The sequence below is a fragment of the Salvia hispanica genome, chromosome 4 (genome assembly GCF_029641045.1).
Source record: "Salvia hispanica isolate PSC_SH4W2 chromosome 4, Shi_PSC_v1, whole genome shotgun sequence".
Lineage (NCBI taxonomy): Eukaryota > Viridiplantae > Streptophyta > Magnoliopsida > Lamiales > Lamiaceae > Salvia > Salvia hispanica.
Window position 1 is genome coordinate 16,526,164 of NC_142695.1, and position 70,282 is coordinate 16,596,445.

Sequence of the window (70,282 nt, forward strand, 5' to 3'; positions counted from 1 at the left end):
TAATTTTAGTACTCGAATATACTATCCTGTGAAGAAAGAAATTATGTAAAAATGAATCTCCTATAATTAATGGTAATCATGAATTGTAATTTCACAAGGTTATATTTAAATCTCCATGGTACTAATATAGTTTTGGTGATTTAGTTTGCATAGGCTTATATATAGTTTAAAAGATACTAGTATGAAAACGTAGGTATAACTTATAAGGCAAATACATAAGCTGAGTCGGGCCTGGGCTGGGCCTGGGCCTGGGCCGGGCTTCAGATGGTCCTAGGTCCAGGCCGGTCCAGGGTTTAAAAATCAGCCCAATTGGAGCCCGATTAAACTCCTTAGCCCGGCCTAGGCCCGTTTTATTTCGCTAGCGGGCCGGGCTGGGCCGGCCCACTTGACATCTCTAACTATGATGAAACCTTTTCGCCAGTTGCTAAGATCAAGTCCATTAGGATATTACTTGCAATAACTGCATACTACAACTTTGATATTTGACAAATGGATGTCAAAACCACATTTCTCAATGTAGAATTAGTAGGCGATGTCTATATGACACAACATGAAGGTTTTGTATCGAAAGAAAGGCGGAATGCAGTGTGCAGGCTAAAAAGATCCATTTATGGACTTAAGCAAGCTTCGAGGACAATCAAATCGTTTGGTTTTGTCAGAAGCAAAGAGGATCCATGTGTTTATAGTAAACGCGAAGATGGAAATGTCGTATACCTTATCATATATGTTGATGACATCTTGATTATAGGATGCGATCGTTCCATGTTGCAATCCGTGAAAGAATGATTGTCTTGTTCCTTTATGATGAAGGATCTGGGTGATGCTTCCTATTGTTAGAGTTTGTATACTAGAAATCATGTTTCGAGTGATTGAATACTGTAAAACTCTTATTTTATTTTCCAAGGAATAAAACAGATTATTTTTGCCATAATGTTGTTATGTTTTACATTTAATGGATGTTAATTGTATGTTTAAATCCAACTAAGCTGGAATCTAGGACGGAGGTATGTGTGTTTATAGGTTACCTTAGAGGATCGAAAAAACTTATGAATTCTATAGTCTCCGTGATAAGAAAGTAATTGTGAGCACACATGCCATATTCTTAGAGGAAGACTTTGTAATGAATCATAAGTCCAACAGTGAGATAGCTCTTGAAGAGCTAACTTCAGTCACAAGTTCCATTAACGAAGAACAACTACCTAGTGTAACAACAATTCCATAAATTTCAACTACTACTCCAAATGTTGTAGTGCCATGTCGCAGTGGGAGGGTCTCTCATGAGCCCGAAAGATACATTGGTTTGGGAGAATGCATGGATCACTCCTCGGACAGCAATGTACTTGATCCCTGGAATCTTGCAGAGGCGCAGGCTGATGTCGATCATTGCGAATAGGTGAAAGCAATGGATTTAAATTTGGTAATAAGTGTCCTCCAAGCATTAGGAAATATGTAATTTTCGTTCCCCATAGTAGAAGGAAAAGATTTGGCTTCACAAGTTAATATCTTCTTTCCTTCTTCAAATTTCCGCCTAGACTGAAGCTGGCAGCTTTGCGCGACTTTGGAACCGGTAGGTAGTCCGGTCCGGTTCACTCCTTTAAACCACCAATGCATTGAACCGCCGTGAACCGGCAGAACCGGCCGGCCGGACCGGTTGGACCGTGAACCGGAAACCGGTTTAATATTGTTTTGTTTATAAATTTTTAAAATTTGTTGTTGGTAGGAGTTGAACTCATGACCTCTCTTCTACATAAGAAGACCTCTACCACTCCACCACATGAGCTCATTGAACAATTTGAACATCAAATATTTTTATACATTAACCATTAAATTTTTATCTACAAAAACTAATAATTCGTTTTAATTTTATATTCTTTAATATAATTGTTAATTATAATATAAATAATTATCATCCTCTATATTTTAATGATGCTCTACTTACCATCTATATTATTATTAGTACCATATAAGATTCATTATTTACTATAAATAAATTTTTTATATTACATACTTAATTTATATACCCTAGCTTTTAACATCAATGAATATTTTTATCTAAACTTAATACCTAATTCGTATTTAATTATAATATTATTTTACGAAATAAATTTTCTTAAATTAATAAACATCATCTATTTTAATACATAAAAATATTAAATTTCTTAATAATATATAATATATGTGTTTATTATATATTCCGGTTCAACCAATGGTTCGACCAGTGAACCGGTTGAACCAGTGAACCAGTAACGACGCCGGTTCGCCGGCCGGTCCGATTTTTAAAACATTGGGTAGAACGGACATAACTCTCTCCACAGGACTCCGATTGAGTTGATTCTTGAACCATCTTGAAGCTATTTTCAAGACGAAGAGAATGGATTGTAGAAGCTCCGATCGGACTTCTGGATCGCCGGCAAATTGAGTTTGAAGACAGCTGTCGCGCGCTGTATTTCTGTGGCGGGCCGCCGCACCTTGGCCGGTGGTTGCCGCACGCAGTCCAGTAGCTTCTGACTCCTTGTGGCGGTCGCCACGCACTTCCCAGCGGTCGCCGTGCATGTCTTTGTCTCTGCTAAGTGCCGGCGGTCGCCGGAGAAGCTCCAGATTCTCTACTTCGCGTTTTAACTCCCTCTTTTGGCTCAAATATGCACATTTCTCACAAAACATGTCAAAATACCAAAATAGATAAAATATGCAAATAATGGACATGTAATGCAACTTTGACCTTAAAAACGGGCCAAATAATGGCCTTAAAACCGTGCAAAATCCGAGCGTATCAGTATGCTATGCTTTGTACTAGACCTGATATTTGCTTTGCTGTTGGCATGGTAGCAAGATATCAATCAAATCCGGGTCAAGAACATTGGATTGCCGTAAAGAACATACTCAAGTACCTTAATCGGACTAAGGACTATGTTCTAGTTTACAATGCAGTCGAGCTCTGTCCTTTAGGATATACATATTCAGACTTTCAAGCTGATGTAGATTTGAGAAAATCAACTTCCGGCTATGTGTTTACCTTAGGAAGTGGAGCTGTAATTTGGAAGAGTGTAAAGCAGAAATGCATTGCAGACTCTACCATGGAAGCCGAATATGTGGCCGCTTTGGAGGCTGCAAAAGAGGTAGTATGGCTTAAGAACTTTCTTCTGGACTTAGGTGTGGTTACGAATATGCCCAAGAGCATCAACATTTATTGTGACAATTCTGGTGTTGTGGCGAATTCGAGGGAACCATGGGCTGATGAAGCGAGCAAGCACATAGAGAGGAAGTATCATATCATTAGAGATATAGTGCAGAGAGGAGACATACAAGTGGTCAAGATTGAGTCAGAAAATAACCTGGCAGATCCTTTCACAAAGGCATTAGCGGTAAAGCCGTTTAAAAGCCATGTTGAAGGAATGGGTGTTGGACTAATTCAAGACCTCAATCCGCTTTCAGTATAAGTGGGAGAATTAGACGTTAGCACATTTTTTTGTATACTCGAAAGTGTTTTGGGTATAAGTGGGAGATTGTTAGAGTTTGTACACTAGAAATCACGTTTTGAGTGATTGAATACTGTAAAACTCTTATTTTATTTTCCAAGGAATAAAACAGATTATTTTTGTCATAATGTTGTTATGTTTTACATTTAATGGATGTTAATTGTATGTTTAAATGTATAAGTTAACTTAACAAAGTCTAAGTCTTTGTTTTAGTAGACCGATTATGGGCGGCCTCCACTTTAAGGTAACACGGTCAGTCCTAAACAAACAAAAATAAGAATTTCACGACCTAGATGGAAATAGACTATCCATCATGAAAGGTTGCAATGTCAGTCCACATATTTCTAACCCTTACTGAAATAAGATGACATTGGTTTGGTAAAGCACTGAACAGATCTAACAGCAAGACTTATCCTTTTGCTATCTACTGAAAGGCAAGGTCCGGATAAATATTTGTTTCTTAATCAATGTAGGTTAGCATTGAGCATACGCTATTGATTATGCATTACTTTGACTTATCAAATGGTGCGGGTTTTTCGTAACCCAATAATCCTGATATATTGGGAAGTGGTGATTAATATCTAGCGGTGCTAGGATTGCTATTATATTGAATCGTGCGCGAGGTGAGTCTCGTTTGATAATGTCCTCAAGAGGAGTGCGAAACAATGTTTTATTATTCGGAACCTAGCTAGTTGGAGTTTGATCAGTGCATGTTAGTTTATTTTAGGTTTGTTTAGGTCTAAGAATTATGTGTTATGTTTTATGAATGGGCTTAAAACTCAACTGCCTCGAACTGACGGTGAGGGGAATTGAGGGAAATAAGGCATGCCGGAAAACAGAAACCACCCCCTCCAGTAACCCCTAGTCAGTATAGATGATGCAAGTATGAAGGAAAAACCCATCCCTTAGGTCAGACACGAAAGCCCTCTTAAAAGGTGAGTTAGAAACCTCAAAGTGGAACTACTTTCCACTAAATACTGGAAAAAAAAAAAAGAAGAGAGACTACCACATGATGTCTAGGGCAAGGTGACCGCGTGTAGCAAACCCTGAAGGCAGTAGGAAACCCCCTTGAAAAAAAAAATGTAGCTTTAATGAATTCGTCAACCATCATGTTATTTTTCTCCAACAGTAATAACGTGAATATAATGCTGAAGGCTTCCAACTTTTCAGTAACAACCTTCTTATAGTCACATCTTATTACGATTGTCGATGAAATGAGTATAGAATTATTTGAGTAACCGAATCATAAGATTCTGCAAAAACATTCTATCTTTGTTGGATTTCCAATAAAATCTGGACAACGTCCTCATTGGATATCCCTTTAACATCGGTATGTACCAAGACTTGTCCTACTACTTCCAAGAAAGTAGCTTGACATTCTTCCTTAAAGAACTTGTTGAGTACATGCATAAAATACATTCTCAAACTTCCTTTGTGAAGCGTTGTCGAGGAAATGGAGAACATAAATTTGGTGAATACAAATTTCAATCTTTTAGCAATGAGAATCGTATCCATTTACATTTCCAGTCTACTAAATTTTGGCCTTCGAGTTTTCTTTCAAGATCACAGATAATGGATAAAGCGACATAATTGATATTGACTGAGAAAAAATAAAAGGTATTCATCACACAACCATACATGATAAAGGAATGTAAAACCATTAAACATTCGAGAATCACATATGCTATTAAAACGCTAGATAAACAAGCACCAAAAGATGTCATGGATTATTTAGATTTTAAAAAGTTTTTCTTGGTCACAATACCGACAGATAGTCCAGAGACCATAAGAATGACATGGCTGCCAAATATTGCCTAAGCTAGTACCATAATTCTAGTCCTCAAGAATCTTATCTTGCTTTGAATACTCCTCTAAAGAAAGGTCGCACGCCACTCAACAAGATTCTAAGACCATGGTTAACATCTTTTAAACAATGCTCACTTCATGATAATATTGCTCCCACTGGTCACAATATTCCTTCAGAAATATGCCTTTCATTTAAAAGAACCATTTTAGTTATTCAAATCTTATGAAAACTGTAAATATTACTAATAACACAACTCCTCTATAGAAAGGTCGAAATGTTATCTAATTTACTTCACATTTGAATACCATTTGTGGAAACCATATACAACATGACTGTTCGTAATTATCGCTTAGTTATTTTAATAAAATGGTTTTCATTTGATTATCATGCAAGCAAATAATTTATTTAACTCACATAAGATGTAAATCACATAGGCAAATAATTTTGCACACTTTGTCACATCACATATAATCAAATAAATCATTTGATTTTAAACCACTAAATGTCTAAAACTAAATAATTAAAATAAATCACAATTTATCCTTTCCATGAACCATGGTACTCCGGATAAAAAGGATTAAATAAAATATATACCCCATTTGAATAAAACAAATATCTAGGGCATAAAAATTAGGTCAAGACCACACATTGGGCCTTGCCTATTAATCGGGCCATCTAAAATCCTAATTAGGGTTTTTTCCTAAAATAAAAACAACTAGCCGCCGCCGCCTTCTAGGGATCCGTGCCGCCGCCGTCTTCATCGGGCTGCCTTGCCGCCGAGCACCGGGAGCCACCGCCGTGCCGTCAGCCGCCAGCCGCCACTGCCTCGATCTGTGTGCGGCTGAAGCCGCCGCCGAGACTGCGGCCAGCCCAGCCGCTGCCCAGCCGTTGCCGCCGCCGCCACCAGCCTGGAGCCGCCGACGCAGCGCTGTTGCGGCTGCTTCGTAAAGCAGTCGCTGCCGCCACATGGCTTCCTGCCGCCGCCGCCGTTTGCTCAGCAGCCAGCCACCACCGCCACCTAGATCTGCGTGCAGCCGAGCCCGCTAGGGTTTCGGCCGCCGCCTAGGTCATTGTCGCCGGTTCCGTTCTTCGTCTTGTTTGCTCCATTGTATTACATTTCTTTGTATTCTAACTATTACATTTGTTTACAAAAGAAATATACAAGGAAAAACAAATCCTAATCTACCACGGTCAACCCCCGTGGGTTTACAATAAAACGAAGAATAACAAGATTCAACAATCACGCAATATTGCAAGCATGAAAACAATCATCCATCACATTTTTCAAACATGTAGATCTACACAAGTAGAACACAATAAACATAAATCAAGAATAAACTATCATAGATCTACAATATTCTTAAGAATATTCTTATAGATCTAGAATATTCCATTTAACAACTATATAAAATAGATCTAGAATATGCTCTATAGATCTTGGAGCACTCTTTTGTAGATCAAGACATTCTTCATCAATCTTGAATAAAATTCATAGATATAGAATGATCTTTAGCCGATCTAGAGTATTCACTTATAGATCTAAAATATTCTTCATTGATCCATGTAAATTTTGAAAAAAAAAGATTAAACCCACATAATCAGAGCCTAAAAGCATGGCTCTGATACCAGTTGTTGGGGATAATCGCAGCGGAAATTGCAAAACAAATAAATCCACATTAGAATCTATTTAGGTAATTATGTGGGTCGATTCAATTTCATGCTTGAACATGTAGAAACATATAATTGCGTAATTAATCACATAATTTAAATTAAATTATGTTATTGAATACTTACAACAATGATTCTCCAAAGAATCGAAGTGGCTTGCTACTTCTCCACGTGTAGATCTTGATGAATGCATGACCAAAGATCTTCTAACCTATGACCCTTAACTCTATAGATCTAAATTCCTTGTGGGAGGAATCTCTTAGAAATTATAAGAATCTTGAAGGAGAAGACAAGAAAGCCAAGTGTGGAGGCTAGGGTTTGTGATAACATATATGTCTCCTCTCCTTACATTCTTATTTATAGAGTTTATGATGGGCTAGGTTAGGGATCTATGGGGCTTGGATTGGGATCGATCCCACATAGATGGATGCGAATTTAGACATGCTCAAGGATTCGGGACTATTTTTGGGTTAGCTGCTGCCACGCATTGGGTTGAGGAAATTAGACTAACTTGAGTGAAATCTTTTATGCTAACAGCTAGATCTAGGCAGAACAGAAATCATGCATGTAAACTGGAAAACAAGACAATCACTAGATCTAAGAAACTATTCTAAATTACCTAGACCTAGGAAATAAACTGACGGTGGGGACCATTTGCTGAAAAAATAGAGTACGGACGAAAAGCTGGAAAACAACTAACTAAAGTACTAACTAACAGCGACATCATCTTCCTCAACTCAAATTGCATAAAAACTCAGTAGAAACAGAGATGAAACGTAATCAGAAAACAAAGTAGACTGGATTTAAGCAATTTAACGAAGAACAATTAAAAACTAAACAGATCTACGGCTACTAGACAGAGTAAATTGCAAAGAGAGCAAAAGAGTCCGAAATCCATGCACAACTTGATTCCCCTGTTCAGATCCAACCTCGGATGCTAAATCCACTCCGGATCTAAGCATCCGACACAAACTCCGACCAAAAGTAAATCCATAGCTTCAGATTCAACAAACAACCACCAATCAGCAACAACAATTCAGATCCACAGCCGTATTCCTGAGATCAAGCACAAAATTGTCCAAAACAGAGATTAACATGTAACTGCCGAAATAAAACTTCGAACAAACACAGAATCAACGTAAATCAACACAAGATAAACGCCGACATAACATAAACCAAATGCTTAGATAATCGGTAAATAGCAACAACCAAATCGACTTCTAAAACGATGAAGTTCGAACGAAATAAAGTGCAAAAACAGAATGTAAATAGATTGTATCTTCGCCCTTCGCAAGGACGGTGTTACGAATGACTTTCTCTGAAGATGAAACCCTTAGAAACCCTAAACTACCCCAGAATTCTCATTTTTCAAATGTGTGTGAATGTGTGAGCTAAGAGCAAAATCGTATTTGGCGTGTGATGCATGCTCCTTTATTTATAGGCGTTGAAGTGGGCCCAGCGAGGTATAAATAGTCTTTGTTGCCCTCAGCTATTGACTTCCTTCTTCTAGCCATTATTTTCCCTTCAGTTCTGCTCACTTTCCTTCAATTTCCTCTGCTAGTCCATTGTCTCCAACTTTCCCTGGATCTAGCGTCTCCTTCACACACCTGGCTTAAAAATTGCGTTAGACCCAGCAAAATAAAGTGTTTTTCTACCACATAACCGATGCACGGAATTAGCCTTATCAAACTGCTCACACTTAAACCATACTTGTCCTCAAGTATAAAAACAAGAAAAGAATAAGGCGAATTCCAAAGCATGGTTATCCCCTGACCAACTCTTTAGACTCTAAACAGATTCCTAAACCTAGACACAACTAATGCACAAATAACAAACACTTAAAAAGAAAACACATAGACACATATGCATGAACTAGTTTCAACTTTTAGGCAACCGTCCCCACAAGATTGAGGTCAATCCAACAGGCTGCACACCTCCAAATAGGCCTTTTCCCTTCCTCCACCTAATCAATCTGTCAGTTCGTCAAGATAGCCCTTTACTTTCCCAACTGTTGTATTCACTCGATCACTCATTCCTCACCAGGGATGCTAGGACCTCTCTTAAGTTACTGCCAAACCACTGAAGCGTCGGGTTATGAGAGTTTTTCCCTTTTTCCTCGGTCAGGTTATTGTCGCTTCCTGCCCTTAGATCTATTCCCCCTGGACTTCGTCCAGCTTATACCTCCTTATATATATATATATATATATATATATATATATATATATATATTCACCATTTTTTACTCTCTGGACTTTGTCCAGCTTGTTCCTCCATTTCCCTCTTCTCTCCTCTGGACTTCGTCCAGCTTATAACTCCATTAATCTGGACTTCGTCCAGCTTATACCTTCATAACCCAATTCCCCTATTTTTCTCCTTCATGACTCTTCTCGCTGGTTCCTCTTCCTCCTTCTCTGGTTGATCAGACACTGGTTTCCTAATCGTCAGGGACTTTGATTTCGTTGGGATTGACACTGGCTTAGACACGGGCGGGGTGACCATTTACTTGAGCGGGTGCGGTGGTCGCTGGACGGAGGGACTGCTCTGGCCTGGTTGCTTGACCTCGCTGCTGGATCCAGGAGTTACCTTCGACTGGGTAAAGGGGAGTGTCTTCTCCAACCATTTCAACATCTTCATTATAAGCTCCACAACCTCCATCATCCGCTCGTTTTGCTTGGCAGACTTCACCGCCAAGTCTGCAATATTGCCCCGCAGGGTCTTCACCTCTTCTCGGCTCCCGTTCAATTCTTTCCTTATCCCCCCAAGTTCTTTCACAATTTCTTTCCTCATCACCTGCATTTCTTTTCTCACATCCTGGACATCCTTTCTCAGCTCCTCGACCTCTTCACTCGGCATTGCCTCCGCAGCCTCCTCAGCCTCCGCCTTCATCTTGTCTCCTACCGTGTAGAAGAAAGTTTGTTTTCCGTGAGCTTGAAGTAACCCCTTGTTGAAAAAGTACTCAACACTGAAAGTCTCCAGGGGTTCGCACATCACGACCAAGGGTGCGGCTTTGGCTATCTTCATTTCAACGTTCCGCTGGAGGTAGGCGCCTAGGAGATGGCAGGTATACATATGTCGAGCAGGGTTGCTGGTCATTTGATGACATGCTTGAGCCAGCCAATAACCCAGATGTACTTTAACGCCTTTTGCCATGCACCAAGTGAAATAAAGGTCGGTAGTCGTCAGAGCTGAATTTGCAGTTCCCATTAAGTTGTAGCTGATAAACGTCTGAGCAAAACGGAGGATTCTGTCCTCGATGTGAGAAGCCTTGGAGTAGCTTGACTTGAATTCCCTTGCCTTGGAGTGAGTGATTAGTTCTCATGCTGCTTGTACTTTGAAACCTGGCGTATTCTTCGGCATGCCGATCATCCTCTCGTTCCATATTCCTTCATCATCCTCAGCCTGGGTAAACAACCCCATCTTCAAAGACCATTCCCGGATGCTCATCTCGTGTTCTTCATTGAAAAGCCTGCATGTTATGGAGTCCGTGTTGAGGTCAGAGGTGTTCTTTAATCGGAATGTTGAGAAAAACTCACGTGCTAGGTCCACCGGCACTTTCTCCTGGCTGTGTTTTAGCAACCACTCGAACCCGATTAAATAGATACATGCACGGAAGTCTTCATCGCATGCAATCATCTGAAGCTCCTTAGGACTGTACTGCTTGCCTGACTTGGCCATTTTCTCAGCACTGCATTGCTCCTTGTACACTGTGGCCCGTTTCTGATCGTCGAACTGCCTCATCGACTCCAGCAGTTCCTTAGTCAGCCATATCTCCGGACGTCCTGGGACAAACTCTTTTTCAGATTCTCCAAGTTCAGAGTCGTACTCATGAGTAGGTTTGTCTTGTTCCTCGGTAGAGGGAGCTTCGGTCACTGGGGAAAGGGTCTCCTCAACCTCCTTGACGGAGGGAGCTTTCCTTGACCGTGTTGATCCGGTCGCAACTGCTTTTCCTTTTCTCGCCCTTTCCTTGACCAGGCGACGTTCCTCTGCCTCTTCAGCATCTGTCCCTCGGGCAGGGAACTCCTCCTTCTCAGCATAAACCAAGTCATCAACCTCGTCGAGCAGACTCCTCCTGACTTGTCTCCTCTCCGCCCTCTTGTCCACTTGGGGTTCACTTTCCTCCTGGTCATCCACCAGGTGTTGGAACATATATACTAAAAAGCATTTTTCGAGTTTATTTTGAATTTGATAAATTGCTTGTATATTGTAAACACTCTTCATTTAATGAGAATAATAAATGTTTTCTTCATACTGTGTATTTTACTTTAATGGGCATTGACCGTATTTAATTATATATTAAATTGTATAATTAAAGCGCCGGAAAGTAAAATCAGTCTAAGTCTTCTACATTGAAGGTTGGGTCGTGGAACAGGTCATCAGAGTAGGTGGCCCAATCGGTACCTTGTAGAAGTAAATCTTTTTCACAACCTAGACAGTGGCTACCTATCGTGAAAGGTTGCAGTGTCCATCCGAAAGTCGTCTTTACCTTGAGAATGACTAGTGACATTGGTGTGGTATAGCATTGAATGGATCTAAAGTATAGACACGTCTTTGTTGCTATATACTGTAAGACGATGTCTTGGAGATTTAATATTTCCTAATCTTTGTAATAATATAGGACACATGTTATTTAATCATACGCTACTTTGACTTATCAATAGGTGCGGGTTTTTCGCAACCCAATATTCCTGATATCTTGGGTAGTAGTAATTAATAAATAGTATGGTGTCAGTTTTATTATTACATTGAATCATGTGCCTGCGTGGTTTGACTATATCCCCAAGAGGTGTTCGAGGGAAGTTCTATTATTTGAAAACCTGGCCGGTTTGAATTTAATCCAAGAATAAATAGAAAAGGAAAAGTATATTTTGATATACATCTCGTACTAGACAAACTCTTGGAAATAAAAAGATATTAATTAATTTAAAGTCTATAGCAGACTACAAATTAATTAATGGATATAGAAAGTCTTAGACACGGGAAATAATATATTAAAGAGGTTAACCCGGATTGCTTGTAATCACGGATTGGATGGGCGGTCAGTATTTCTTCGATAGTGGCACAAGAAATATTCCATTGGCCTTATATTGAATTATGGGTTATAATTTAATTAGTAAAGAAGGTCCAATTGGGGAGGCCCAATCCAAGCCCCATAGATCCCTAACCTAGCCCATCATAAACTCTATAAATAAGGATGTAAGGAGAGGAGACAATATACATTACACAAAACCTAAACCTAGCCTCCAAGCTTGCAATTTTCGAGCTCCTTACTAATAGGAGATTTTGAAATTTGCATAGTGTGCAATTGGTTTTTCTTGTCTTCTCCTTCAAGTTCCTTATAATTTCTAAGAGATTCCTCCCACAAGGAATTTAGATCTATAGAGTTAAGGGTCATAGGCTAGAAGATCTTTGGTCTTGCATCCACAATCAAGCTTCAAGATCTACACGTGGAGAAGTAGCAAGCCACTTCGATTCTTTGGAGAATCATTGTTGTAAGTATTCAACATCATAATTTAATTTAAATTATGTGATTAATTGCGCAAAAATATGTCTCTACATGTTCTAGCATGAAATTGAATCGACCCACATAATCACCTAAATAGATTCTTTTGTGGATTTATTTAATCTTGCAATTTCCGCTGCGATTATCCCCAACACCAGGTCCACAATTAGATTTAGCCCTTCCTCAGCGGGCTACGGTACTCCAGTAGTGTATAGATCTGTCCCTTCCACAAGTTCTCCCGGGGTTTCCCCCGCATCATCCACCATCGGGGTCGCCCCCTCAATATACACAGGGGTTTCCCCCCTAACATCACTCGGGGTCACCCCCTCTTCCATGGGTTCAGGGGTCGCACCCCTGAAATCCTTTGGGGTTTCATCCCCAGCCTCCATAGGGGTTTCCCCCTCAGCCATCAATTCTCGAACATGGGTTTCCCCCTCAACAACTTCCACCAAAACAAGGGTTTCCCCCTCAGTAACTTTTTCGTGAACATGGGTTTCCCCTCAACAACTTCCACCAAAACAGGGGTTTCGTGAACAAGGGTTTCCCGCTGCCTCTTCTTTATCCGTCTCCCGTGAAGCGGTTTCTGCTCGTTGCGATCCAGAGTCCGGCACCCTGGTTGAATCTTGAGGCCCTTCTTCTTGGGGAACTGCGGGTTGTGCCGCCGAATCCGCTGGAATCGTCAGTGGTGGTATGGCCGCCGCGGATGTCATCAGGCTGGCGGAGAACAGAGCGTTGACAGCCCGGAGGTCTCCCCCACTCTCTCGAGTGCTGTGATGGTTTTCGTATGTAATTTGGAGTGTATCCAACTGATCAGGAAGAGATTCCCGACCCAGCTGAGTCGTTGGTACGATAACCGGGACCTGGCTTCAAACAAATTTCCTCAACCCACTTCTACTGGTTAGTATAATGGAGGTAAGGGTCGAATCCCACGAGGATGGACACGTTTTGATAACTGCGGTGACTTTCCTGGGTGTTTGGTTAGCTACCACGCTTGGGTTGAGATTTTACCTAGACAGGAAATAAAGGTGGTACTCTACTGACTAGTAGGCGGGAAAATAACAGACATGTGAGAGTGTTCGTGAAAATAGGGGACAAGGTGTATCAGAGACATATGGAAAGTGGACAGTTACTAAAAGAGAAAATTTAGACTACAAGGTATATCTGTTGGCTGGGGGTTTCTGACAGGTCTGGATAGTACATCTGAAAAGTAGGGAACAAAAGCAAAAGTAACTTAAAAGTAAAAGTGGTCCAATAAAGTTGATTTTGACGTTTTCTTCTTCACCAAGTATTAACAGAATTCAGATAAACACAAACACCATGACTGAACTTCAGATTCACAAATTCAAACTTAAGATCCATCGATTTAAATGCTCAAACTTAAATTAAACAGTGAAACTGCAACTTAACTTCTACTGACTGACATGCAAGGTAGTAATCACGGCGCAGAAAAGAAACTCATGCACGAAAACTTGTCTAAACATAGCTACAACTTCGAATCAACAACTCTCGATAAGAAAACACCTAGAAATTGAAAGCAATAACTAAATCTAACTTTCCTAGGCAGAATGAAGCAAACTCGAACCAAAGTGACATGCGAAATAGAAACTTCATAATGTAAACGTTGGAAAATAACAAGTACTTCAAAAGAGCAACAACGATGAGTGTTTGCAAATAACTTAAATGATGAAAACAAGTAAACTTTAAACTAAGAAAGCGATTAAGATTGTTTGTGCCACTCCTGGCGATGATACTACTACACTGCTACGATAACTGGCTGGAACGACGGACTGATGACTTCTCCGGCAAACTCTGGACGTCAAGTGACCATGGCCGTGGCGAGGAATGAGAGGTGGGATAATGCTGAAGGATGGATCTTCTAGAGAGAATTCTACTAAGTGTAATTTCTGAACTGCGAACTGAGAGCTTCGAACCGAACCCCCTTTTTCTCTCTCCCAGTAGCTTCTTTTATAGGGAGGCTTGCCCTTGCTTTTAGGGTAGACTTCTCCTGCACTTTGACCTTTTTGCCCTTGTCAATGATCATCCCAACTATCCTCCTTCTCCACCTCGAGCCTTTTATCTGGCATGCATCCTGGTCAGTATCGCACCCTTCTGGCGCCCTTTTCACTTGCGTCACCTGAATCGTTTCCTACTGACTTGGATCCTTCAATCCTGCACACTTAAGCAACTGTTTTGCAGATAATACATGAATTTCACGACATACTGACCAGTAACCAAGGCTTAGAATACGACTTATCAAGCGTATACTTCTTTCGCTTTCTCGACGCTACCTAATTTTTGCGTCAATTCTGCCAACAGAACTGCGTCATACGCCGTCGGCTGCGAACTTCCAGTGGCCTGAGTTGGATCCATTACTGTAAATCTGAAAACAAAGAAAAATCGGTCGAAATTGGTAAGGGTTTGTGTTTCTAGAGAGAGAATGAAAGTAGAGAGAAGGAAGAGGAAATGCAGTTTTCGTCGATTGGGATTATTGGAGAGAGAAGTGTCGGTTTTCCTTTTCTGATGAAAAGATGGTGCGGTTGCAGGCGTGATGTAAGCAACCGTACACCTCCCATAAATATCGGCCAAATTTTGAAATTCAAATTATCTCGATCCCTCCTTGACTTCTTCCTCCATGCTCTCCTTCCCTAGCTGACTTCCCTGGCCATGACCCTATACTTAAAAAAAAAATTGAAGACGCCAGACTCCTAGGTCGAGGTTAGAAAATGAAGCATCTGTTTTCCTTTGGAGTCTGGTGCTTCGAAAATATTTCGGAAGATTAAAATCGTATATACATTTTTTTTTGGATTTTCCTTTGTTTGAAAAACACTAAAACTATTTACAAACTTCTTTTAAGTATTCCCGAGATTCCCTGGTTCAGTGTATATATTCAAAAATGTCAATCAATTTACCTGACCCAGGAATTCATCGAGAATACCTCCTTGTCTGACTAGGTGATAATAGAAAGTGCGCGTAGTGGCACTTCCTCCACTACACACAACTCAGAATTATCCCTATAGACTTTCACTCTATGACCATTAACAAGGAAAGGAACAGAGTTAGAGGTACTTCCCTGGATCTCTACTGCTCCATTTGCGCGGAGGCCGATAATGGTATATGGACCGATCCACTTAGACTTCAACTTTCCTGGCATCTTTTCAATACTAGGTCAAGGCTGGCCAAACAGGTGTCGAACGAATTCTCATATACGGTAAAATCATCCATGAAGATCTCAATGCATACTTCCAGCAGATCCGAAAAAATGCTCATCATACACCGCTGGAACGTTCCTGGTGCGTTACAAAATCCAAACGGCATTCTTCGGTATGCATATGTACCAAAGGGGCACGTGAACGTGGTTTTCCCTTGGTCCTCTGGGTTAACGTAGATCTGGAAATAGCCACTGTATCCATCAAGGAAACAAAAATACTGTTTGTCAGCCTTTCTTTCGAACATCTGATCAATGAAAGGTAGGGGGAAGTGATCCTTCTTTGTGGCCTCATTCAGCTTCCTGTAGTCGATGCACATCCTCCACCCCGTCACCAGCCTAGTGGGCACCAATTCGTTCTTATCATTCTTGACAACCTGTATTCCAGACTTTTTAGGCACCATATGGACAGGACTGACCCACTCACTATCCGGAATAGAGTAAATGATCCCTAGAGAGAGCAATTCCAACACCTCTTTCAGAACTTCATCTCGCATGTTTGGGTTCAGTTTCCGTTGTGCGTCTCGGTGAGCCTTCACACCTTCTTCTAAACGGATGTGGTGCATGTAGAGATCAGGACTGGTTCCTACTAAATCAGAGAGGGTCCACCTTATTGCTTTCTTGTTCCACCTGATCACTTCCAACAGCTCCTTCTCTTGTTCCTCAGTCAAGTTACTGTTGACTATTACTGGGAATGCCTCATTCTTCTCTAAATAAGCATATTTGAGGCCTGGTGGAAATGTCTTTAGTTCCTTCTTCGCGTCATTCATCTCCTGGGGCAAGGGATTTTTTTCCGCAATATCCGATGATGTTTCCTTCCCAGACCCAGGAGAATTCTCCAGACTAGCCACGTGAGCTGATCCCCCAGATCTAGCTGACTCGGGATTTCTGCAAAACTCCATGATGGCCTCTGTGAGTTCCTCATCTGTTAACTCTGTTGTGTTCATTGCTGCACACCACACCACAACTTCTTTGTCGGTTAAATGGCTCAACTCCGAGTTGTCAATCTGTTCCTGTATCAATTTCGTCTCAAGATATTCTTGGACCAAGGGGTTAATAACATCTATAGCATATAAATTCTCAACATCCAATGTCCGTTTCATTCCCTCATCTATGCTAAATGTATATTTTTCCCCATTATAATCCAAGCAAATTGTTCCATCGAAAACATCGATAATGGTCTTAGTCGTGCACAAAAATGGTCTTCCTAATAGCACGCCACTCGACTCAGCAGACTCATTATCATTCATTTTGATAACATAGAAATCAGCAGGATATAGAAAATCATGTACCTTAACTATGACATTTTCCAACACACCTTCAGGACAAATGCAAGTTCTATCTGCTAACTGGATTACCACCTTGGTGGCGACCATCCTAACCCCCGTCAGCTTCTTGTAGATCGAAAGCGGTAAAACATTTATAGACGCCCCTAGATCACACATAGCATGCTCGACTTTGATGTCCCCTAGAGAAATGGGTAATGTGAACATACCTGGGTCTGTGCATTTCGAGGGCATCCTTCTCTTTTGTATCACAGCAGACACGTTCTCCCCGATCACAATCTTCCCGTCGGGTTTAGTCTTCCCAGCTATGAATTCCTTGGTAAACTTGCTGAAGGCAGGCATCTTCAGGGCTTGCAAGAAGGGCGGGTTGATTTCCAACTTGCTAAAAATCTCCATGAGATCCTCTGTATCATCGTTCTTTTTCTTTGCTTCCCCTCAGTATGGAAATGGTTTTGCTCGCTTCACTGCATTTGTAGAACTCCCAGCTTGGGTTTCACCAGCTTCCCTACTTCCTTCCTTACTTACTAACTCAGGCTCTGGATCTAGGAAAAATGGATCAGTTGATCGAGGTATAGATCCCCCTAAATCTCCTTTCTGGAGGTCATCATGAACAGGAATTTCTCTGGGTCTAGGGCTATCTCCTTGAAATACTTGACTTTCCTTCCCCTTACTTGCCTGTGTGGGTACCTCTTCATCAATCTCCAGCGTTGGTCCTTCATAGCCCCGCCCAGACCTCAAGGTGATGTGACTAATGTTTGCTCGGTATGGTGGCTTGACCGTGGCAGGAAGTTTTCCTTCATTTCCCCGCATCTCATTCAAAGAAACTGCGATCTGGGACAGCAGTTTTGCCATCATGTCCATGGCGGCTTTTTGTTCCGACTGAGCGTCTTGTAATTTGTGCACCACGTCGTTATTGGAATGCAAGTTATTCTGCATGAACTGCTGTGAATTCACTAGGTCGTGGACCATGTCTTCCAGACTCCTTTGTGGCCTGGAGTTGAATTGGTTAGAATTTTATCCTTGACCTTGGTATTGTCCTTGGGGTTGTCGATAGTTCCCCTGATTTCCTTGGTGGGTATTGTACTTGTTGCTAGACCCCTGATTCTCTTGGTGATTTGGTTGAGAATTCTGATAGTTCCCTGGGTTATTCCTCTGGTGAGGTGGTATATAGGAGCTCCCTGGATTATTCTGATTCCTATTTCCCCAATTAGTATGGTCCTGATTTCTGTACCCCAGTTGCAATTGCCCCTCTTGATTTTTTCCTGGCCAGTTGGACTGCCTCTCTGGAGGGTGTGCATAATTCGTGAGCTGCAGTGGGGGTGGCTGACTTTGATCATTGTCAGTCCATCTAAAATTGGGGTGAGTCCTCCATGGGGCATCCCTTTGTCTTCCTTGGTTCCAACTTCCATCCGGATTCCAGCTTCCCATTGAATTTGCCTGGGCTTGGCATTCCCCTTCACACGGTTGACCATAATAAGGCTGAAGTTGTCTTTCCTCCAGACCAGGGGGTTTCTCATTTTCCGCTGGAGCATGAGGGTTGTACTTCTCAATTGCATTCAGTAGTGCTTTCTCCAATTTATCTATCATGTCTTCCACCTTCTTGTCATCTTGTTCCGTTACTGCATTGGCTGACCCCCTCCTTAATATGCTCCGCGGGTTATCATAGGCCTTCTTCGCCTCGATCAATCTTCCCACAGTTTCTCTGGCTTCACTTGCTTTATTTTTGGTAAAATTTCCCCCGCTTGAGGAATTCATCAAGTCCTTTGACTCAGGGTTTGCACCTTCGTAAAACAGATAGTAAGTCTCCGCTTCAATCTACCTATGGTTCGGACAAGAATCCAACAGTCCCTTAAACCGGGACCAATAAGAGCTTAGAGACTCATCATATTCTTGCTTGCACTCCTGGATCTCCTTCTTCAAGGCATTCGTCTTGTTGGACAGGAAAAAATAATCCAAGAACTCCAGCTTGAAGTCCTTCCATGTGTTAATCGAGTCTGGTGGGAGCCTCAGCAGCCAAGTATTAGCCTCCCCCTTGAGGGCAAACGGAACTGCACGCAAACGGTAGTCCTCCTCAGTTGCCTCGTTGGGTCGCTTTTGAATGCTACACAGCTTACTAAACACGTTTAGGAATTCGTAAGGACATTCATTCCTTCGTCCAGAGAATGTGGGCAAAACTTCGAGCACATTTGTCTTGATATCAATAGACCTCCGACGCGGGTTTGAGACTATAGCATGGGCGGGTTCACCGTCTAGATGTGCGGTGAGTGACCCTATCTCTGGATCGGGATCTACTAAATGAGCCATATTTGGGTTTTCCTCCTCCTCAGTCTCGAAATGCTCTGTTTCTGTTGACGACTTTGGGTCCTCTTTTCCTGACGAATTCCACTCCTCACTTTCTGATTCGAACGGAAATGGGTCCACTGTCCTTAAACCCGAACTGGTGATGATAGTGGACGTAGACTCTTTGACTTGCCACTTGTATCGGCCGCTCCCTGACCCAGATGAACTAGCCCAATTTCCAGAATGGAAGCCCGTGTTCATAAACTGTCAAGAAACACAAAATAACAGAAATTAAACTATTTACACCAAATCCTCAAAGACAATAACAATAAACGCCATCCATCCCCGGCAACGGCGCCATTTGAAGCTCGCTTTTACGAAATGCAGAGTTGTTTAGACTGTGTGCACAGTAAAGAATAACAAGTCTCCTGGGTCCAGTGAATCCACTAGATCACAAGGTCTAGGAACTCACGGATCGTTGGAAGATCTCGGTCGTCGGACACACAGAATACCTCTTCAAAAACCCTCAACCACGTATACTAAAATTAGCACAGGGAAGTAGGGATCGATCCCACATAGATGGATGCGAAATTAGACATGCTCAAGGATTCGGGACTATTTTTGGGTTAGCTGCTGCCACGCATTTTTGGGTCGAGGAAATTAGACTAACTTGAGTGAAATCTTCTATGCTAACAGCTAGATCTAGGCAGAACAGAAATCATGCATGTAAACTGGAAAACAAGACAATCACTAGATCTAAGAAACTATTCTAAATTACCTAGACCTGGGAAATAAACTGACGGTGGGGACCATTTGCTGAAAAAGTAGAGTACGGACGAAAAGCTGGAAAACAACTAACTAAAGTACTAACTAACAGCGACACATCTTCTTCAAATCAAATTGCATAAAAACTCAGTAAAAACAGAGATGAAACGGAATCGAAAAACAAAGCAGACTAGATTTAAGCAATTTAACAAAGAACAATTAAAAACTAAACAGATCTACGGCTACTAGACGGAGTAAATTGCAAAGAGAGCAAAAGAGTCTGAAATCCATGCACAACTTGATTCCCCTGTTCAGTTCCAACCTCGGATGCTAAATCCACTCCGGATCAAGCATCCGACACAAACTCCGACCAAAAGTAAATCCATAGCTTCAGATTCAACAAACAACCACCAATCAGCAACAACAATTCAGATCCACAGCCGTATTCCTCAGATCAAGCACAAAATTGTCCAAAACAGAGATTAACATGTAACTGCCGAAATAAAACTTCAAACAAACACAGAATCAACGTAAATCAACACAAGATAAACGCCGACATAACATAAATAGCAACAACCAAATCGACTTCTAAAACGATGAAGTTCGAACGAAATAAAGTGCAAAAACAGAATGTAAATAGATTGTATCTTCGCCCTTCGCAAGGACGGTGTTACGAATGACTTTCTCTGAAGATGAAACCCTTAGAAACCCTAAACTACCCCAGAATTCCCATTTTTCAAATGTGTGTGAATGTGTGAGCTAAGAGCAAAATCGTATTTGGCGTGTGATGCATGCTCCTTTATTTATAGGCGTTGAAGTGGGCCCAGCGAGGTATAAATAGTCTTTGTTGCCCTCAGCTATTGACTTCCTTCTTCTAGCCATTATTTTCCCTTCAGTTCTGCTCACTTTCCTTCAATTTCCTCTGGTAGTCCATTGTCTCCAGCTTTCCCTGGATCTAGCGTCTCCTTCACACACCTGGCTTAAAAATTGCGTTAGACCCAGCAAAATAAAGTGTTTTTCTACCACATAATCGATGCACGGAATTAGCCTTATCAAACTGCTCACACTTAAACCATACTTGTCCTCAAGTATAAAAACAAGAAAAGAATAAGGCGAATTCCAAAGCATGGTTATCCCCTGACCAACTCTTTAGACTCTAAACAGACTCCTAGACCTAGACACAACTAATGCACAAATAACAAACACTTAAAAAGAAAACACATAGACACATATGCATGAACTAGTTTCAACTTTTAGGCAACCGTCCCCACAAGATTGAGGTCAATCCAACAGGCTGCACACCTCCAAATAGGCCCTTTCCCTTCCTCCACCTAATCAATCTGTCAGTTCGTCAAGATAGCCCTTTACTTTCCCAACTGTTGTATTCACTCGATCACTCATTCCTCACCAGGGATGTTAGGACCTCTCTTAAGTTACTGCCAAACCACTGAACACTCAAATTATCTATATTACTTGACCACTAAGTCATTGGCCAATGCAAAGATATATTCGATTAAAGTAATTGAATATGATAGAATGGGTCATTTAATAAATATGAGATAAAGTGATTGAGCTATTTGGATGACACGTGACAAATCTTAGGCTCAATCGGGTGGTTCGTGAATGAAAGGATATTACTATAAACTTTGTGTAAAGGCTTGTTTACTGAATTCACGTAAACGTCCTTCATATATCGAGCTACGTTGCCAACGCAGTCTAGGAGTTTTGTGCAGACTTCGGTTTGATCGTCGTCGATAATGGGGGCCTAAAGGGTCACACTTTCAGTGTATTGTTGATTCGCTCAAGGGTACAAAGTTAGAGCTGCGTATTATATCTAATGCTAGTCCAAGTGGGAGATTGAAAAAAAATGTATTAGATTAGATTAATAGGAAATAATTCTATTGGGCTTGGCCCAATGTTACAATTATTCTATTATATATATGCTCTATTGTAGAGAACAAAAGATATAGAAAACCTAATTATCTGAGAGAATAAAGCGGCGCAATAATACGTACGTTCAACAAGAGATTCCTAGCTTTCTTTATAGAACGATTGTACCGAGGAATTGTTCCTGCATCGGATCAGAATACACGTGGACCTCGATAGTGGTGGATATATTCATCTTGCAGGATTCGTACAATCAATGGAAGATAACGACACAACAAGTAAGATTTAATTCCGTTGTGTTTTACATGCTCAACTTGCAATATGATTATGAATCTAGATCTGTTATTCTTGTATGCAATTTCCGCTGCGCTCATTAGATGAATACAAGAATTCCTTATAATAAACACCTAAATATATATATAGAGAGAGAGTCCCATTATTCACAAATCCACTCTTAAAGATCGAACCACCGAACCCTACCAAATTAGGTCTTTTAGATCTAGTTTTTTATGGATAAGATACAGAAATTTATAAATTATTTTCGCCTTCATCACGAGCCTATTTTAATTCATCCGAAGGTAAATAAGTCATACTAACATGTTACGAAGATTTAACTTCGTTCCAGAATATATTACTTCATTCTAGTAGGTTTTTACTTCATTCCAGTAGGTTTTTACCTCATTCCAGTACGTAAATGTGGTTTCGCCGTCGCATGCCCTTCTTTCTCTCTACAATATCTATCACCACTGCCATGGCGCTAATATTGGTTTAATAAACACATGGAATAATGTAATAAATTATTGGAATGAAGTATGTGTAGAAGCATTTGAAATACTACTGGAATGAAGTAAAAATCTTATCCAATGAAGGAATAACGTTCCTGAATGAAGTAATAAACTCACTTGAATAAATTGCATTTTTAAATGTTAATCAAGCAAAAACCCACGTCAATGAATTTGAATGAAACATATGTTGAATCATTTCAAAACCTACTGGAAGCAAGTAAAAACATGTTGTAGTTTCAAGGTATTAGGTACAGAATGAAGTAATAAACCTATACAATGAAGTAAAATGGGCTAGTAATGAAGCAGAAAAATTTTCACAGCAGCACATCTCATCAAAAAAACTAGATCTAATGGCCCAGATTTGGTCTCTAGTTCGGTCTTTAAAATTGGTTCGACATTGATCACAACTCTATTTTACTTGGTATAGAGTTGTGATCAATGTCGAACCAATTTTAAAGACCGAACTAGAGACCAAATCTGGGCCATTAGATCTAGTTTTTTTGATGAGATGTGCTGCTGTGAAAATTTTTCTGCTTCATTACTAGCTCATTTTACTTCATTGTATAGGTTTATTACTTCATTCTGTACCTAATACCTTGAAACTACAACATGTTTTTACTTGCTTCCAGTAGGTTTTGAAATGATTCAACATATGTTTCATTCAAATTCATTGACGTGGGTTTTTGCTTGATTAACATTTAAAAATGCAATTTATTCAAGTGAGTTTATTACTTCATTCAGGAACGTTATTACTTCATTGGATAAGATTTTTACTTCATTCCAGTAGTATTTCAAATGCTTCTACACATACTTCATTCCAATATTTATTACATTATTCCATGTGTTTATTGAACCAATATTAGCGCCATGGTGGTGGTGATAGATATTGTAGAGAGAAAGAACGGCGCGCAACGGCGAAACCACATTTACGTACTGGAATGAAGTAAAAACCTACTGGAATGAAGTAAAAACCTACTAGAATGAAGTAATATATTCTGGAACGAAGTTAAATCTTCGTAACATGTTAGTATGACTTAATTACCTTCGGATGAATTAAAATAGGCTCGTGATGAAGGCGAAAATAATTTATAAATTTCTGTATCTTATCCATAAAAAAACTAGATCTAAAAGCCCTAATTTGGCAGGGTTCGATGGTTCGGTCTTTAAGAGTGGATATATGGATAATGAGACTCTATATATATATATATAAATAAAAATATATAGAGTTATATTTTGGATTTTTTTCAACATCTTAGATTTTAAGGAACAGAGAAACAAGGTCCCATTTTGTGAAAACTTAAGACATTTTAGTTGCAATTTGACCTTTTTTGAAATTTGGAAAAAAATGTAATATCTTATGGTTAACCTACACGGCTCCACCTGACCACCTCTAGTGCAGCATATATTTAGATGTGAATCAGTTTTACATATAGAAAAAAAAATTGTAACAAAGAGCTAGAATTTTGAGAAATCAACCTCATAAAAAAGAAAGATAGGTATCGATCCTACATATTGTTGATGACACCGTGACACGTAATGGATTATATTCAATATTCATACAGATAGCTGTAATTAATTTATCTGCAATTAATATAAGAATCTTTCGGGCTAATTTAAGATATGATAACCATTTAAAACATAATAATTGTACATATTGCACATTCCATAATAATTAATTCAATTTGTTTTAAAGTAAAGTTAACATATTTCTTATCAGATTATTTTCTCTTACTTTTCTTCTCTCTTCATTTTTATATTTTTTGCATTTCTTACTTTATTCTTCATTTACTTAACTTATTTGACACAATCTTTCTTAAATTGCGCGTCGAAAGAAATGGCTCCATTATTATGGAACGCATGGAGTATTGGATATGACGAGATAGGGTCTAGGGAACTCAAGTACTATATATATTCATCCCTTGATTTGAGTTAAGCATTTGAATTCGCATACAATATTCGTGATAATATTGTCTATATATTTCCTGCCTCACTATAATTAGTTCTCTCGCTATGTCTTTGTGTTTGTATAGACTAGAAGTCAAATATCCATTTCGCAAATGCTATAGTGTAGGTATTGAATTTCTTATTGCTTAAAACTTATGGATCATGCTCAAAAGCACATGGATAATGTAAGTGCTGAACTTCTTTTTACTTGGTATCACGAATGCTAATAGATTTGCTGCAAGTGAGATTTATCTAATTATCCATAAAAAATTCGAGATTATGAATTTTCACTGAATACTTAAGATTTAATTAAAAGGCGGTCCCTACCACCAACTAAAAGAAACGGGAAGGGAAATTTAGCGGAAAGGCTTATAGCATAATAGCAATAATACTATATGGCAAACAATATTATAAATTTATAACTTCATCCTTAACAAAAATCTTCACTTAGATAGTTAGATATCGAATATGTATTAACATGATTACATAAAAAAATTTACCATGAAAAATAGGTAGTCATGTAGGACGGCCTCAAGTATCATGGTTGAATGTGGGATTGGACTCGAGCTTTGGGTTTATTATGATAGTAGTAAATACAGTATTTGACTTCGAAATGATTTTGGGTTTTGAAAAATAAGAGTTGGTTTTGGGCTTTGTAGAAGAAGATTTAGGTTTAAAGTTGTATAGTAATTTCAAGCACTCTTATTTGGCTAATTGGACAAAAATAACATTTTTTTAGAGGCATCTCTCAAGGTACGTCGAGGGCATCGACGTGTCTCGGCACAATGGCAGTGGCGTATTTATGTGGGAACAAGGGGAAAATTCATACTATTAATACTATTTTTAGTACATAATTATGTAAGTCATGGTTGCTCCAGTGGTATTTAGTTGCACATTTCGACTTGTCCCGTGTTCGACTCTGCAAGGCCACAAAAGTAGAAATTTTTAATATTTTTTCTTCTTTTTTATGTTTTTTTATTGTACTGTAAGTTATGATTACTACTCCATATGCGCTTCTATTGTTTTTCTTCTAAACTCACGTTTTCTTTTTCTTTTTAGTTATGAAATTACTCCTTCCGTCCCGGATAATTCGACTCACTTTGACCGGGCACGAGTTTTAAGAAATGTAATGAAAAATGAGTTGAAAAAGTTAGTGGGATGTGGATCCTACTTTTATATATTAGTTGTATAATAAAATGTGAGTAGTAATGAGTTAGTGGAATATATGGTCCACTACCAAAAATGGTAAAAGTAAAATGGGTCAAATTATCTGGGACGGACCGAAATAGAATATTGGGTCAAATTATCTGGGACGGAGGGAGTAGTTCTTTTAGTTATGTAATTATTTGCACTTCTATTTTCTTTTTTAGATAGTTGGTAGTATGTTCTAATTATTTTATTTTTCATATTATGCCTATTTTTTTAATTGCTTTGATTTTCTATATAATATTCTATTACTATATTTGATCATTTATGTATTACTTATAATAAGACTCATAATTCTAAAAAAAATTCTTACTTTTTTTAATAGCTTTGTTTTTTTATATTATACTATTATTTTTATTATTTTATATAATATTATTTTTAATACAACTCGTACATCAAATAAAAATTCTTGTTATATTATAGTATCTCGTAATTATTTATTGTACAATTCGTACCCTAAACCATAAATTCTGGATACGCCACTGCTCAATGGTCTTGGAATATCTTCGTCTTAGGCGACTCGGTTAGATTCGGGTGTTGGAGACCGATGTTGGGACGTTAGAAACTGAATTATTTTGTCAAACAAAATACTCATTTTGAATAGTGATTTCCTAGCTCTCTTTATTGGACGAGTTTGTACCGAGAATTATTTCTACTCATACACATGTAGAATATTGTAAAGTAGTATAATAGATTTTCTTGCAGAACTCGACCATATTGAAGAAAGGAATTACACAATAAGTCATGTTTTAATTGTTCAATACACAGTACTCGTATTAATTATGAATCTGTATTCTTGTCTGTTTTTTTTCGTTGAATAACATTATATGATAAAAGAGTTTATAATAATCCTTGCGACAATGACCACAATTAATTATCTATAACAACTGTGGCATTTAATAAAATAAAATACAGGTGTTAAATACTAAAATTCCAAACGTTAGTTTGAAAATTGAATAATATTAAGACAAGACGATTAAGACATAGGATCTGTTGGACCACGTTAAAATGGACCACATTGTACGGCCCAAACCCAATCAGATCTTTTTTCACGAAAAAAACACTAACACACATTATTGTCACAAATTTAGATATATTTTAGAATTTTATATTTGGCATTACATGAAGATGGAGACACGTCTAACCTACTCAACCAAATGCTTCGCATTTATTTAAACCATATTTTGCATTGGAAATCAAATAAATATAAGTTTCAACTTTTTATTGATTTAAACGATTTCATACTATGGGGAGTTTTAATTTTTCAAAAATTAAATAATGATGGAGGGGTGGTTGATAATAATTTGAGTCACGCAGGGAATATGTATGGCAAAAGAAATTGATGAAATTGCTCTTATCTTTGCCCAAGTCTGGTTACTATCAACTCCTCAATATTGGGACCTCTCTTCAATTCTCCTGCACCTTTTCCTCTACATTTTTACATTCATTATTGTAGGGGACTCGCTTAAACTAAAAAGCTGACAAACTAATAGTATAAAAACAGTTCAGAAATAAACGATCAGCAAGACATCATACGTCAATTATCATCCACCAGAGATGAGTAGTCTCAATGCATCTCTAATTAGTCTCAATGCATATCTAAAGGAATAAAAAGTTCATTAGTCTTAAAACATGGTTGGGCTGAGGCCCACCCAAACATAAAATACGGACCACATATATTAGGCGTGCCGTGTACCTTAATATAATAATGCGAACTATATGTATCGAGCTACGTCTACCGAAATATACTAACAATTTTATAGGAAAAATATAAGCAAAATACATGTGCTGTGAAAGTGTTCTTTTACCTTGATATTTGTCAATGCTATTATGGACATTTGAATTTTTTGTCCCTTCTTTTTGAATTCGTTATACGATCAATTCAATAGATTAGAAAGGGAAAGCAAATTATTATTACTGAGTTTGACTGTGTGAAGTAGGGCTAAAATTTCAAATCGAGTTGTTGTCATGATTATAGTACATTGTTTGTTCAAACTTCACTATCAATATAACACACACACACACATACACACACTCTCATTTAGTCGAATTGTGTATCAGTAAATCATAATTAGAGTATATGTTAACAAACTCTAATTGGAGATGAAATGATGAATGATATCCTAAATTAATTTATATTTGAGTGTATGTATCGTAATATAAAGTTTTTTTATCAAACATAACGAAACCTAATTAAGTCTCAAATTTGCCTCATATTGATTCAATAAAGATCATGCTTTCAAAGTTTTATTTGAATAACCCTCTTTTGTTATAAAGCCTTCTGAGCAGATCTCAACATATTTATTTAGCATGATTTTTTTTTTGTAAATAAATGCTCAAAGTTAAAAATTGGTGAGAATAAAATGGCAGTTCGAAAAAATATATCATTTGCATCGACAAAAACGAACTATTTATCAAAAACATTACATAAAATATCAACGAACGAACGAAAATGAACTAAAATAATGAACAACACACATTCCAACATTATCCGACAACAGTAGTCATCAAAGAGGAGTGTGAACTTGGACTCCATTCTTGACTTCGATTGTAGATTTAATATCAAGAACATGCTTTTACCAAATGATGTTGAACTATAAATTTAGTTTTATTACTATTTATTAATGTAAGGACAAGTTTAGCAGTGGTTAGGAAGACAATATATATATACATGAGCCTTTCAGTGGGTATTTGTTACTGACTTTGGACTTTATTGTCTGCTTAATTTCTTGTTTCATCTTGATTACTAAGATGGCAAGATCTTCTCACAATCAACCAAGATGATCAATAACAATAAATAAATTAAAATAGTCAAAATAATCATATGGCTCATGTTCTTATATCACTGCAATCAATGTTATTGTCCATTTCACAAGTACAGACACAACCCAAATCATATAATATAGTGTGTGTATAAATAAAACATACTATATGTATATGTAGCTACTAATTGGTTAAGAAAATTAGGTAGATGATAGGACATATATCAAAATTTGGTCCACAAACTCTGACTTCTCACATATGAACTCTGGGGACTCAAATGTTGAAGTGGTCAGAATGGCAGCAATTAATGAATATAGTAGTAGTGGTATTTTCTAATGGAAATAAATAAAAAGTAAAAACTGCATATTTCGATGAGGAATTGTTGTACAAACTAAGTACATAGACTCAATAGCATGTGCATATCACTGCATCATTCTTGAGGAACTATTAATTTAATTACAATAGGAGTACATTAATTTTAATATTAAATGTACTTATAGTTTTATTTTCCCTGGATATATTAAATGGGGTGTGTAAGAAGATTAGCTAGAGTATTTGAGGTATAAATTTTGTTTTTATTTTCCCTTGATATATTAAATGGGGTGAGTAAGAAGATTAGCTAGAGTAGAGCATCATTGAGGTATAAATTTTGTTAGGATAATTGAACACTTATGTTATATAGTACATGTATTTTTTAGCACTATCCACAACCTTTGAGAACTAATGAATTGAACACTAGAATTTAAAGTAATGCAATGTAGCGTTCTAGTTGGAAAATTGATTGGCATTTTTTCACACACCCTAACATGAGAGCACAACCTGCTCAACGGCCCACAACGCAGTGTTTGAGTGGTAAAATACACTAGTACATGCTTAAGAAGTGTGGTTGCGCTTACCCTTGCCCTTAGTGACACAATAAACATAGATATACAAATTTGCCAGCCTTGTTTTTTTCAATGAAATTTGATATCTTTATTTAAAACGATAGATCTAAAATTAAAGTTTCATTCTTTACACTTTATCTTACGGCTTCTTAATCTTTAACCATTCTTCGGGGGAAAAAAGTATGGCTTTAAAATGGCTAAAGTTGAGTTGTGGCACACTAGATCGAGTTGAAAGAAATTCTCTTATAATAATATTAGTACTATTATATACGTAATTATTATTAAATCACACCCCCACTCACTATATAAATGTGAGAAATACACTGAATTACACTCCTAATTAAAATTTGTTTATTACCACTAGCATCTTATAAATTAAAATTACCAAAATATATTAAAATAATTTTATCTGTCACCAATATATTTCTTAGAATTTTTTTTTTTTTTTGAGTTAATTAGATTACGTTGATTCAAAATCAACTCTCCTTATTGTATCATTTGGTGCTTTCATCGAACAACTAGCATATTAGCGTCAACTTATTTAAACCTCTATTCAGATAAGATTTTGTTTAAAAATACTAAAGCTCCATTCTCCAAACTACCAAAAGCAGCACACATTGAAAGGGCTGAAAATTGAAAGAAAACGTGACCCAAATTTCAACATTCTTCATGCTTTAACCCCTTTTTTTCTCTTTGCTTGAATATAATTGTAGCTAATTCCTCTTTTAATATTATCTTAAACAACGTTTATTCTTTAATCTAAAGAATATTACTTCAACCCTTTTGCCTTCTTTTTTCTACTTCTTTTAATATCTTTTGGTCACGAATAAAGTCATAGCAGTATTCTGACCGAAATTAATTGCTCTAAAATATATGGAAATTTCGCCTTTTAGATTCAAGCACGACTTTCAATAACGTCTTACGTAGTCCATTCCCAAACTACTACTACTACAATATAGTAGTAATTCTCAATCATTGAAGCAACTACAAGAACTATTTTAAATATTTACAAATAGCTTTTTCTTCCTTGATTCCGGACTACCAAGTTTGCTGTGGTAGTACTAAAATAGCTTTTTAAATATTCTTTAAGACATTGCTCTATAAATTAACTAAATCTACACTTTCAAATTTTCTATTAATTGCCAACTAAAACACATACTCCATAAATTCTTGAAATTATCGAACATGAACATCTTATACAGTAAAGAAACATCTCAACAAACAAATCACGATATGCTAGTTAGGAAACGAGCCCATGCCAATACATACTAACAATAACAATAGTGCACATAATATGTAAAAGTTACACAGGATTTAGGAAAGAGTAATGCTATGCAGCCATAATGTGGCCAGCCACACAATGACATTTTTGTAAATAAATATAAAAGTCAATGCAATAAATTAATAGTAATAGTTAGTGCTAAGATAATTTTACTTAATTACCCTTTTCTCAATTTTTTACTTAAAATTTTAAATTTACAACATTCTCTCTCCATAATAATTTATGCACAATTTACGTCAAATTATATGCACAATTGTATTGGAAATAATCATATCATAACTATTAACTAAGAGACATCACAATATATCATAAATAAATTGTGTTAATAAGTACTTAGTATGTATGCTTGCAATTTTAACATTAATTGTTTTTAAGTACATCAACAATGGGGATATATACAAAGGATAGCAATTACTGCACGTTAACATATTAATAATGTTAAAAAAAATCAAAACATCAAATACATACATAAAATATAAATAATAATTGTAAAATAATGGAGTAGATCATAAGTCTTGGAAAATCAATTAAACATTCTATTTCATCTTTTACGTCTATTTTTTTTTTCTTATTAGTGTCGTTTATTTTTAATTTTATGTTTTTCTTTGATTTTACATTGTGGTGTTATTTAATACTTGAAAATATTTGATCCCAAATTATTAAATAAATTTAAGATCAATAAAAATTCTTCGTTAAATTGAATATCAATTCAAATCTCCAATCTAATCCAATAGGAGTACTAGATGACACCCAATTAAATCGAAAATCTACTCAGGATCTAAATTACTTAAATGAATGAAAATTAATTTGAATATCAAATTAATCTTTAGTTACATTAAAGATCAATTAGAAATAAATAATTGAAGTTTAATTATAAGTAGATTAAGCATATTATTAAATTATAAAATATCATACTATAGTTATATAATATAACAAGCTGTTAACAAAATTATAATTATTGATAATTAATCTATAATAGTATCACAAATGTAGGATCATACTATACATGTAAAAATTGACACTGCATATTGTGTATATATTTTCACGTGAGATATCATTTATAGTTGATTCAAATTTGCAATTGTGAATTTCAATTTATATTATATTATATAATATTATATTAGAGAATCAATTGTAGTATATAGTATCATATTAATTGAGTTTGTTTATAGCAATAAATATTCTTTGCTTGCAACAGCATATTGTATTCTTATTTTGTAAATGTAATATCACGTGGCTTTAAATGACAATTTACTTGGTACAATCCATTAAAAAAAATTAATTTTTTAAATAAAAATTATATATGATTTTTGAACTTAAGGATTTGATTTCCAAATGTCTTAAAATTTGTCTGACATAGACAAGAGTGCGTACTAGAAAAAAAATACATAAGGCGTAATTGCATGCTTATGTTATGGGCAATTGAAATTTTGGTTGATTTCTACTTAGTATCTCATATGATCTTCGGTTGAGGATTCAAATTGAAAATAATTGAGTAACAAGAGTTTCTATTGATTTGTGATTTTATTTTTGAACAATTATGAATTTTAATTGATCATATTTCAGTTAATGATTTCAACTGATTGTTGAAGATTTCAACCGAACTTTTTTTTTTTTTGTTATGGACTACGCAATAGTACTCCGTGTCACAATTTTTTTATGAACCATTAAAAATTTCAGTTTATTTTAAAGATATTTAATACTCCCTCCGTCCCGCTTAAGATGACACGTTTTCCTTTTTAGTTTGTCCCAACTAAGATGACACATTTCCTTTTTTGGTAACTTTCTCTCTCCAATTAATACACTCAACCACTTTTTCTCACTCCTATTAAAATATCATCTTTCTTTATCTTTCTACTTTATTACTTACACCCACTTTCTCTCTCTCCAATTAAACACTTTAATCAATAACTCCTAAAATCTCGTGCCGGCTAAGCAATGTGTCATCTTAGCCGGGACGGAGGGAGTAATAAATTTATAGGGAAGTGATCAAGGTCTAACTAATTTTAAGTGTATAACTAGAGAACAAATCTCAGCCACACATCTTAATACTCCAAATTAATCCTATGGTTTAAACAAACTTTCAAATTTTTATGAGAAAATACTTGTCTAAGGGCATTTTGGGAATTCAATATTTCAACATAAATTAATCAAATTTATAATCATCCATCGTGAGTTTATCGTCAAAATCTTCCCAAATCATTCTCCAATCTGAACCAAATTTAGCTTAGGATTTCTTCCAAAAATATGAAATTCCCGATCTGAATCAAATTCAAGCGCGATTTCTCAGATCTGAACCAAATTCAGCTTCGTTCTGATTGAATTCAAGCGCGATTTTCTCAAATCTGATTGGATCGATCAGCACGAATTAGTTTGGATCGATCAGCGTGATTTGATTCTGATTGAATTCATCACAACTGATCAAATTCGCTCCGGATTAACCAACGCAATTTGATTCCTTCATCGCGACGTCTGGACTCCTTCAAATGGATTCAATTCCGATACATTCATCGGAAGATTATTTCGATTTTGATTCCTCTTCATCGGGAGAGGAAGGAGAAACTGAATCTAAAGGTAATTATCAATTATTATCAATTAAGTGTTGTTTCTCAGCATGATTAGATCGTGTATGATGTGAAAAAACGTTAGAGTGAACTATATGTGACGAACAGTGAAGTAAATATGCTCTATATTGAAGTAAATATTGTTTGTATTGAAGTATATTATTCATTACAGTGAAGTATAACATAATTAAAGTGAAGTATTCCAGTGTTAGCGTAAAGTGTTTGTGATTCATGGTTAAAGTGAAGTAAAACATGGTTAGAGTGAAGTATTCATGTGTTATAGTGAAGTGTCTGTCATCTATGATTGTAGTGCTCTGTTTTTCCATTCAGTGAAGTAAAACATGGTTAGAGTGAAGTAAAAGATGGTTAGAGTGAAGTAAAACATGGTTAGAGTGAAGTGTCTGTCATCTATTCTTGCAGTGCTCTGTAATTCCATTTCAGTGAAGTAAAACATGGTTAGGGTGAAGTAAAAAATGGTTAGAGTGAAGTGTCTGTCATCTATTCTTGCAGTGCTTTGTTTTTCCATTTCAATGAAGTAAAACATGGTTAGAGTGAAGTATTCTAGTGTATAGTGAAGTTTCTGTCATATATGATTGTAGTGCTCTGTTTTTCCATTCAGTGAAGTAAAACATGGTTAGAGTGAAGTAGTCCATGGTTAGAGTGAAGTAAAACATGGTTAGAGTGAAGTGTCTGTGTAGTGCTTTGTTTTTCCATTTCATTGATGTAAAACAAGGCTAGAGTGAAGTATTTGTCATCTATGCTTGTAGTGCTTTGTTTTTCCATTTCAGTGATGTAAAACATGGTTAGAGTGAAGTATATTTTTGCTCACAGTGAAGTATATATTTCTTACAGTGGTTTACGTACCAAAATGTCCCGATGATTTGAAACCAAAAATTGGACAAAGTCTCATGACCCTTGATCGTGCATTGGACTTCTACAATAATTATGCTCGATATGTTGGGTTTGACACCCGTAAGAAGGGATCAAAAAAGGAAAAAGATGTCATTACTTGGATTTATGTGGTGTGTAGCCGAGAAGGTACAAAGCAAAGAAAAAATGAACAACATGAGGTGAAACGCAAGCGTTCTTCTATTAAGTGCTTTTGTAATGCTAAAGTGTCTTGGAAGTTTTTTATGGGTGTTGGTTATGTTATACAAAGTTTTGTTAAAAAACATAATCACGAGATGGTTGAGGAACGCCATAAGCGTTTTATGAAGTTGAACCGCAATTTGGATTTAGTCCATCAGAAATTCATACTTGATTGCGCTAATGCAAATATCGGTCCAACTTTAAGTTTTAGCTTACTCAAGGAAGTACTTGGTGGATTAGATTATGTAGGGTGTACTGTTTTAGAAGTACGCAACTACAGACGCGACCTTAGAGCATACGTGGAAGGAGCTGATGCACAAATGCTATTAAATGAGATGCGCAGGAAAAAGGAACTTTGTGGAGCATTTACATATGAATTTGAGGTCAACTCAAAGGATAGACTAACACGTTTGTTTTGGTGTGATCCAACTGCCAAGAGAAATTATCATATGTATGGTGATATTGTTTCTTTTGATACGACATACTCAACAAATAGGTATGTGCACACTAATCACATTCACATGCCTTGTTCTTTGTTGAGCATTTAGTGAACTACAATAAGCTTACAGTGAAGTATATTGAGCATGGCTTATATTGTACTGTTTTTATTCATTTTAGTGAAGTATAATGAGCATTTAGTGAACTACAATATTTGCTTACAGTGAAGTGTATTGTGCATGCTTGTATTGCTTTGTTTTTCCAGTTCAGTGATGTAAAACATGCTTGTAGTGAAGTATTCCAGTGTTAGAGTGAAGTGTCTGTCATCTATGATTGTAGTGCTTTGATTTTCGATTGCAGTGAAGTAAAACAAGGCTAGAGTGAAGTATTCCAGTGTTAGAGTGAAGTGTCTGTCATCTATGATTGTAGTGCTCTGTAATTACATTTCAGTGAAGTAAAACATGGTTAAAGTGAAGTAAAACATGGTTAGAGTGAAGTGTCTGTCATCTATGATTGTAGTGCTTTGTTTTTCCATTTCAGTGAAGTAAAACATGGTAAGAGTGAAGTAAAACAAGGCTAGAGTGAAGTATTCCAGTGTTAGAGTGAAGTGTCTGTCATCTATGATTGTAGTGCTCTGTAATTCCATTTCAGTGAAGTAAAACATGGTTAGAGTGAAGTAAAACAAGGCTAGAGTGAAGTGTCTGTCATCTATGATTGTAGTGCTTTTTTTTTCCATTTCAGTGAAGTATTCCAGTGTTAGAGTGAAGTATTCCAGTGTTAGAGTGAAGTGATTATTATTTATGTCTTATAGTGATTTTAACATGTAGGTACTGCATGATATTTGCTCCATTTACGGGCAAGGATAATCATGGTCGCCCTGTGACATTTGCTGCTGGCCTTTTATCCAAGGAAAGTGCCGACTCCTTTTCATGGTTATTTAAACAATTTGTGAAATGTATGGGTGTGGCTCCAAAGCTAATCGTAACCGACCAAGATTTAGGAATGAAAGTTGCTATTGCAGAGGTTCTTCTTAGTACGAGACACAGGTGGTGCATGTGGCATATAATGAATAAAGTTGCTGACAAATTGCCAAAGAACATGCTTGGTAGTGAAGAACTAAAGAAGGAATTGAATGCATGTGTTTGGTCGGAGTTGATAGAGCCTGATGCATTTGAAGAATCTTGGCATGCTATAATGGAAAGATATGGGCTGGCCAATAATGACTGGTTTTCATCAATGTTTGCATCTAGAAAGTTTTGGGTTCCAGCCTTTTTCCGTGATTTACCGATGAGCTCGTTGATAAAGACAACATCTTTGTCTGAATCACAGAATAGCTTCTTTGAAAGGTACTCAAAGTGTCGGGCTAACCTTATGCTATTTTATATGAACTATAACCATGCTTTGGAGGCTCAGAGAAGTAATAGCGCAAAGCTTGAATACTATGATTCAACAAAAGTGCCTATATTGCGAACAGAATTGGAAATTGAGAAACATGCGTCAACAATATATAGTGGTAGTGCTTTTAATGCAATTCAAGAGGAGATAGTTTATGCATGTTTCTCTTTGTCTTGTTCAACTCTAGCAATGTCTACCAATAGAGAGAATGAAGTATATAACATAAATGACAAGGATTCAAACTCATGGACAGTGACTTACTCCATTGGCGATGACACCTATTTGTGTGGATGTAAAAAGTTTGAGAGACTTGGTCTATTGTGCAGCCATATACTTTGTGTGTTGAAATATAAGTTTGTTAAGTTGATACCCGAGAATTTGCGTGGATGGAGATGGTTGAAGTCACAGTTTGTGAAGCCAATACATGGAAGCTTTTGTGATGATGAAGAAATACTCTCTGTTGTGGACGAGAAGAAGATTGCATTTAAAAACTTGTATGCATTATTCTTTGAAATAGCACAAAGTATTGAAGGGAACATTGACCAAATCAATGCATTTACTGCAATTATTGAAGAAGGTAAGAAGCAGCTTCTCGGAAGTGTTGTTCTGTCTTCGACAGAGAAGAGAGCATTGATTGAGGATTTCTATGGCTCACAAGTTCCAAACATTATTGAAGTTCATCCTCCTAATGTTGTCAGTACAAAGGGAAGTGGTAGTAGGAGAAAATCCAAGAAGGAGTCGGCAATGAAATTAGCAATGAAACCAGGCCGAAAGTGTGGAAATTGTCATGTGATTGTACACCATGATTCCAGGAACTGCAAAAAGGTGAATGAGAAGGCAAAACAGAGGCAGTGAGTATTTGGAAAGAAACAGTTCACTTTGTAGCCTTTTTAGAGCACCAATGACTCATTTTTATTACATTTTTGAGTGATTTTTATCTCAATTCAAACTTTGTTTTTATGTTAAGCTCAATTGCGAATAAATTCAATTTTATTTGTGTTCGTTTTATTGCTTACAAGTCTTTAGTTCGCTTATTACATGTTTTGGTTCATTTATAGTGATGTAATATTGATTATCGTGTAATAAACAAGAATAGATGACAAATACTTCACTCTAACATTGGAATACTTCACTCTTACCATGGTTTACTTCACTGAAATGGAAAAACAAAGCACTACAAGCATAGATGACAGACACTTCACTCTAACCATGTTTTACTTCACTGAAATGGAATTACAGAGCACTACAATCATAGATGACAGACACTTCACTCTAACACTGGAATACTTCACTCTAGCCTTGTTTTACTTCACTGAAATGGAAAAACAAAGCACTACAAGCATAAATGACAGACACTTCACTCTAACCATGTTTTACTTCACTCTAACCACGTTTTACTTCACTGAAATGGAATTACAGAGCACTATCATAGATGACAGACACTTCACTCAAACACTGGAATACTTCACTCTAACCATGTTTTACTTCACTGAAATGGAAAAACAAAGCACTGCAAGCATAGATGAGACACTTCACTCTAACCATGTTTTACTTCACTTTAACCATGTTGTACTTCACTCTAACCATGTTTTACTTCACTAAAATGGAATTACAGAGCACTACAAGCATGGATAAACAGACACTTCACTCTAACACTGTAATACTTCACTCTAGCTTTGTTTTACTTCACTCCAATGATGTGCATTGTGTATATAGTGAAGTATATTGTGCATATAGTGAACTATATTGTGCATATAGTGAAGTAAATAGCTCGACAGTAAATAGGAACTAACTATTGAATTTAAATGAAGTTTTGTACAATAGTTCATGAACGCTTGAAGTTTACAATCATGTTTTCCACATCTATGTCCATGTTTTTCTCACATTCTTTATAATGCTTTGATGTTGTTACCATGTTTTTTAATGACTCATGGTTTATTTCTGACAACATTAATGCGCTGCAATACTTTGCTCTTAGTCTTTGGAGTATTCCCTTGCTCCTTGTAGATAATCCACATTTCCAATCTTGTTCCCGCTCACCATAATAACATTACATATGTCTCATCAAAAAAACTCCACAATCTTCTGCATTTGATGTTGTTCTCCAAGACATTTTTAGCCTCTTTATGGTAACATCCTTTATTGATTTGCATTGCACGTGATAACCCATTTTTGTCAAATAATGACAAAAATACATTCTCTGCAATATATTATCATGAATAACGGAGGTAGTTCACTGTAAAGAGTATTCTAGTTCACTGTAATCACAAAATACTTCACTATATATCATGTATACTTACCACAGTTTCAGGTATGCTACCATAATTGATTGTGATGTCCTCATCACTACCATTCTTTGAATTGTCAATCACCACTATGCTTTTAGTGCTAAATCTAAAGCATATGGTGTAGTAATGTTCCGCAACACAAATTGGAAAGAACACCTACAAAGATGATAACAATTTCAGAATAAAAACAACAGTGAATATAACAAAGAATCTTTTATATTCAATATTTACCAAATCTACGTCGACCCACTTGAAATACGGAATTTGTTTAATCTCATCTTCTAGATTGCTACAGAATCTATCAATTGTGGTGTTGATGTCCCCCCCATCAGGCCGTTGTACAACTGTATACAGCTGAAAGATGAGACAAGTCAAATTTGGATATAAATAATTCACTATAGTGAACATATAGTGAAGTAAACATGCTTTATAATGAACATATACCATCAGTTCATTTTTCAAAATTTATACTATTCTTACACATAGGTATGTTGTAAAAAACATGCGCCTCGATGAAGATAGAGCCCTGTATTCTTCCATGTTATTCAAATAAGATGCCCACGCGTTGATCACACCCACTTCTACTAGCTCATGCGGCAACAGTGAACAAAATTCTCTTTTTGTTACAATTACAACATCATCATCATACAATATGTTGTCCCTGTTCAAACATGTATGTGTGTTAAGATTTCTTTTGTATATTTTTTCTTCTAAATAAGAACTATAATATAAATCTTACTCATTTAATTTAGGTGTTGTCATAATCCAAAAAAATATTTGTGACTCTTGCAAGGTAAACTTTGTTTTTGCCTGAACCATTCTTTCATAGAATGGAGATCGCAGAGCAGCGGCTTTTCTCTTCTCAGCTTTTGAACGTATTGCCATTTGTTCAATCCTAGCACTTGCCTGTCAGGGCAAGAATGAGATGAAAACTTCACTATATTGTTTATATACTTCACTTTATAAGACATATAGTTCACTGGATGTGTATTTTTACATTACTGAAATAGAAAAATAGAGCAAGTTTTACTTCACAATAACCATGTTTTACTGAAATGGAAAAAAAAGCACTACAAGCATGGATAAACAGACACTTCACTCTATAACTGGAACACTTCACTCTAACACTGGACTACTTCACTACAAGCATGTTTTACATCACTGAAATGGAAAAACAAAGCACTACAATCATAGATGACAGACACTTCACTCTAACACTAGAATACTTCACTCTAGCCATGTTTTACTTCACTGAAATGGAAAAACAAAGCACTTTAAGCATGGATGACAGAGACTTCACTCTAACACTAGAATACTTCACTTTAACCATGTTTTACTTCACTGCAATCGAAAATCAAAGCACTACAAGCATAGATGACAAACACTTCACTCTAACCCTTGAATACTTCACTCTAGTCACGTTTTACTTCACAATAAGCATTTTATCAATTCTTACAATATCCGGATCGTAAACTACTAATTCGGCTGTACGATTTTGTTCAGCTTCTTTCAATTCTGACTGAATGCATTCATCATCACCACCTATCCCCATGAACGCTTCTAATGCAGACGCAATTTGGGCATCCACATTGTCATCCTATTTTCATAACAAGAAAAGAATATCAAATATAAATACCACAATACAAATGTACTAGATATCTGTATTACCTTCAATTGTGTGTTTTGTAATCCTCCTTTAGTTAGATCAGCACAAAATTCTTTTGTCACCTGCATATAGTGATATGTATTTAATCATAAATACAAAAACTTAAAAGGTAGATATAAACAAGAAGTAAAAAAGTATTATAAATTAAAATACAGCATCATAGAAATTTTTTTAGTTCACCCTGAATCATATGTCAAGTTTTAAAACACAACAGACCAAAATCAAAATCAAATTGTTTGCATCATTCCAACACTTCAACTTACATCTTTCTTTTCCAAGTTAATATCAGGAAAAATTGATGTGCCTTCAGCCACTAGTTTGTTCTTTTCATCATAGATTTCCATCATCTTTTCCATGAGATCAATCCACTCTGGATTATCCTCTTGATCGACTTCCATAACATGTGTCATATTATCAATTAGATTTGACACAGCTTGTTCTACTCGAGCAACCTCGACACCCACCATTCTAAGGGCAGTTACTGCTACAACCTTGAAGCAATTGATGTCTTTGCTAGTTGCCGGAGCATTCTTTATACAGTTCATCATTTTTTTAATAGAAGCTGTAGCTTCCCTTATTGAACTTTTTATTTCATCATTTGAAGAAGCTTCCTCAGTTGTTGGCAAAGTATTCCCAGGAGCTTCATTAGTTGAAGGAGCTTCGGTTGTTGGAAGAGTTTTCACATGAGCTTCATCATTTGGTGGGAGAGTATTCTCAGTGGTAGAAGGGACAGGGGCAGTGACAATGATTGAATCATTATTGACATATAAAGCTTCAATGGAGACCGGGTCAATAATGCTTTCTATGTTTCCTCGGCCTATAACACCACCATTTTTGAATTCCAACTGACCTCTTTCCCTAAGAAGGGTGGTTGTCCAGTTCCGGACAGTGGGAAATCTTCGAACCACCATCCTCGTCCTGTAGACAACCCTATCAATATAGCATGCCTGCAAAAAGGTTCAAACATGGATTATAAGCTGGGACGACAAACACTTCACTCTAACACTGGAATACTTCACTCTAACCATGTTTTACTTCACTGAAATGGAAAAACAAAGCACTACAATCATAGATGACAGACACTTCACTCTAACACTGGAATACTTCACTCTAACCATGTTTTACTTCACTATAAGTTGTGCTTAAATTATAAAACTCACCAATAAGAAAGTGATGGGTCCAGTGAATGGAGTGGATTTGTTCTTTTTTTTCCAGCTATCATGTGCTGTGATTAGCACATTCAAAACATAGTTGCACCAGTTGTACTTTCTCACATTGGAAATGTTGTCTATATAGTCCAATATTCTTCCATCACAGATCCCATTTGCAGATGGTGAGATCAGCACAGAGTCCAACAGTACAAGAAAAACTTTTTTAAACAACTCACCACCATCTACATCAGTATCAAGCTGGTCTTGCAAATCAGTTGCGTAGATTGAATTTCTGTCCTTCTTCAAAGCTTTTGCAATGTTCTGCATATCATCGTTTATGTAATACTTCTTTTCAATATTTATCTTCCACTCCCCTCTTGGCAATCCTAAGGTCGCATGCACATCGTCCTCAGTGATATGCAACGGCTCATCATCAATTAACTTGATTCTTGTGCAGTTGTCTAGATTAAAATTCTCCAGGAGTGAAAATGCCATTTCTGCAGGAATACTTCTGATCTTTAGATGGACAAGCTGCCTGAATCCCATCTCTTCCAGCGCAGCTAGTTGTCTTTTGTTCATCTTCTCTATGGCATCAACTAGATTTTTAATTCCTACCTTGACAACAAGTTTCGGTCTCCTGATTTTAATATTTTCAAAATCATCCGACACCATTTTTTTCTTTCCTTTAGCCTTATTCTGCTTCTTTGCAGCAGACTCTTCATTGTCATCATTTAAACCTTTTCTCTTTGAGCCTAGAAGAAATAATACAAAAAAAATTACTTCACTGTACTGTATCACAAACACTTCACTCTAATACTGGAATACTTCACTGAAATGGAATTACAGAGCACTACAATCATAGTTTACAGACATTTCACTCTAACACTGGAATACTTCACTCTAACCATGTTTTACTTCACTGAAATGTAATTACAGAGCACTACAATCATAGATGACAGACACTTCACTCTAACCATGTTTTACTTCACTCTAACCATGTTTTACTTCACTGAAATGTAATTACAGAGCACTACAATCATAGATGACAGACACTTCACTCTAACACTGGAATACTTCACTACAAGCATGTTTTACATCACTGAACTGGAGAAACAAAGCAATACAAGCATGCACAATACACTTCACTGTAAGCAAATATTGTAGTTCACTCTAACACTGGGATACTTCACTCTAGCCTTGTTTTACTTCACTCTAACCATGTTTTACTTTACTGAATGGAAAAACATAGCACTACAATCATAGATGACAGACACTTCACTATAACACTAGAATACTTCACTCTAACACTGGAATACTTCACTGAAATGGAAAAACAAAGCACTGCAAGCATAGATGACAGACACTTAACTCTAATTTGTGCCATATACATAATATATTTCATTAAGATACTAAATAATTAAATAACTCACATTGAGGTCTATCATGAATATACTTCGACCTCTTTTCAGAATAATCAGTAGTATTTTGTTTGGAAGGTTTATCCTCCCTATTCTTCATCCTTTTCTCTGCAACATCTGCTTCATTTGTAGTAGAAGCTGTAGTTTTTTGTTTGGAAGGTCTATCTGTTGGTGCACGCAGCGGAAGAGCATGTAAATAAATCACATAATAATCAGATCTATTTAGCAGATTATTTAGACAAAATCTATTCGCGTAATTATCACATGTATCATGCTCATAACTTGAATTAATCATGCTTTAAGAATATTGAAAACCTAAAACATGCTTTTCTACGGAGTAGAATAATACCTAATTAATTCTCCAAAGAATTGAAGATGGCTAGCGACTTCTCCACGTGTAGCTTTAAGTACTAGACCACAAATCTTCTCTCTGGTTCCCGAACTGTACTCTAATATCAGTGTGGGCTGATCTTACTAGAATACTAGGACTTAAATAAAGAAGACAGAAGAAATCCTTTTTGGAATAGGACTCAAATTCGAAATCTCCTACAGCTGGGAGAGATCGAAATTTTCGAAAATTGCAATATGAGATATTGTGTAATTTCTGTCTCCTTTATTCTCCTATTTATATTAAGTTCCTTTTGGGCCCAGACAGGGATCTATGGAAGGCTTTGGATATGGGCTCATCCAATTTACTTTTTACTAATTAAATTGAACCCACAATTTAATATAAGTTATAATTGGAATATTACGAGCAGCCACTACAGAAGTAATATTGAACTCTCCCCATCCAAATCCGAAATTATAAGTAATCCGGGTTTCCGTTTATCTTTCATTTCCCGTGCTTAAGATTAATATGTCCATTAATTAATTAATGTCTGCTATTGACTTAATTAATTAACTTCTTATTAATTCCAAGAGTGGACTTAGCATGAAACACTCATTTATTATTCATAGAGTAATCATACTCCAACTAGCTAGGTTCCGAATAATAAAACTTAGTTTCGCGCTCCTCTTGAGGACATTATCAAACGAGACTCACCTCGTGCACGATTCAATATAATAGCAATCCTAGCACCGCTAGATATCGATCACCACTGCCCAATATATCAGGATAATTGGGCTACGAAAAACCCGCACCATTTGATAAGTCAAAGCAATGCATAATCAATACCGTATGCTCAATGCTAACCTACATTGATTAAGAAATAAATATTTATCAAGACCTCGCCTTTCAGTAGATAGCCCAAGGCAAGTCTTGCTGTTAGATCCGTTCAGTGCTATACCACACCAATGTCATCTTATTTCAGTAAGGCTTAGAAATATACGGACTGACATTGCAACCTTTCTCGATGGGTAGTCTAATTCCATCTAGGTTGTGAAATTCATATTTTTCTTTGTTTAGAACTGACCGTATTACCTTAAAGTGGACGACGCCCACAACCGGTCTACTAAAACAAAGACTTAGACTTTGTTAAGTTAACTTATACATTTAAACATGCATTAACATCCATTAAATGTAAAACATAACAACATTATGACAAAAATAATCTGTTTTATTCATTGGAAAATAAAATAAGAGTTTTACAGTATTCAATCACTCGAAACGTGATTTCTAGTATACAAACTCTAACAATCTCCCACTTATACTCAAAACACTTTCGAGTATACAAAATGTGCTAACGTCTAAATCTCCCACTTATACTGAAAGCGGATTGAGGTCTTGAATTAGTCGAACTCCCATTCCTTCAACATGGCTTTCATACGGCTTTACCGCTAACGCCTTCGTGAAAGGATCTGCCAGGTTGTTTTCTGACTCAATCTTGACCACTTGTATGTCTCCTCTCTGCACTATATCTCGAATGATATGATACTTCCTCTCTATGTGCTTGCTCGCCTTATGAGCCCGTGGTTCCCTCGAATTTGCCACAGCACCAGAGTTATCACAATAAACGGTGATGCGCTTGGGCATATTCGTAACCACACCTAAGTCCAGAAGGAAGTTCTTAAGCCATACAGCCTCCTTTGCAGCCTCCGAAGCGGCTACATACTCGGCTTCCATGGTAGAGTCTGCAATGCATTTCTGCTTTACACTCTTCCAAACTATAGCTCCACCTCCTAAGGTAAACACATATCCGGAAGTTGATTTTCTCGAATCCAGATCAGCCTGAAAGTCTGAATCTGTATATCCTAAAGGACAGAGCTCGGCTGCATTGTAAACTAGAACATAGTCCTTAGTCCGATTAAGGTACTTGAGTATGTTCTTTACGGCAGTCCAATGTCCTTGGCCGGGATTTGATTGATATCTTGCTACCATGCCAACAGCAAAGCAGATATCGGGTCTAGTACAAAGCATAGCATACATGAGACTACCAACTGCCGAGGCATATGGTATTCTTCTCATCTCTGCTATCTCAGATGCTGTCTTAGGACACATCTCTTGAGACAACTGGATGCCATGTCTAAAAGGTAGGAAACCTTTCTTGGCATCTTGCATGCTAAAGCGTCTAAGTACCGTTTCGATGTAAGATTCTTGGGATAAGCACAACATTTTCTTACCTCGGTTCCTAAGAACCTTGATACCGAGAATGTGTCCCGCATCACCCATATCTTTCATCTCGAACTGGCTGGACAACCAAGTTCGCACTGATGACAACATCTTTTTATTGTTTCCAATTAGAAGAATGTCATCTACATACAAAACTAAGAACACAACATTTCCTTTTTCAACCTTCTTATACACGCAGCTTTCATTAGGGCATTTTTCGAATCCAAACTTTTGAACAGTTTGATCGAAACACTGGTTCCATGATCTAGATGCTTGCTTGAGACCATAAATGGCCTTCTTAAGCTTCCAAACCATGTGTTCCTTGCCCTTCACTACATAGCCTTCGGGTTGTTCCATGTAGATGGTCTCCTCAAGACTCCCGTTTAGAAACGCAGTCTTAACGTCCATCTGCCATACTTCCCAATCCATGTAAGCTGCTATAGACAAAAGTATACGGATCGATTTGAGCATGGCCACTGGGGAGAAGGTCTCATCGTAATCGATACCTTCCTTTTGGGTATACCCCTTAGCCACTAGTCTTGCCTTGAAGACTTTAACTCGTCCATCGGGTCCACGTTTACGTTTGTATATCCACTTGCTCCCAATGGCAGTACAGCCTTCGGGTAGGACAGACAAATCGTAGACGTCTTTGTCTAACATAGATTGTAGTTCCGAATCCATTGCTTTCACCCATTCGCAATGATCGACATCAGCCTGCGCCTCTGCAAAATTCCAGGGATCCAGTACATTGCTGTCCGAGGAGTGATCCATACACTCACCCAAACCAATGTATCTATCGGGCTCATGAGAGACCCTCCCACTGCGGCGCGGCACTACAATATCTGGAGTATTAGTTGAAGTTTCTGGAATTGTTGTTACACTTGGTAATTGTTCTTGGTTAATGGAAGTTGAAACTTGAGTTAGCTCTTCTAGAGCAATCTCACTGCTGGACTTATGATTCATTACATAGTCTTCCTCTAAGAATGTGGCATGAGTGCTCACAATCACTTTCTGATCTCTGAGACTATAGAATTCATAAGCTTTCGTTCCTCTAGGGTATCCTATAAACACGCAAACCTCAGTCCTAGATTCCAGCTTAGTTGGATCCTTTTCCAATACATGAGCCGGACACCCCCATACTCTGAGATGTTCTAGATTGGGCTTACGCCCATTCCACAACTCATATGGGGTAGTAGGAACAGATTTAGAAGGTAAGACGTCTAAGAGATAGTTTGCAGAAAGCAAAGCATGACCCCAAAACGAAACAGGTAACCGTGCATAACTCATCATCGATCTGACCATATTTAATAAGGTCCTATTCCTTCTTTCAGCCACGCCATTCTGCTGGGGTGTGCCCGGCGCAGTCGTTTGGGATTCAATCCCAGCTACCGATAAATAGTCCAAAAACTCGGCACTTAGGTATTCGCCTCCGCGATCAGATCGCAGGCATTTGATACTCTTACCATGTTGCGTCTCTACTTTAGCCTTAAACTCCTTGAACTTGTCAAAAGTTTCAGACTTGTAGCGCATCAAATAGATGTATCCGATTTTCGAGTAGTCATCTGTAAAGGTGACGAAATATCGAAAACCGCCCCTTGCCTCGGTTGACATTGGTCCACACACATCAGTATGAATGAGCTCAAGTACTTCTTTGGCCCTATTCCCCTTTGATCTAAAAGATCTCTTAGTCATCTTGCCTTCGAGACAGGACTCACACTTCGAAAACGGTTCCTTCTCAAGACCTTTAATAAGATCTTGATCAACCATCGCATGAATCCTTCTTTCGTTGGCATGACCAAGTCTAAGGTGCCATAAGTACGTTTCATTCATTGAAGTTGAAGGTTCTTTTCTTTTCTTAGAAATTTTCGATGTAGCATTGAGTTCTGATTTACGTTGATTAAATTGTGTAGAAGTGATCGTGTACAGATTGTTTTCCATGATACCGCGACAGATATAAGAACCATCTTTCTTAATAACGCAATTGTCATTAAAAGAAATCGAATATCCATCATAAGACAATTTAGAAACTGAAATTAAATTTCTTCTAAAAGAGGGTATCAACAAAACATTCTTCAAAATCAAAAATCTATCACTAGAAAAACGTAAATAAACGTCTCCCACTGCAACGGCCGCCACTTTCGTAGCGTCGCCCAGCTGGACCTCTATCTCACGATCATGTAGCCGTCTTGTCACCTGCATCAAGTCAGGATCAAAACATATATGATCAGTTGCTCCAGTATCAATAACCCAAGTATGAGTAGATGTCAAAGCCAAACATGACTCGACTACTAGAGCATGGTGCATACCTGTAGCCTTGCCCTTTTTAGGACAATCTGGCTTCCAATGACCTTTCTCTCCACACTTGAAGCATTTTCCAGTTTGCTTCTTGTCACCCCGCTGTTTCTTCTTTCCCTTAGCATTGTTGACTGCTACTTGGTTCGGTGCCTTTTTCTTTCCTCTTCTAGCCTTAGAGCCAGAGGAATTAGGCGCGATACTCATCATAGCTACTTTAGCTTGAACCATAAGGTCCTCCGCCGACTGAAGTTCAGTCAGCAACTCTGCTAAAGTATAATTCCGTTTGTTCATCTCAAAGTTGAGCTTGAACTGCTGGAAGCTAGGGGGAAGACTCTGAAGGATTATAGTAACCTGGGACTCGGGATCGATCGTCCCTCCCAATACCTCAATCTGGTTGAGGTGACTCATCATCTCGAGGACGTGTTGCCTCACAGACGAGCCTTCCTTCATAGACTTCGTCATGATACTCCGAAAGGCTTGAGACTTAGCCGTTCGATTCTGAGTACCAAAAAGATTTGCGAGATTTGTCATGATCTCGGCGGCAGTTTCCATGGCAGAATGCTGATGCTTGAGTACTGATGACATAGAAGCCAACATGTAGCACTTAGCCATCTCATTCGCCTTATGCCACCGTCTATGCGCATCTCGCAATGCTTGGCTGGCACTAGCAGCCGGGACAGCTGGGCGTGGAGTAGTGAGTACGAACTTGTACTCTTTTGCTGTGAGAACGATATCCAAGTTTTGTTTCCATTCGATGTAATTTTGGCCTTCGAGTTTGTTTTCTTTGAGAATGGCAGAAAGAGGATTAAAAGACATCTTGACGAATTTTATTGCACTGCAAACAGAAGATTTTACTATTTGTCATAAACTTATGTAAGGAAATTGAGTAGATTAACCATAAAACTTTTCAAAATCTTACAACAGCAAAATTAATAAATTGTATCCTCCTCAGGAGGTTAATACGCATTAAAATTTCGACAATTTACTGGTCACAACACCGACATATCAATAGCTTCCTCCTCTGGAGGTTGACATGTCAAATGCTTCCTAAGCACGACCACCTGGTTTAGCATTACAGTATTTTATTTCTACAACACACTCCCATAACAATGTTCATGTGTTGATAACAAAATCAAGCTATCTCATAAATTCCGATTGAACCCTGAAACTCGCAATTCCTTAGGATTATTGTCCCTACTCTGTAGGTGGCGATAATATTAGGAATCACTTTCTAGTTCACTCTATTCATTATTTGAGAAGTCCGCCCTTATGAACTTACTGTTTTCGTAGGATTATTGTCCCTACTCTGTAGGTGGCGATAATATTAGAAAATCAGCTTCACAAAATTTGGCAGTCCAACCGATGGAGACCATATATAAACCATTAGTTCATAATTATCGCTTAGATATTTGGGTTATGGTTTTAATTAATTATCCTTTAGCCTTAAGGCAGATTAAGACTAATTAAATTCTGTTGGTATTTAATTTACTGGATAATTAAATCTTTTATAATCTTTAATATCTTAATATAGAAACTATTAATCTAGAATTTAATTCTCATTCATGTCTTACTATAAGATATATCTAAAATAAAATACATTATTTATAATCTTAATTAGACATGAAAAATCAAATTCATATAATTTCCAAGTTCAAGATTAGGAAGAATATCAATTATATTATTTAATGTATTCTTATATATATCATATCTTATAATAGATTCTAGATATATATTATAATTAGGAAACTATTAAATTATTCTTATCTATATCATCTAGGATATAAAATATTCATAGATATAGAAAATAATCCAAATATTCCTAAAATCTAGGGAAATCTTCCCAAAATGTTTTATTTCATTAAATAATATTATTTTTAATGATATCTATTAATTAAACAATTAAATAATCATTAAAATAATCTTTCGTCAATTTCTAGAGATTCGAGGTTGGCACGAATCTACACAACGAAGATACGAAGATATCCCCGGAGATTCTCGCCGGGACGGCGTGTTCGCCCCCCGACGACCGCCGGAAAACCCGCGCCTTACGGCGCGCTCTTCCTTCTCCCTTCTTCCTCCCGGCGGACAACCGCCGAGATTTCACCCTCCGTCGTCGTCGAGCCAGAAGGCGCAGCCAGAGCCACGACCTCCCGGCGATCTCCCACTGCCCGACGAGCTCGCGCGCACCAGCAGCCGGCGGCTGCTCTCGGTTGCGCCTCGCTAGGGCTGGGTCGGCTAGGGTTTCGGTATTAGGGTTAGGGTTAGGGTTTTGCGAAGAAGACCGGCGCCTCGGTGGTTCTCGGACGAGCCACCGTGCCAGGCTTCCTCCGTCCGACGCGTCTGGTGCCGCCTGGGCTCGCGGTCTCGATCGGCGGCGCGCGCGAGCCCCTGCTCGCATGCGCGTCGCCGCGTGATCGCACGTCCTCGGCTCCTGTCGCGTCGCATCGCGTTTGATCGGGGCCGGCTAGGGTTTGGCGGGCTTGGCCGGTGGCGCGCGCGAGCCCTTGCTCGCCGGCGCGTCGCCCCATGCCCGTCGCCCTCGGCTCCCACTCGATTGGCAACCCTCTTCGATCGATCATAGCGCAATTCGTCCCGGCGCAAGCGCCGACGAATCGCACATCTAGTTCGTTCGAATAATTCAAGTTCTATGATTCGAATGTTCTTGAGTTCAACATGCATAAACATAAAAAAAAAAAAAAAAAACACACAAGAACATGCTTCGTAATCAATCAAGACATGCATACATGAATTTCGCGAAATTTAAATCCAAATAATCAGAGCCAAAGACTGGCTCTGATACCAATTGTTGGTGCACGCAGCGGAAGAGCATGTAAATAAATCACATAATAATCAGATCTATTTAGCAGATTATTTAGACAAAATCTATTCGCGTAATTATCACATGTATCATGCTCATAACTTGAATTAATCATGCTTTAAGAATATTGAAAACCTAAAACATGCTTTTCTACGGAGTAGAATAATACCTAATTAATTCTCCAAAGAATTGAAGATGGCTAGCGACTTCTCCACGTGTAGCTTTAAGTACTAGACCACAAATCTTCTCTCTGGTTCCCGAACTGTACTCTAATATCAGTGTGGGCTGATCTTACTAGAATACTAGGACTTAAATAAAGAAGACAGAAGAAATCCTTTTTGGAATAGGACTCAAATTCGAAATCTCCTACAGCTGGGAGAGATCGAAATTTTCGAAAATTGCAATATGAGATATTGTGTAATTTCTGTCTCCTTTATTCTCCTATTTATATTAAGTTCCTTTTGGGCCCAGACAGGGATCTATGGAAGGCTTTGGATATGGGCTCATCCAATTTACTTTTTACTAATTAAATTGAACCCACAATTTAATATAAGTTATAATTGGAATATTACGAGCAGCCACTACAGAAGTAATATTGAACTCTCCCCATCCAAATCCGAAATTATAAGTAATCCGGGTTTCCGTTTATCTTTCATTTCCCGTGCTTAAGATTAATATGTCCATTAATTAATTAATGTCTGCTATTGACTTAATTAATTAACTTCTTATTAATTCCAAGAGTGGACTTAGCATGAAACACTCATTTATTATTCATAGAGTAATCATACTCCAACTAGCTAGGTTCCGAATAATAAAACTTAGTTTCGCGCTCCTCTTGAGGACATTATCAAACGAGACTCACCTCGTGCACGATTCAATATAATAGCAATCCTAGCACCGCTAGATATCGATCACCACTGCCCAATATATCAGGATAATTGGGCTACGAAAAACCCGCACCATTTGATAAGTCAAAGCAATGCATAATCAATACCGTATGCTCAATGCTAACCTACATTGATTAAGAAATAAATATTTATCAAGACCTCGCCTTTCAGTAGATAGCCCAAGGCAAGTCTTGCTGTTAGATCCGTTCAGTGCTATACCACACCAATGTCATCTTATTTCAGTAAGGCTTAGAAATATACGGACTGACATTGCAACCTTTCTCGATGGGTAGTCTAATTCCATCTAGGTTGTGAAATTCATATTTTTCTTTGTTTAGAACTGACCGTATTACCTTAAAGTGGACGACGCCCACAACCGGTCTACTAAAACAAAGACTTAGACTTTGTTAAGTTAACTTATACATTTAAACATGCATTAACATCCATTAAATGTAAAACATAACAACATTATGACAAAAATAATCTGTTTTATTCATTGGAAAATAAAATAAGAGTTTTACAGTATTCAATCACTCGAAACGTGATTTCTAGTATACAAACTCTAACACTATCCTCCCGATTTTTCATCATTTTCTCGGCATTAAGTGTTTCATCCTCCCGATTCTTCATTCTTTTCTCGACAACAATTGCTTCATTTGCTGAATCTTTATGACCTTTCATTTGTTCTATAGAAATACATAAAATTAGAATATTCTTTCTTTTCATATGCGTATAGAATCAAAAGACTGAAATTATTTCATGAAACCTTTAAGTATGTCGATTGGTACAATCTCAGCCGCAATTTCTGCCAACCTTTTTTCCACTGAAATATCAAGCATAATACAAAAAATTTTACTTCATTGTAGATAACAAACACTTCACTCTAACCATGGACTACTTCACTCTAACCACGTTTTACTTCACTCTAACCATGTTTTACTTCACTGAAATGGAAAAACAAAGCACTAGAAGCATAGATGACAGAAACTTCACTATAACACTAAAATACTTCACTCTAACCATGTTTTACTTCACTGAATTGATAAAACAGAGCACTACAAGCATAGATGACAGACACTTCACTCTAACACTGGACTACTTCACTCTAACCATGTTTTACTTCACTCTAACCATGTTTTACTTCACTGAAATGGAAAAACAAAGCACTACAAGAATAGATGACAACCACTTCACTATAGCACTAGAATAGTGTAATACTTCACAAACACTTCACTCTAATAATGTAATACTTCACTAAATGAAAAACAGAGTATGTATTTGTTAATGTAATACTTCACTAATAATGTAATACTCACGATCGGAGTCTACGGTTGTTGTTTTTCTTTTTTTCTCTCGATCAAAACCTACACAAAAAAATAGAAGTAGTTAGCTGTAGTGATTAACTGTAAGCAGATGTTCATATGTTTGAATTTGCAGAATTCTCAAAACTAACTTTTATTATAAAACTAAATTTAAATTACATGAGAAATCTAAATCATAAACTAGTAGAACAACTTGCATTTTGAAAAATCTTTCTGATTTGGATTCATTGTTCGACTATGGATGAAGGCGACGGCGATTGCAGACGCGATGGATGGAAACGGCGGCGATTGCAGGAACGAGAAGACGGCGACGATGGATGGAGACGACGGGAAGAATAGTGAAGGCGGGATCGATTGATTTGCGTAATTAAAATTGTTAACCTAATTTTATTAGAGAAATGTCCATTATACCCCCGCCTTGTATAGTGAAGTAAATTTGTGTTAGAGTGAACTGATTTCTCCTTTAAATTCGAAAAATCACATGTGTTAAAACTAGCCCTTGATTTTCTTAATCTTGTGGCTGTGATTTGTTCTCTAGTTATATACTTAAGGGGCATTTGCCACATATCACTACTCTAAATTTATATATATATATATATATATATATATATATATATAAATAAATACTTTTGATATTTACAGTCTTTCCTCAAAAAATTTGAATTAATTTTATAAAAAAATTTGTACAATACAATGTTTACACCTATTATTTATGAGTTATTTAAATATTAACTTTAAATACAATACTTTAAATTATTTCATTTATAAGAGAATCTAAATACAGAATTACCAATTATCGAATTTTATCATCATTAATATTCTAATTTTAAAAGTAATTTTACATATGACTAAATAAAAATTAATAATAGTACTCCACAAAGCAATAAATTAAAGTAAAAAGAAAAACTGAAAAGAAATCGACATAAAATTAAGAATTAAGGTGTTAAGTATTTAAAGTTTTATATTTCCAAGAGGATTCAAATCATTTAATGACTTAGTCTCTTCATTGTACTACATTTATATGTAAGGGTATGTCTCACAAATTTGATACTTTTGAGACTTACTAATTTCGAGTAAATCAGCATTGAGTGTAGAATTTTTTATTAATATTTTATGTTTTATGGCTGGCCACAGCCATTTAACATAAGATGACAAAGAAAAAGGTGAGCAGGCCATTGCTTTAGCAAAATTGGATTGACATGCTTAGTTCCAACTCAATCATACTCACTTTTTTTCCCATTTATTTATGTATTTGGATATAATTAATATATACACAATGTTTTTCTGTGTGTGCTGAAATCTTGGTCCGACATTCACGCTACCTTCAATATTTAACTTGACACTTATTATTAATCTGAGCATTTTGTAGTTAATGTAACAATGGAGTATATATTTAACTCTGAAGAATTCATGATTCACTGTACAAAATCATTTTGTCCATTGTCTTTTTCTGGAAAGCAAGCTTCGATTCGGACTGATTTCTTTTACCCTTTTGAGATATTCCATAGATAAATGCTCAAGAACATTAAACATATACTACTATGTTGAGTAGTTAAATATTGTTATTACATATATATAATTAATTCTATGTTTCAAGTATTAGCTGTTGGCTGGGGCATCTTCCTGCAAGTAGCTTCTCTTAATTAACAGGATGAATTAACAAATTAACAAATCCTAAATGGATGTAATTTGAAAAATACATGTTCATTCGGATCAACAATCAACATAAATGTTTTGCTAGCTTTTGAAAGAATTAATCCATTTATTTTCATAATTGAGGTATTTAATTATTGTTTCCCATGGTTAAACATATGACTGAAACTCAAAATTTAGATATGTTTGATTTATGCTTAGTTTGTAATTGTGGTCATAAATATTCTTCCATCAAGTTGCACACGTTGTTGTAATCTTGAGATAAGTTGTTACAAATGTATTGAGTAATTAAGAACAACAAATATAGTAGTACTAATCAAACAATTATTTGGTGGAGACAGCATAATTAATGATAGAGTAATGATAAACAACCAAATTTTGTACAACCAAAACAAGATTATATTAGCTATTTTGATGTGTTAATTAAATAATAAAATCATAAATATAGTTAGTTAACAAATTAAAACCAATTTATTAGTCTTTGGCCTCATTTTCAATTTTTTATTTTTATATTTGAATTATTTTTCATTATTTTTCAAATTTGAATTAAAGTATGCATTAATTATATTTTATAGTTCAAAAAAATTTAAAAAATTATACTCAAATACCATAATATTATGCACATTCCCTATACAATATATATGTATATACTATTTAATTAAATGTATAAATAAATTACTTTTTTTCTCAAATAAACCAATTTTTGGTTGTACAAAATTTGATTGCATAGACTTATTGTTAATGATATGTCTAATTCGATTTGAACATGTCCGCCTATAACTAAACCTCCTTATGAGATGTCAAGATATTTCCGTACGTGACATGACCCATAAAAAAGTCAAGCAATCAATCCCATCAACCAAATAATATTGTCAATATGGTAGTCACATGCATAGGAATGTCAATTGGGCAAATCCGTTCGGGTTCGGGTCAATCTACTCGGGATGTCGGGCTATTTAGGTGCGGGTTATTCGGGTTGTTAATTTTTCGGGCTATAAATTTTCGGCCCTAGCCCTAACTTTCCGGGTTTCGAGCTAATCCACGGGCTATTCGGGTCAAAAGTGATCTTATGTGTTACTTTCTATCCAATCCAATATTCGAACTTGTAAAAAAATAAGTACAAATTATCGCAGATAGTAAAGTATTATCAAAGTGATCAAGAGAAATAAAATAATAACAATTGAATATTGAAACAAAATACATAAACATATCGCTAAGTAGTAGAACACGTGAATTTTACTACAGTTAAATGGAAATTATGCATTTATAAGGAGTTCAATGACATTCTTAATTATATACCCAAAAAGTAAATTCTGAGTAGTTAAAAAAGATAGAATAGATAGCAGTATGTCAAAAATAAATTCTATGGAGTTGAATGATATTCTTCTACATCAATAACGTTTGAAGCTTCAACCGGATCATTCTCTTCGAGAGCAAAGACGTAATGCGACATTTAATATGAGTAAATATTAATAACATCTATATTCCATATAACCATAACTTTCAATTTGAGAGAGAATACATAATTACCATATATACTTCATATCAATGCTGCTTTAATATTGTACAGTAATTATCATATATACTTCATATCAACATTGCTTTTAATATTGTAATTACCATATATACTTCATATAAGTATATAACCCAAAATTTTAATTATATTTTTATTTTAAATGCTCAACCCATGGGCTAACCCGCAACCCACCCGAGCCAGCCTGCATAACCCACTGACCTGAACGGGTCAGCCCGTGTAGCCCTATTATATATTTGAGTTATGATTTTTCGGCCCTAACCCTATGATTTTACCGGGTTATTTGGGTCGACCCGCGTGTTTCGGGCTAAATTGACATCCCTACGCATGCATATAATAAAATTGTACCTTCACATATAGATTTCATAAAGGGGTGATGCCTTTAGTCAATTGAATTATTTGAGTTTTGATTAGTATTCTAAGAATATGGTCATCGACGTCCCGATTTTTAACGGTGCATGTTCACACTTCACAAAAATATTCACTTTTATTTATAAAAACTAATATTTTAAATAATTAAGCATACAACAAAAACGAACTTAGACATGTTTTTGTCTTGAAGAAAAATGTAAAACTATATTTGTAAGCATTAGGACCTTATATTATGGATAAAATGAAATGGAGAAATAGGTTGGGGAAGCAAAAGTGATTCCCCCTGTATTTTCTGTCGAATGAGCCCAACCACTTAGTCAGTCAGGTGTGCTATGAAGCGGACGCACAACCCTAGTGCCACATCATGTACACACGTAAATTTTAATTTTCTTTTATACATTTTTTTATTTATTGTTTCCTTTTTCTTTCCCCTTAATTTCTTTTAATTTTTTTTTTGTTTTAATTTTCCTCTTTTATTTCCCATTATTTTTTATTTTCTATTCAAAATAAATATTGTGCGTGGTAGTGGTTTTAATTTTATATTATCATATGTTTTAATTTTATTATAATATTTTTTTTGTAAAATTACTATAATTTTACAAATAATTTTTTCCATTTAATTATTTGTATTGAAATAAAAATATAATACGAAAATTAAAATACACTCCTATAAGTTACTGTATATACATTTGTCGAAAAAGTAAATTTATAATAATAGAATCTATAGGAAAGTAAAAGTCAGGAAGCCACATAGTAAAAGAAGCTTGAAATAAGATTAAAAAAATGAATGACACATACATAGACAAAGGGAAATTGGGAAAAGCACCGTATAATGGATGGGGTCTTACTAACCATATGCAAAGGTTTAAAAATGATGCTCTATGTCATCACTCATTGACTTTCATAATCGAGTTATAATGTCTAGATATTTGGTAGCGCATACTATCAAATACTAAGTGTAACAAATATCTAAATAGTGTAAAATAAGGTTTCGGAAAAGATGGGTGTACAAAATCTTTCACAAACCAAATATGTGAATGTGAGATTTTGATTTTGGTTAAATAATCCCGATGGTATACTCCGTATGTAATTGCATTTGATAATTATATTTATAACAATCATGAATTGGGGGAAAAGTTTATCACATTGGGGGAAAAGTTGATAGTTCTGTTTGGACTTTGGAGACATTCAGCCAGAAATATATTACTAGCAATAAAATATAGTATTAAATGAAATTCCAGTCCATCTAAGTTGGGTGAGACTTGAGAGGGTCAGAACTCCGGTAACATCCCCAGCAAAAATAAAGCTAGTGGCCGACAATTTGTTCCTTCCCTCACATGCAAACAAATTCTACATTTTTTCCCACACAAGTCCCTTTCCCTCCCATACACTAAAATCCAGTAATATGTTTGGTGTTTGGTTAAGTCAAAGTTAATGTTTTTCATTGTAAGATTCAATTGATCTAATAGTAGTAATTTTACTACTAATCCAGATTGTTTTGAGATTCCATATCGGTCACTGTCTATTGATTTAAACATATTCAAATGATTCTAACATTAACTTGTTTCAAAATTATTTGAGATTGAAAGAGTCTAAAATTAATATTATCATAGAAAAAGACTAAGATTCATAAGTTAAAACTATTTCTAACGGAATTTTATCTCATAAAGTATCATTCCATCACATTAGACTCATCTCCAACCATACATTAAAACTCATTTTTTTATGTAGAAAACTTCTCCAATCATATACTAAAATCAAATTCATATTTAGATTTTTTTATATAACAACACTAAATATGGTGCTACTACAAAAAATTATAAGATCTTGCAAACTAGCCTATTATTATTAGGGGTGTCGAAACGGGTACCCGCGGGTACCCGCACCCGATTTAGCCCATAAACCCAGTCCCGATACCCGTCTCGCTACATATCGGGTAGTCCCGATACCCGAGTCGGGTATCCCGCACCCGACGTTGCGGGTACCCGACCCGAACATGTATTTTTTTTTATTTGTATATTTTGATATTTAATTGTTAAAAGTTAAAATGTGTATACGAGTACATAGTATATAATATATAAATGTGCTACTGGACCTGCTATACTGCATAATAGGAGTAATATATACTGTGTGTACTACTGTATGCATACTTACTAATGAATTACCTTAAATCCATTAAAGATTTGGAATGGAAAAATAAAAAATGAAATATACTGCGATGTATGCGTGTGTTGGAAAGACAAAAAGTGATAGCAATAGAATGGAAAAACGAAAAATATACTAGTAGAATAGAAGAGAGAAGAGGAGATTTAAAAAACAAACCCAACCTAAACTAAAATGCTGAAATTAATTAAAATATAAATTAAAATGCCATATAGTAATCAGGTGCATCGGGTATTTCGGGTATACCCGCACGGGTATCGGGTATACCCGTTACCCGCAAAACTCAAAATTATAATACCCAACCCCGACCCGTTTCCCGTTATCGTCGGGTAGCGGGTACCCGATACCCGGCGGGTATCGGGTCGGGATACGAATTACCCGTTATCCGCTACCCGTTTCGACACCCCTAATTATTATAATCTAAGAATCCAGTAAATTATAACTAAATTTTCCACTATTATCGAAGTACGAAGAATATGTTCTAGTTGCAATGTTATTTGATTGTTCTTATTGTTGAGCTCTTTTCTGTAAAATGCGTCTCTTTCGCTTGAATTTTAGCTATTTATTAAGATGATATACACTAAAAAAATGAATTTGGTATAAATGATTGAAGATGACATTTTAGTTAAAAATCTCAATAAAATGCATTTTATCCATCATTCCGTATAAACTAAGATAATCAGTTATTAAACACTTAATTAAATTAATTCACTTGTTATAAGAGCAAGATTGAGATTTATAATTGAATATTGATTTATCGTGATATTCTCTTCGTCCTAAAAAAAAATAATAGTCTTCATTATTTTGTTTTTGTTATTGTTGTATTAAATTTTTTTAGAACTATTGCTTTTTAGAAGAGGCTAGTATCCGATTTGACTTGTGTCGAATCGAATACTCCCGAAATACACAAGTTACAAATGAAGTTGGTCATTTTGCTGGAAATGCATTCAGAGATTTGGTAGAAAATGTTATTCTACACAGAGATTTAAAAATAGATAAATAAAAAGGGACATAAATGAAGAGAGGAAAAAATGCATTAGTTAATTAATTATGAGGACTTGAATTTCTTCGTGAGGTGCTCCGGCGACGAGGCGGCGGAGGAATCGTCGGAGCTGAAGTAGACGTCCACCACCCCTTTGGGGCTGCCGGGGAGCTTCCTCTTGTTACACGAGTATAAATAGCCGTCGCCGGTGGCCACCTCCTCGATCAGCTTACAACAACTCTCCACCTTATCCTGTTCCATTATAATTATATCACACTCTCAAATTAAATCACAAAACAACACCAATCAATTGCAGTCTCCAAATTCATTTCGCTACCTTGTCGATTCCGAGAATTCCGATGAGCTGATCGTGATAATCGACGCCGATTGTTGGCTCGACGCTGCTGATTACATACAGCATTGTGGCGGTCGCCAATGCAGACGGCGGATAGCTCATGAATCTACAGTCTGCAGATCGATTCAATGTTCAAACCGTAAATACGCAGAAATTGAAGAGAGAGAGAGAGATGGAGAGAAGATGTTTAAGTACCAGAAAGTAGAGAGAGAAGAAGGCAATGACATCTCCTAAGAAAGTGTCTGCAGATCTCGCTGAAGAGCCCTAACTTTCTGGCGATGCAGTCGAGAAACGAAACTGGAGTAACCGGATTCATCTTCCAATCGAGAGTGGAAAGGACTAAAATCTCCATCCTCTGAATCGTTTTCGATTCGAAAACGTAATCGGTCTCTTCCACCACCTGCGATTCCGATCTCAACAATCAATCGCATACACACAGAGAAACAGAGAGAGAGAGAGAGAGAGAGAGAAAAAAGTCGAATGTATACATACTTGGAGATCGAGGAGCAGGGGAACGTGAGTCTCCTCCACTTTGGCAGCCAAGGAAATGCAGGCAACAGCAGTCAATTGCGCCATCCATGGCTTCTCTACACGAGATTCAGAGCTATTTTGAAATCGATCGAAGTAGTTAACCGCAAGCACCGCAGTGAGCGCGGAGAAGGAATAGTAGCGAACAACTTTAAGGATCCAGCCAACCGCCTCGGCTCTCGCCGTAGCCGGGATTTTGACGAGCGGTTGGTGGTCCTGCTCTTTGCGCAGTAGAGAGGCGAGCTCGTCGTCGTCGTCGTAGTTAAAGTGAGGGGTATTATAGTAATTAGAGATGGTGTGATTGTTATCGGAGTCCCAATAGTATTCCTCCTCATCGCAGTGGAGGGCGATTTGAGGGGTTAGATGATGATGAGAAGGCATCTTCTTCACTCATTCTCTACTCAAACAGAGATGATGCCTTGAGATAACCATGAGTGAGAGTGAAATGGATTAATGAGTGATTGTTTGCTCAGTGGTTTTGCAGCTGTCGTGCGCCAATTTATATAAACGAAAATATAGCAACTAGCCACCATCCACAAAATATTGTCCATGTTTAGAGCACTCCCAATGGTTTGGGGATAAACTCCCTTATTTCTCCCTAACTCCTGCCACATTAGCGTCACATCAGCACTAAAATTTATCCCCAGTTTTTAGCCAACTTTTAGCCAACCTCTGCAATGGTTTCTCCCTTATTTCTCCCTTATTTCTCCTTAACTCAACATTTCATTTTTACATCATCACTAATTTAATTGTTTTATTTTTATATATAATAAAGCTAGCTTATTTAATTTATAAGATAAAACAAATAATAGTAATAAAGTTCGTTGTATTAAACACGGGTACACATTACAACGAAGAAAATTAAAAAAAAAAAAAAAAAAGTACACGAATGGAAAAAAAAAATCAAAAAAAAAAATTCAAAGAAAAAAAAATTCAAGGGCGGTGGGCGCGGTTTCTATTTGCCCACAATTCTTCGATGATATCGTGTTGTAGTGCTTGATGGGCCTCCTTCTGGTGTATGTCCATGAACGCCTGGAACCGTTCATGTTCGTTGTGCGGTACACCCTAGCGGGCGGACTCGGTTGAGACACCGTGACTCGATGATGCAACACTTGGGTCGTTGGTGACGTCGAGGACGCCTTCGTGTTCATCATCGATGATCATGTTATGCATGATGATGCACGCATACATGATATCGGCAATATCCCCCTGGTAGAAAAAGCGCGTCGGGCCCTTTACCAGTGCAAATCGCGATTGGAGCACCCCAAATGCCCTCTCCACATCCTTGCGCGCAGACTCTTGCGCTCGGGCAAAATACCTTCTTCTATCTCCGAGTGGGCATCTGATCGTCTTCAGAAACACGGGCCATTGCGGATAGATGCTGTCAGCCAGGTAGTACCCCATGTTATGCACATTGCCATTGGCCGTGAATTCGATGGAGGGGCCTAACCCGTTGATCCGCTCGTTGAAAAGGGGCGAGGAATTGAGAACATTTAGGTCGTTGTTCGACCCGGCTATACCAAAATAAGCATGCCAAATCCAAAGCCGTTGGTCGGCAACGGCTTCAAGAATGATGGTGGGATGCGTACCTTTGTAGCCGGTGGTGAACTGGCCTCGCCACGCGGTTGGGCAGTTCTTCCACTGCCAGTGCATACAGTCGATGCTGCCGAGCATCCCCGGAAAGCCGTGGGTCCTCCAGTGCCAATCCAGTAGGAACTGGCAGTCAGCTGCGTCCGGCGAGCGAAGGTAGTGCTCCCCAAATATCTCTCGCACGCCCTGACAGAAATTCTTCAGGCACTCGTTGCCAGTCGTCTCGCCGCATTGCAGATACTCATCGAACATGTCGGCGGACCCTCCGTATGCCAACTGCCGGATGGCAACAGTACATTTCTGTAGGGGCGATAGTCCGGGCTTCCCTGCTGCGTCTCGCTGGAGCCGGAACTCGGGGTAACGCGCGGACAACGCATTAACAATGCGCAGGAAGAGGGAGCGACGCATTCTGAACCGGCGACGAAATACATCTGCCGGATAACGTGGTTCCTCCGCGAAATAATCGGCGAACAGCCGATCGTGCGCACCAGTGTGGTTGCGAGGGATGTATCGGCGCCGGCGGCGGATTGGCCGTTGGGGGGGTGGCTGCTGCATTCGAGCGATCTCGCTTTGTATGCAGCGGGAGATATAGTTGTTGATTGGGTTGTTGGCGAAACCCGCTACATCCCATCCGGTGGGAGCGGGAGGTACCTCTTCTTCGGAAGAAGAATGTGATATTTCCTCGTCGGACTGAGCACGAGACGATGAATCAGAACTCATTTAATAAAGATGGAGAGAAAAAAGATTGAAAATTTGTGTGAATGAAGTTTGTGGGTGATGAATGGAGGAAGAGGATGAAATATTTATAGGGGTGGAAATTAGAATATGACCGTTGAGGAAAAAAAAAAAAAAAAAAAAGATCATCGCCGAAAAATCGCCGAACAGCTCCCCACAGTGGCCGGCGATGATCCGGCGATAGCCCGGCGTTAAAACGCCGCTTGGCGTAAAATCGGTAGGATTTTCGCCGAAAAATCGCCGAAATCCTTCCAATGGCCGGCGATAAGTCGGCGATATCCGGCGAAAAATCGCCGGATTTTCGCCGTCGCCATTGGGAGTGCTCTTAACTCGACAAGAATTTTGAAAAATGTGAAGAAAATTGAATGGAAAAAATTAGTGGAATATAGCCTCACATTTATATGAATGTGAGTGTAATGAATAGTAGAAAGTGTGATTCATTTACCAAAAAAATAAAATGGACAACATTTCACGGACAGATCGAAATGAAGAGAGTAATTTGGACTTTGGTGTGAGATAAATTATTGTGAAATTAGAAAAATAAATAAAAATTTGGCCATATATGCAAAATGATTGAAAGATAATATTATTGTAAAATACTACTCCGTATGAATTGGAATAAAGGATCTTTAAATATTAAAATTGACGTTCCACTACAATATACGGCGCCGTATGAAATTCCAGTGTGTAAATAATTGTCTCTGTTACCATAATCATTTCATTATTTACATGTACTATTAAATTCTATATTGATAGTTATCAAATTATTATGAAGAGAAACATCAAATTATGTGAGTTGTATCATGGTTTAGAGACAAAATAAATTGAAGCGTGAGAGGCTGTGAATTCATGAATGAAGATATTGCATCGCATGGAATAAATCAATATAGTAGTATAGTCGAATGATTTGAATTGTAGATGCAATTGGACGTACATGGAGTGGACCTATATATCTATGTTATGACCAAAGTAAAAAATGCTTGTAACTCGTGACTATCATTATTGAAAATGCTCACTAGTACTAGGACAATTATTTGACCTAGGCTGCATGCCCATTCTTTCAAAAAGTTGTCTAATTTATTTGTAAGCTGGATAACTATATTTAAAATAAATAATAATAGATAATTAATATTGCGCCAAAGAGTTTTAATTCGCGTGTGATGATTGTGATTAACATGGACTATTTATGTAACATGTCGAGTTTTAAACACTCAAGTTTTGAAGAATTATTGTTATTATGTACATGATGGTATAATATTATAATCTGAATTACGGCACATTGATAAATGATAGGTTTGAAATGTAATTATTGAGTGTACACTATTGGGAAAAATTCACTATTTTTTTTGGTTATTTTTATCCTTATGCATATAAATGTAAGAGTTGTTTTATTATTGAATTCCTTCTCCATGAGGAATTGTTGTGAATAATTTTACACGATGGTTTATTAACTAGCTCGAAGTATTGAAAACAAAATTATTATTCACGTTATGAAACACAACATAAATATTTTTATGTTAAAATTATTAGAACAGTATCATGTCAGCTATAAAGAGTAGACTAACATAACACTGAAGTGACAAAATATTATCATAGCAGTAGTAATTTGTTATCAAAGTATAGGGTCTTTCATATTTGAATTTTGAGTTGGGGTATAAAAGAAATGGGGAAATAGAATACCAGCTCTTATTGGAAAATGGTGTATCAAAAAAAAATTTAAGTTATGTGATAAGAAAATATATTGATAAATGCACATTTTGTCTTCACTAATTTTCTTTTATTGACTCTAGGCTCCTTTGTTCCCACCTCCTGGTTCCCGGTACTTTTATTTATATTTTAAACTTTAGTTATAGTATTTCTTTTACTCTTTTAACTTGCTATGTTTATGAGAAAAGTAATAAAATTAAAATAAAAGTATAGGGGATCTTAAAGCACAGAATAAAAAAAGTAAGACATACAATAAAACCACATAAAGAATTTGGTATTACCCCAAATTACAAAATTGTTGCAGTTAAGAAATTGAGAACAGTTTTCAATTCGACTCCTATGATCTAAAAATACTTTACCTAATATTTTTTTCCGAATATAACTTATTTCAATATGAATGCAACGATTTTATTTATTTGATGCAGTATTAATTTTTTATTCTCACGATAAAAATAGTGTTTTCACCGCGTGAACCCAACGGAAGTATAATTACACACATTAGCCTAAGGGAGGGCTTATGCCCTTCCCATACTATTTTTCATTTTTTACTTTTTTTAGTTGTATAATATTTTCGTTGTGATAGTATTATGTGTGAATTAATATGCAGAAGCCCTATCAAAATAATAAAGTATAAGAAAATTATGATCCCACACAAAATTTGGATGTATACCTCTATCATGACAATTTTCTGCGCCTCTCCTGAACATATGTTTTCATGTTTGCAGTACTTCGTTGCGTCTTAACTTTATTAAACCCGGTAATAAATTCATCTTAAATATTGATTTAGCAATAAATAGATATTTATTTAGCTATATTAAGTAAATTATCACTAGGATTATTTGAAACTAGGAAAATAAATCAAAATAGTTAGAAAATGAAAGAGTAGATAAATAGAGTAAACGCTTTATTTTCTTTAGGAGGGCTATTCTATGGATCTTTCTTTATTTACCAAAAGCGTATTAGGAAAAGCAGTTACAGGTCTTCTCATCAGCAACCCATATCCTTTTCTTTTGAAAGAGTAAAACAGAGTGGAGATGAATCTTATCTCTCTCACAAACATATTAAATTATATAGTAGTCTAATAAAAGTAGTAGTACTCCATGAATTAGCTAGCAACATAAAATTAACGAATCACTAAAATTAAACAATTAAATAATATGTAAGTATTAATTATATTTATATATACCTACTACAAATGTTTCTTGTGAGCAATCATTATTTGACTACATAATTTTATTGAATTAGATTGGTACCAAATCAAACTTTGAAGGTAAAAGTGATTGTTTCTAAATTTTGTGGCTACATTTTATAAATGCAATATGTAGATGACAATTCAATTGACACATTATATTTTTAGGATAGATTCAAAACATTCACAATCCACTCGTCACAAATTAAATCATTCAAAAAATTAAATAGCCTGTGCCACATATGGTGCTCTTGCACTGACTGATTCCATGATGTGTGGATCACTCCGTAACATGCCCAAACGGCCCAAGATCAAATGTTGTCTACGATTGTGAATACGAATTTCATTGATCCCACGATTATCTTGAAATCCAAAAATTTACTAGTAAAATCAAATCAATATAATGTGAATAATTTGTAACCAAATACTTCAACAATCCAATCAATTTGGTGGCAAGTTGACCAATTGAGATCATACTACAAACAGTAGTGAGTATTAATTACAGTGTGTAAAGGAGAATGAAGACTATTAAGCTGTTTGCTGAAACAGAGCTCCGATGTGTTGCTTTCCCTTCTTTTCTTTTTTCCTTTGCTTTTTATGATCGCTTCTTCTTCTACTTCTTCTTCTATTATGACATATCTTTAAAGAGGCTCGACCTCCAAGGCTACCTCCCTAAATCTTAGACACACAGTGAAATAGGGACAAAATAAAGTAACAATGTTGCTTTGATGTTTATAGTGGAGAGAGATATCTTGTTTTCACTACACTACTTCCATGTGACATAGTAACATTTGTTGTTAAATTTGTATGAAATTTTAAATTCACGTGTAAACACTAGAAATTGGTGAGTGTTAGTGTGTGCAATAAACTAATTGACCGCAATTTTCCCTTTCTAACTATTTAATATAGTGAAGGCTCGAATTGATATTCATCTTCATAAGCAGAAACTGTTAATTTTAGTGGCAGGACTTTAATCATTTAATGTGTCTGTCTGTATATTAATTATTAAACGGTAATTTGTGCAGAGAATATAGCCATTCAAATATCTGTGCTAAAATATTATTTTCCATTTCGGGAAAATTATAATGTATCCAATTATTAATAGCAGGTATACGTCTCATGTAAATTGCTCAATATTGCAGGGTCAGATAGATCGCGGGATATTCTTTTTTCTTGAAACTAAAATTAAATTCATTATTCCATTTCATCTATATTAGTAAATCGGATAAAAATCCATCTATCTGAAAAAATCTTGGGACTTAAATATTCAAAGAGTAACAGTTATTTAATCCAGGTTAACTCGAAGTTTAGCTAATTCATCTGTCCAATAGATATAGACATTTTGTATTAACGTGATTTTAAAGAACAATTAATAAAAAAAGACAAAGAAATTAAAAAATGATTAGAGTATTCTTAATGGAAAATATGTTCCACCATGTTCAAGAGAGAACGTTACCCAAAATTATCAGGATGGATAATTTCTAATTGTGGAATGTGAATTGTGAACATATTGCAAATTTGACGGTTTCCCACGTTCAAAATAGTATCCCAAACTAAACTATTCCTCAAACCTTGATTAAATATTAGATCTTTCCTCGTTTAAAAAAAATTCTGATTTGGTGTTTCATTGGTGATGATAAAATATTGTATGTTCGAAGAATATCAACACCTTCTAAACAAGTAGTATATCATATTTAATTATTCAGACATAATTTATCTCCCATATAAGATCCACAAAGGTATTGTACATGAACATGAACGAAATTCACATCATAAAATAGCGATAACAAATTATCATGGTTGTAAAAAGAAAATCTAGTTTCATAGAACTACTTAATTTATTGAATTCTATAAATAAGTTGATTAACAAAAAGGGTCTCATATCTTAATTATTAGAAAAAAGTTGAATAACATGCATAAAAGTAAAAAAGTAAAGATAATAATAGTATTGCACTTGTCATCAAAATTAAGCGACGACCAACGGCGGGTAATAATTGTTTGTCCGTAGAGGTATGGTCAAAGTTAGCTCACGTAACTTTTCATCCCAATTCTTTCTACCCTTTCCCTACTCTTTAGTCAACCTAAATAAAGCAGCTTCTGCTGCCTCTTTTTCCAACTCACCATAATATATATTTTATATTGTAAAATATAGTAATACATGTGTCCGAGTCGAGTCGTATGAGCACGAGGTTTAAGAAATATAGTAAAAGATAGTACTAGTATATTAAAACTCTAGCTAGTTGAATATATATAAAGTTTATTTTTTATATTAATTTTATAATAGAATGTGAGTAAAGTGAGATAGTGGAATATGAGACCTACTTAGCTTGCTATTTAGGGTAACAGTGAAATGTGACTCTTATTGTGGGACGAAGAGAGTATTTAACTCCGAAAAATAATTCAAAACTAAAAAAAGTGTGGAACTAATTCAAAATAATAGTACGCCTATTAATGCAAAATTTAAGTGTTATAGTAATACTTAAATAAATTTATAAGCATAAAATAATTAATTGTAGAATAAATTAAATTTATTTCCTGGTAATTGAAAATGAAATCTACATCCTAAAATAGTTAGAGAATAAAAAGATATGTGCATAGTGAATATTAAAGTAAAACAACATGTGTAAAAAGACATAGTGATATTTCTCATTTTTCTTATGATGATATTTTTTAATTTTAAAGATTTTAAAACATATTCTCTACGTCCCATAAAAATAGATATTTATAGAGTGACTAGTTTTAATATAGAATTATTAAAGTGTGAGATAATAGAAAGAAAAAATGATTAGAATATTTTAAGTGGGCAATGAAGTACTTACCTCACTTCGTTAGATTTAATAAATTATAGAAAATAAAAGGAAATTACGTCTACGGATAAACCAAAATAAGAAAAGTGTTTATTAATGAATAAACACTTTATTTGTATAAAGTATGAATAGGGAATTTATCTTTGTAACCTTTACTAATTTACGTTGTGAACACAGTAGTACCAATTAACTATTGAAGTACTTAAAAAAAATGTAATGGAAAGAATGCCCTAATAATACTTTCAAATTCTGAAATTGGATTAGCAAGAAACATTTTTTGATATGTACTTAAAAAACAACGAAGTAAATATTAATGCATCTAATTACTCCCTCCGTCCCGCTTTAGCAGTCTCAATGACTTTTCTGAACTCTTTTTGTAAAAATGATAAAAAATAGTTAAAGTAGAGAAATGGTAAAATAAGAGAGATAAGACTTTTCTCTATATTATTCTCTCTCTTAATTTACCATTTCTTCTCTTTAACTATTTTTTTTATCAATTTTATAAAAAGAGGGCAGAAAAATTAATGAAACTGCTCAAGCAGGACTGAAAGATCGACTATAAATGATGACTTTAAATTGAAACAGTTATTGAATTTAAACTAGTGGACCACTCTCCCTTCCAATAACATTATTATTCACTGCTTTTCCTTGTGCTAACTGTTTTGAATAAAGAAAAAAGGTGTCTTGTGCTATTTATTGATAGTCTTTAATTTGCAGTCCTAATTAAGTCAAAATTTATTTTGTTCTTTTTATAGCCAATGTGTGTGCTAACAACCTTTATATGTTTAAATTAGCTTGTATAATAAAATAGGTTGTTCAGAAATGATTATGTTTTGCCCACACAATTATGGCAGGGTTTAAAATTACTGCTCTTTTTAATAATAATTAAATGTTAATCTTAACAACTTATTAGGCAGTTGTCATCACAATAATGAATTTGTAATCATTATCCTTTTACAATGACATGTACCAGATCTTTTACAATGATATTATTATCACTTTGGTTAAATAGGAAAAAACATCCAAAATGTTTGTTAAAATTCTGGTCTCACCTGTAATTTTAAAATATAATTATTTAAATAATAACTTTAGGTCATGTTTGGTTGCCAAGATTCTGTTTGGAAAAGTAATCTGATTTCTTAAATTTTAAATTCCAGTGTTTGTTTCGGTTTTTAATCAAATTGGAAAAGTAATCAGAATCCAAGAACAAGGAAAGTTAGTACAACTTTCCAAGATTCTGAATCCTAACTTTTCTTAGGTATTTTTTTTCCAGTTTTAGGATTCTTACATATTTAAGCAATATAGTATAGTTTTTATTATTATTATTATTATTATTATTATTATTATTATTATTATTATTAATTACTATTTTTAAAAATAATTTAAAATTATAAATTATACTTAATTTCACTATAATAAATAACTATAATTAAAATTATCATTATAATAATTCATCATACTTATTACTTAATAATTAATTAAATAATTAAAATATAATTATATAATATAAATTGTATAATGAATAATAATTATTATATTTTATAAATTAATAATTAATCAATAAAGTCGTAGTGTAATTTTAATTTATAAAATTTATTCAATTATAATATCTGTAAATATTATAATTATAATATAATAATTATTATATTTATTATTATAATAAATGAGTATAATATTCCATGTAACTATAATTATAATTATATTATTATATATTATGATGGATAATCCATATTTAAACTATCCATTGTAATGATAAAATATAATAATATAATTGTTAATATAAATAACTAATAATTTATTAAAAAATTTACAATATTATTCTTTTTTATAAATAGAAAAATAATAAGTACATTTTTAGTTTGGTGTTTAAATTAAGTATAAATTTAAAATTTTGATATTCTCCAAACACAGGAAAGTAAAGTTACTGGGAATCATATTCCTGGGATTCATTTTTTCAGGAATAATTTTCCTTGTCAACTTTACTTTCCCGCCAACCAAACATGGCCTTAGTGATTTTTTGAATTATCCCTTACAGTTTAATTTGAGGTAA

General features: G+C 36.0%; 3 protein-coding genes across 3 annotated transcripts; 1 reads left to right on the forward strand and 2 right to left on the reverse strand.

The window, feature by feature from the left end:
- The first annotated feature begins 35,663 nt into the window (after nt 1-35,663).
- On the forward strand, nt 35,664-37,079 carry LOC148927363 (protein FAR1-RELATED SEQUENCE 5-like). The gene has a single exon (XM_089056566.1). The coding sequence runs from the start codon at nt 35,664-35,666 to the stop codon at nt 37,077-37,079; it is 1,416 nt and encodes a 471-aa protein (XP_088912692.1).
- A 1,195-nt stretch (nt 37,080-38,274) lies between these two features.
- Nucleotides 38,275-41,908, reverse strand: LOC148927364 (uncharacterized). The gene is made up of 9 exons (XM_089056567.1): nt 41,339-41,908; nt 40,442-41,125; nt 40,181-40,240; nt 39,969-40,109; nt 39,252-39,418; nt 38,993-39,173; nt 38,744-38,866; nt 38,525-38,668; nt 38,275-38,424 (listed from the first exon to the last, which is right to left on the reverse strand). Exons 1-9 carry the CDS (start codon nt 41,906-41,908, stop codon nt 38,275-38,277), a joined length of 2,220 nt encoding a protein of 739 aa, XP_088912693.1.
- Nucleotides 41,909-59,250: 17,342 nt separating this feature from the next.
- On the reverse strand, nt 59,251-60,681 carry LOC125196364 (cyclin-D3-3-like). Its single transcript, XM_048094858.2, has 4 exons — nt 60,169-60,681; nt 59,872-60,076; nt 59,659-59,789; nt 59,251-59,573 (listed from the first exon to the last, which is right to left on the reverse strand). Exons 1-4 carry the CDS (start codon nt 60,583-60,585, stop codon nt 59,388-59,390), a joined length of 939 nt encoding a protein of 312 aa, XP_047950815.1. The 5' UTR covers nt 60,586-60,681; the 3' UTR covers nt 59,251-59,387.
- Between the last annotated feature and the right edge of the window lie 9,601 nt (nt 60,682-70,282).

Excerpts from the sequence above, each read along its gene's own strand:
- LOC148927363 (XM_089056566.1), top strand. The coding sequence starts at position 35,664 with ATGATATTTGCTCCATTTACGGGCAAGGATAATCATGGTCGCCCTGTG.
- LOC148927364 (XM_089056567.1), bottom strand. The coding sequence starts at position 41,908 with ATGAACAAAAGACAACTAGCTGCGCTGGAAGAGATGGGATTCAGGCAG. Across the intron at positions 39,419-39,968 it reads TAGTTTACGATCCGGATATT|GCAAGTGCTAGGATTGAACA; the intron begins GTAAGAATTGAT and ends TTGCCCTGACAG. Across the intron at positions 38,425-38,524 it reads GTAGCATACCTGAAACTGTG|AGAATGTATTTTTGTCATTA; the intron begins GTAAGTATACAT and ends AATATATTGCAG.
- LOC125196364 (XM_048094858.2), bottom strand. The coding sequence starts at position 60,585 with ATGCCTTCTCATCATCATCTAACCCCTCAAATCGCCCTCCACTGCGAT. Across the intron at positions 60,077-60,168 it reads CCCTGCTCCTCGATCTCCAA|GTGGTGGAAGAGACCGATTA; the intron begins GTATGTATACAT and ends TCGGAATCGCAG. Across the intron at positions 59,574-59,658 it reads GAATTCTCGGAATCGACAAG|GATAAGGTGGAGAGTTGTTG; the intron begins GTAGCGAAATGA and ends ATAATGGAACAG.